At 44.9% G+C, this 72089-nt stretch overlaps 1 protein-coding gene across 1 annotated transcript; it reads left to right on the top strand.

Moving 5' to 3' along the window:
• The first annotated feature begins 35750 nt into the window (after window positions 1–35750).
• LOC140698742 (uncharacterized) lies at window positions 35751–61411 on the top strand. Its single transcript, XM_072969670.1, has 9 exons — window positions 35751–35789; window positions 39456–39813; window positions 46817–46879; window positions 48373–48450; window positions 51925–52065; window positions 55901–55985; window positions 57823–57925; window positions 58356–58446; window positions 59347–61411. Exons 1-8 carry the CDS (start codon window positions 35751–35753, stop codon window positions 58437–58439), a joined length of 951 nt encoding a protein of 316 aa, XP_072825771.1. The 3' UTR covers window positions 58440–58446; window positions 59347–61411.
• The last annotated feature ends 10678 nt before the right edge of the window (window positions 61412–72089 follow it).

Genomic DNA, 72089 nt, shown 5'->3' with positions numbered 1-72089 from the left:
CCTGTTCTTCCCCATCCTGAGTTCCCTGAGGGTGCATGGTTGGGGGCGGCTGCAGAGGACAGGCTGCCTCCTTGTCTGCATCCTGAGTTCCCTCTAGCTCACTGTCAGGAGTGGCAATAGTGGCTGATGACTTGATGGCCACAGAATCCTTTGTTTACTGACATGGCTGGCAGTATCTTTTGTTCACAGAGTCCATCTCATTATTTCTAAATCAGGCTTCTCACCTCTGACTTTCCCACTTTAGTAGAAGGTCTCTATTTTCTGCCCTACGAGGAGCAGAAGAGGAGAAAAGTTAGAGACATTCACATGCTTCGTGTCCACTTCTCCCACCTCTTTCGTGCAGTAGAGGACTTGGTGGGCCCGCAGCACCGTCCTGCTGCAAGCTGGGCAAATCTGCTGTTAACTGCCTTTGCTTGAGCCGGACGTTCCGGTGGGAGGGGTGGCATTTCTGTTTTTAAGGGTTCATTTGGAGGATGTGGAAAGAAGGCAGGGGAGAGATGGCCCAGGGCCAGGTCGGCTTGATTTCACACTGTCCCCAGTCCTCAGTGATGTCTTTGGCCTGCGTCACAAGAAGGGCTTCGTAAATACTTGTTGAATGAATGCCTGTGGGGACTTGGAGGCAGGGAGAAGGGCAGGTGTGCAGAGCTGGGGGAAAAGCAGGAAGTGTGGCCACCGGTTGTGCCTGCCCCCACTGCTTTCGGGCAGGTTACTGTCAGATGGCTCTGAGGCCAGGCTCCCAGGTCCACAAACAAAACCCACTGGTGTTTTCATTTCTTTATCTTGCAGACAAGTGCATCAGCTACTTGAAAAGGCAACCTCAGAAAACAATGGACAAACCAAACAGACGTGGGAGGCTCAGCACACGCATTGTTCCTTCTAGAAGCTTCCAAGTGCTAATACACTGTTTACATTGAAACCTGGCAACATTCCAGCGAGGAGAGTCACTGTAAACGGGTTAAGCTGGACACCTCTTCCACGACGCCTCCCCTCCTGATGCGTGGCGTTGGCCATTTCACTTGGGAAGCAATTCCAGTAAAAAGTTGTGAACAATCTCTTCCTTCCACCCACATTCTCTCTCCTAACCAGTGAAGCTGTTCATAACCAATACATTTTGTTTTCATATAAATAGGAAATGATAAGGAATGAAAATATAGTATATTAACTTTTCTCTAACCAATGAAACTGTTCATAATCAATGTATTGTATTTTTATATAAATAGGAAACGAAAACAAATTCATTTCATATTAATATGGAATGAAAAGAAATGAAAATAAAATAATACTGATTTTCTCTAACCAATGAAGCTGTTCATAATCAATGTATTTTACTTAACATATTTAGGATGTATAGCCTGCCAATTTCTGAAAGGTTTTAAGGGCCCTTTAACATTTCAGAGTAATATAAGGAAATAATGCATAAAAACAGAACAGAGACCTTATCAAATGTGTCAGGGGGCAGAGATGTTACAAGGCACCTGAGGCGACCTAATCCTTGCAGTTTGTCAGTAAACTCAGCCCTGACTTTGTGGTTAGGCCAGAAGGGAGCACATTTTGCTTGCCTAGCTCTCATTGCCTGGTTGAAGTGGCTAAAAAAAAGGTTGGTACAAAATTATTTGCCAAACAAAACTATTTTCTAAAGCTTTAGCTTAAAAAGACGCTATTCAAGCACAGTTATTCTGTCAGCAACCTCAAGAGAAGCCTGGACTTAGAACATTTACTGCCAGCAGCCTCTCAGTCCTAGGGCCATGCTCACCCTTCACTCAGCATATGCCTTAGCATATGCTGTTCCCCTTGCCTGGAACGGTCCTCCCGGAAGTCCACTCAGCATCCAGTTAACCCCACTCATCCCTCCCGTTTCCATCAGGGAAGCCTTCCTCTTCCACCCAGGCCAGGCCAGGCCCCCTTGTTTTGGGTTTCAGAGCACCCTGTACCTTCCTGTTGGTTTGTTTCCTCCCTTACTCATGTCATTGTTGAGCGTCTGACCTCCCCACTAGACAGAAGCTCCTTGAGGGCAGGAACTATGTGTGCTGTTCACTTCTGTATTGCCAGCATCTCACACAGTGCCTGACTTATGGTAGTGATGATGATGATGATGATGATGATGATGATGATAATAACAACTAAAACTTATTGAACGCCAGGAACTCTTCTAAGCACTTTTATCTAACAATTCATTTGAGCCTCAAAATAGCCCTGTGGCATGGGGGCTGCTTCATCCTCCTTTAGCAAATGAGGACCAGAGGTGGAGCTCTGAGGTTAAATAAATTGCCCAAGGTCACAGGGCCAGTGAGTTAAGAAGCTAGAAGTTGAACTCAGTCTGGGTCCAAAGCCTGAGGTCCGAACACTTGTTAGGCAACAAATATCAGCTGAATGAATGAATGAATGAATTCTTTTCTTAAATTTTTTTTTAATTTTTAAAATAAAAAAATTACAATGTTACATTAGTTCCTGGTGTACAGCATAGTGATTCAGATACGAATATATATATATATATATACATATATATGTATATACACACACACACGTTCTTTTTCATTACAGGCTACTACAAATCACTGAATATAGTACCCTGTAGGATCTTATTTTTTATCTATTCTGTACTTAGTAGTTTGTGTCAGCCAATCTCAAACTCCCAATTTATCCCTCCCTCTCCCCCTTTCCCCTTTGGAAACCATAGCTTGTTTTCTATGAGTCTCTTTCTGTTTTGTAAATAAGTTTGTTTGTGTCATATTTTTAGATTCTACATATAAGTGATAGCACATGATGTTTGTCTTTCTCTGTCTGACTTACTTCACTTAGTATGATCATCTTCAGGCCCATCAGTGTTGCTGCAGATGGCATTGTTTCATCCCTTTTAATGGCTGAGTAGTGTTCCACTGTATACATACATACCACATCTTCTTTAAGCATTCATCTCTCAGACAGTTAGGTTGCTTCCATGTCTTGGCTGTTGTAAAAATGCTGTGAACATTGGGGTGCGTGTATCTTTTCAGATTAGAGTTTTCTCTGGATATATGCCCAGGAGTGGGATCACTGGATCAGAGGGTAAGTCTATTTTCAGTTTGTTAAGGAATGTCCATACTGTCCTCCATAGTGGCTGTAGCAAACTGCATTCCCACCAGCAGTGTAAGAGGAGTCCTTTTTCTCCACAACATCTCCAGCATTTATCACTTGTAGGCTTTTTGGTGATGGCCATTCTAACTGATGTGAGGTGATGCCTCGTAGTTTTGATTTGCATTTATCGAATGAATAAACAAATGAATTCTTGATGATAGTATGACCCAGGAATTTTGCTTCCTGGTCATCTAACTTAATACAAAGATAAGATCTGAAGAATCAGAATGAACCCTACGTGAGACTATTAAACAGCTTCTCTGAGCTCTCAAAGTGATGACTTCCTGGAGCATCAGGTCAGGGTAGAACCACAGGCAAGTAAACCATTGAATTATCTAGAAAAGAACCATGGTGACTGGAGGCAGGTAGGGCAATGGCCTGGCACAAAAATCTCATATTGAAAGTCTATACAGGTGAATGGGAGCGAAACTGTCATTTTGTTTTGACATTTTAAGAGTTTGACTTATATTCTTTTCTGGAGGGAGAGATGGGGAAGGAGAGACGGGGAGGCTGGACAAGTTTGTGCTAAATTGACAGCAAACTGACTTCACCATCTTGAGCCATCAGAGAGGTTCACAGGTAGTGGGAGAGTCAAAATATCCTCCTCCAGAAAGGACTGTCATCAGGCTCTCCCACGTCCAACTGGGAGGGACCCCGCGGTTCTACACCAGACCACTGGGAGTGATGACTTCAGTGTGAAATACCATGAAGGCAGGTGCTGCCTTGTACTGTTTTCTCTCTACCGAAGTCCAGTCAAGCCTACGGGGGACCTGACTTGAAGCAGAGCTGCGTCCTAGCAAGCTCCCAGGATCTGACATCTGAAAGGTGTCCTCATAAGATTCTGAAGACTTGCCTGGTGGATAAGCTTGCTTATGACTGTGCGTTTTGGTGCTGGGTGGCGGGGGTGGGGGGTTTCCTCTGGATGTATGTGGTGCAATGTTGCTCTCTCTTTAGGAGCAATCAGTGGACAGGTCCACTTCTTTGTAACAAGCACGTGATAATTACGTGGGTTTTGTAGTATGGAATCTGTTTATTCACATTTTGAACCATGTCCTTCAAATACTGATAGAGAGGTTAGAGGTGCAAACCTTGAGCTAGCCCCAGGGGTGCATCAAAGTAGAAGGTATGATCCTGCCCTCAAGGTACTTATAATTGGTAGGACTAACATTCATCCATTTGTTTGACATTTATTGAGTACTGGTTATGCGTCAGGAAATACAGTAGGCAAAAGAGAGGCAATGTGGTATAATGGAATGAGCCTTGACTTTGGAGTCTTACATCTTCCCGCTAATAGGCTACGTGACTTTGGGGAATTAATTTGAACACTCAGAGCATCAGTTTTCTCATCTGTGAAATGAGGATCTTGTGTTTACTTTATAGGATTGTTGTACAGAATAGAAATAACATAAGTTTCATTGTCTGGCACATGAGTAGTACCCATTAAATCGTTTGTCTTAACACATAATTCCTATCCTTGAAAAGCCACATCCTAAAGGAGGAGGGACGTGTACAAACCATTACACCGTAACTTAATATTGACTTTGATATTGCATGAAAATTAAACTGAGCAAAGGAACAGAGGCACGGAGGAAAGCAAGTGCCTAACTCTCTCTGCCCGAGGAATCGGGGATGGCTCCCCAGAGGACGCTGCATTTGCTGGGGGTGGATCTGGAGGGATGAGTAAGCTTTTGATGGCTGGAGAAGGGTGAAAGTTTCTCCAGCACAGAAATATGAACCAGCTTGTGTTGCTGGTTCAGGGGGAGGTGAGAAGGTCAGAACACTGAGAGCACAGAATGTCTGTGGTGGGAGAGGCGCGTGGTGGGATGGGCGTGCGGTGAGCTGGACCAGTCCCTGCACAGGCTGGCTGCGCACAGGGAATTCCTGAGGAAATGAAGTCCCTTCATTTCATTCCAGAATGTTCTATTTTTAGTGTGCAGATCAGATTCCATGATTTCTTTAGTAGACATGTTCTCATTTGTGTCTGTGTAATCTCACTTTACCCATTCTTACACCACGTAGTCCTGCGTGTTCTTAGAATGACAGTAGCCTAGTGTGTCTGAGAATTTCCCATTAGCTGCTCAGACAATTTGCATAATTCTCGATTCCCCTGCCTTCTCTGGGCTTGCATTGTCCCGGCTCCTGCGCCTTCCGTGCGGGGTGCGGGCATCTCTCGGTTGGTTCCTTTGCGCTGAGTGGAAAGGCAAGTGTGAGCGCGACTGACGTCGGGTTTACACGGCGACAGTAAACCTGCTGGCTGTGCGTCTTCTTTTCTGCCCGAAGTCCCAGGGCTTCCTTGCTAGAGGACTCTTTTGAGCTTCTTCCCTTGGAATTTTTTTTATTACATTTTTCAATTGTCAACTATGAACACATTTGAAAACAATTAATTGGATCCTGAGGGGAGAAGCAATGATTGAGGGGCTTGAATAATTTTCTCTTTGTATTTTCATAATAAGTTACACATCAAACGATGGTAAAGGCTAGCAGTTCTGAAGCTGGCGTGTGTATCACAGTGACTAAGGGAGCTTTAAAAAAATACCTTCCTTATGATGTACTTAGCCTCAGTCCTTTCCCACCTCCCACCAGGAATATCCATTCAGAGGGTTATGGGGACACTTGGGGATCAGTGTTAATGCAAACAATCACTCTGCAGTCAACTGAGATATGCAGCCTTAGGTGGGGACCTCTGGAGGTGGGAAGGGGCAGGGGGAGGTGTGACTAATCATGCTCCTCTTACCCCACCACTGACACCATACCCATGCGTCCTGTTGTTGGACAGACCTTTACTGAGCATCTGCTGTGTACCCACATGCTCTAAGCACTGGGGACACAGGACAGATGCAATCACTGCCCTCAAAAGCTTGCATTCTAGGTGGAAAGACAGACAACAAAGAAGCTGAATAAGCAACATGTATCAGCCATTGCTGCTTGCCAAGGAGAGACAATTACAGTGGGCAATGTCTTTCTTTCTTTATCTTCTGTCTCTTAATTTTTTTTTTTCCATCTCTTAATTTACCCAGCCTGGCTTTCATTTTCACCTTTGTCCATTCATGGGCCCAGCTCCCTCCAGTTTGCCAAGTCTAGTGGAGACGTTTTAGTGTTTGTCTCCCTTGGCCGCTCTGTGGTGTTCAGTACTAGGTGTTACTCAGTCCTTAGATAAGTATTGAGTTAAGTACTGTGCTAAGTCCTTAAGATATGTTTGCTTTTTTATTTTTTTATTTAAAAAAATTTTGGGGGGTAAGTTTGCTTTTTAAATTCTCACAACAACCCTAAGATGAGCTATGTTATTATTCTCATTTTAGAGATATGAAAACTGAGGCTCATAGAAGTTACATGACTTACTCAGGGTCACTCAGCTAGTAAGAGGAGGAGGGGAGGTTCTTTTCGCCATAAACCCTCCACCTCACCATCCTAGGTTTTCCTGTTCATATCCTATGGCTTCTTTCACTCCTTCTCCGATCCTTGGTTTCCCCACGGCTCCCCAGACCCATCTTCCTCTGCCAGCTCTCCACGTGTTGGTGTTCCACCCCCGCTCTCTCAACCCACGCTCTTCCTGGCCTGGATGATCTCAATTCCTTTTTTTCTCTATTGCCCACATCTCTGGTGACTTCCCAGTTCACACTGCTGGGCCAGACCTCTCTTCTGATTTTCCAGCCACCTAATGGGTGCTTGCACTTGGCTGCCTGCTGGACACTTTTTTTGTTCATTTAACAAGTGAGTGCCTACTGGGGGGATCGTGGGTCTCACAGTGATCGTGGATCTTACAGTGAACAAGGCAGGTGAGGTCTCTGCTCATGGAGTTTACTGCCTGGCTGGGAAGGCAGTCTGACTGCAAACATGCCCACAGGTGAGCTTGCACACTCATCTTTATTTGCAAACTCTCCTGGCTTCCGATTTTCTCAATTTTAGTTGATCGATCATACAGCCTTAGGGGGGGTCTTTCCCTCCACCGTCCTCCCCAGGCCCACACCCAAGTCTGTCTCCTGCCCACCATCTCCCTTCCCTTCCCATCAAGCCCACAGCCTCGAGGTCATTCTCACCTGGAAAACTTCATTGGCTTTTCAGCTGGAGCTCCCGTCTCCAGTTCTACATTCCTCTAGTCCATTTTATACCCCATTTTTTTCTGAAAAGCAACACGATTGTGCGGCCCCCTTTACATCCTCTGGTGGGCCGTCTGTCTGGCAACACCCTACCTCTTGGAGTGATGGACCTTTTCCTTTTCGGGGAAGTTCATTCCACGTGGCTGACTCTGCCTTCACCCACTTCTGCACCCCATGCTTCTGACCACAGTGATTTGTTCCCAAATGAACAAGCCGGGGCCAAACAGAAGTGTCATGTCTAGGTGATGGCAGGGCAATGGGCTCACTTTTGCTCTGAGACCTGAGCTGTCTCTTTCCCTCTTCATGGAGAGAGTCTCTCCAAAGATGAAGGCAAGGCATGGAGAGCAGCAAAGTGGAGAATAAAGCCAAGACCGAGCCTTGGGACATTGTCTGGGCTTCTGGACTTAGTAGCACAGGAAGCAAGCTTCACCTGCGGACTTTACCAACTGCAGGAGTCGGTACATTTCCTGTGTCATTGTTTGTTTGTTGCTGTTGTTAGTGGAAATGCAAGGGATTGAACCCAGGACCCCGTGCGTGCTAAGCACGTGCTCTACCCCTGAGCTCTACCCCACACCCCCTCCCCCCATTTCCTAGGTTAGGAGGCCGGTACTGCCGCGCACTGCACTTACTGGCCACGTCACCTTGGACAAGTGATTTGACTTTTCTATTATCAGTTTCCTCATCTTGAAAATGGGCATGATAACCACACCGACCTCATAAGGATGTAATGCGGTTTAAATGAGTTGATGCACGCAGAGAACTTAGAACATTGCCTGAGACATAGCTACGTGCTCCGTCAGTGGCGACTAGTACTGTTGCTGGTGCTATTATTGCTCAGCTGAGTTTGGGCTCGGCTTCAGTAAGCTGCCATTGAAAGGGTTCTCAGGGCTGCTGCATCCAAAATCTGAAACCTGCTTGCAAGGCTGATTTTCCACCTCCTCCCCCGTCTTCCCTTCACACCCCTATGATTGCTTAAACTTCCAGAACTCCCCAGATATCCATGCCGCTCCAGGCCCTGTTTCTATGTGTGCAATGTTCCTTCTGTCCGGAACGCTCTTCCCCACTCCCCTGGCAAAGTCAGAGAAGATGGTTCTAAGGAGCCGGAAGGAGCACTACATCAGGACACGCGGGGATTCTGGGACTGATAACGCCATCGATTATTGGTCCTCTTTTGGAGAGTCTCAACCATTTGGGTCTCTGCATTTTAAAAATGAGTCCCTCTTCCTCGATTCTCACATGCGTTTTTCTGTGAGATGAGCTCTACAGGTTCATTGACAGTCAAGTATTCCTCCTTTAGCTCCAGTTTGAGATGAGGCAAAAACCAGGTGGCCAGGTAACTCTCCCCACCTCCCATCGCTGGAGTGGAGGAGACATTTAATCACAGGAGGAGCACGTGGCTTGCGGAGGCACACAGCCTTCTGACCAGATGGGCGGTGAGACTAAGAAGTTAAATGTTAAGAAGGATGTGCTTCCTTCCTTGGATCTTAAGATGAGACAAGCGAGATTCCTTCTGGGTCATGCTCCCCGACCCCCACACCTGTCTTTCCAAAAACTCAGAGTTCTAAATCCTAATAGCAATTAGAATTAGATCCTTAAAAGCATGACTAGGTCTGCCTTGCCTCTAATGCCCCAGTTAGGTTTCTAGAACATTTGGGAACAGCAATAAAATCGAGAGCTTTTTTCTTATTTCAATGGGAAGGTGTCAAATGTGAATACTGTAAAGCATCACCCCAATTGGATTTTCCTCATTTAACCTTTATTCCGTGTAAATTTACCTCAGTCCTGGAAAGGTGTGGCCGCGGTAAGGCTGTGTTTTTGCCGAAGCCCAGCCTGGCCGAGTTCCCCAGACACTTCTAGCTCCTGGGTGGTAGAGTCTGACTGAAAGACATGCAGGCAAACTCAGTCATTTGTTCATTTGCTTGGACTACTTTTCGAAGGAAGATCGGTATGTGAAAATGTCGGATACTGGCAGCAGACCCATCCCCAAGTGTGTGCTGATGGCCAACATTAGACCACCTACGTAGGCTGTGTGTAAAACCTAGAATTTACAAGAAAAGAATTGGATAATGACAGGCAGCATCTGTGAAGCCACCACGTGGGCAGAGAGAGCTCAGTGTCCCCAGCAGGACTTCCCAGAGGGAGCAATGGAAGGACATCACGCATGAGAGAGAAGCTCACCCCTGATTTCTTCCCTTCTCCCACTTCCAATCGCTTCCCTCCCAGCTCCTCTATGGGAAGAAAGGTACCTGAGTACAGCCCAGGCCCCATCAGCCTAAGAAGTCACCATCTTTGTGAAGACATTGTCTTCTTTATAAATGTGTTTAAATAAAGAAGTACTACACGACCATTCTAGCCAACAGAACAATCCAAAACTACAGAATGGACGATCATGATTTTTGCCATCAACATCTCCTTCATTTCCCACCCCCTTAGATTATACCTTCCACACTTAAAGAAATACTTTTTTTAAAAAAAAAAAAACAGTTCTAGGTTCACAGAAAAATTAAGAGGAAGGTACAGAGATTTTCCTTGTATCCCCTGCCCCCACACATGCCAACCCCACTATCAACATCCCCAGCCAGAGGGGTACATTTATTACAACTGATGAACCTACACTGACACATAATTACCCAAAGTCCATAGTTTACATTAGTTGGTGTTGTGCACCCTATGGGTTTGGACAAATGTCTAATGGTATGTATCCATCATTACAGTGTCATACACAGTATTTTCACTGCCCTAAAAATACACTGTGGTCCACCAATTTATTCCTCTCGCTCTCATCCTACCCACAACCCTGGCAACCACTGATCTTTTTACTGTCTCCACCTCCCACACTTCTTTGTTGATACAAACTCGCATCCACATATGCTGAAGAGGGAGCTGATTGGTAAGTGTTTCTGTAAAAAATCATGTGTTACTTTGTGGCTTACTTCTCTTACTTAATAAGGCACCATAGACTTCTCTCTAGGTTAATAGATATCAGTCATTTCATTTTCAAATAGCTGCATAATATTTCGTATTATGAACACACCTTAATTTGATGAACTATTTCCCTATCAATGGACGTTTAACAATAAGCAACACTGGCAATAACCATCTGTGACAATGTTTACGTGCTGGCAATTTTATTCCTGTAGGATGGATTTTCAGAAGCGGATTATTGGGTTTGTGTATTTTTTTAATTTAACAGACATTTCTAGTTTATGTTCCTTAAAGGCTGTAGCAATTCAAGCCTTCCCACAATATACGACAGTGAGAACTTCCCCTCATTTTTGCCAATTCTGGATTTTCTCTCTTTTTTCATTTCTGCTAATCTGATAGGCAGAAAATGGTCTCTCCATTGCTACACCGTATCTTCTTTATCCACTTGTCTGTTGATGGATACTTGGTTACTGTAAATAGTGCTGCTATGAACACTGGCGCACAAGTATCTTTTCAAATTAGTGTTTTTATTTTCTTTTTGGATGTATACCCAGGAGTGGAATTGCTGAGTCATATGGTAGTTCTATTTTTAGCTTTTTGAGGAACCTCCATACTGTCTTCCCCAGTGGCTGCACCAATTTGCATTCCCACCAACAGTGCACAAGGGTTCCCTTTTCTCCACGTCCAACATTAGTTATTTGTAGACTGTTTGAGGACAGCCATTGACTTTATTTAATCTTTCAACAATAAAAAAAAAAAACTGCAGTCAAATATATTGGTGTTTTCCTTTCTGGCTCTGATCTCCTATCTCACTCAGGAAAGTTTTTCCATTTCAATGTTATGTAAGTATTCTCTTAGATTTTTGTCTAATACATGATTTTTCAACTAAATCTTAAATCCATTGGACTTTTATGTATATATGTATGATAAGAGCTAAGAATCTCTTTATTTCCTTCTAGCTAGGTAGCCGACTAAGTCAGCAGCAGTAAGTAAACACTTTTTCCCCATTGAGTTAACATGTCTTCTTTGTCATATATTAAGTTTCCACTGGTACCTGGATTTACTTTCTGCACTCTTTTCTCTTTTGCTAGTCTGAGCCAATAACCTAACATTTGTATTATAATGGCTTTATGAAATAACTGGTATCTGATATCTAATAAGGCAAGTCTACTCTTAGGCAAGTCTATATATATATGTATATATATATATATATATATATATATATACACACACACACACAATTTTTTTGCCAGTTTCATTTGTTCTACTATTAGAAATTTGTTTTATGCAGTTGCCAAAAATTAGGATTCTGATAGGAACTGCATTAATTTTGGAAGGACTGATATGGTAAAGGTAAATATGTATTTATACTGAGAACATGGTCTGTCTTTTCATTTCTCCCACATACTTCAACAAGATTTCGTAGTTTTCTTCAGTATTGACCCTTCATCTTTCTTGTTAAGTGGATTTGTGGATGGTTTAATGTTTATTGATACTGTGAGTGGGTTGTTTGTTAAGTTGACTCTAATGCCTAAATTACAATGGCTTGACCTCTCCCCTACATGACACCAGGACTCCACCCTTTCTCTAAGTGTTGCCCAGTCACTCACAGACACTTATACGGGCTCTCTGCCTGGTCTGTCTGTCCTTGCAGTTGGCAGAAATCATCAGTCTTTCTTCCTCAAAGCTTTGGCTCTCTTTTGCCTTCTTCCTCAGGTGGGAAGCCTCCCTGTTGCCAAGGCAAAGGACCATGATAAGTACAATGATGCATCTGGACAGACTACGATCTCTCGGGACCCCCAGAGCTGTCCATTTTCAGGGGCCAGAGTGGTCCTGGGTCCCATGAGAGGCGGGAGAGCGGCCTCTTCCCTGACTCCATGCCACACGTCATCACCCGGTCCCAGCCGGCTCCACCTGATTTCAGAACCTCCTGCAGTCACACCTGCACAGGTGCGCCAGCTTCCGGTCTTCATCCCTCACCCAGAGCCCCTCCAGGCCCCCCACCCCCACCCCGAACGGCTTCCCCTCTCAGCTCAGACCCGTCCCTTCCCAACATTAAAATAACATCGTTTCCCCGTGGTATAACTTCTATCCCGCTTCTGTGTTGTTGCTGTTGTTTTAACTCTTTGGACCTTCAGCATCTCTAAAGAGCTCTCTTTCAGCAGAAAGTCACTTTGCTTCTTTAGAAAAAACTAAAAGGCTCCCTGGGTGGGTTTTCCAGAATCAAAGGAAAAAGAAACTATCAGAGATTTAATGTTCATGTATTACAAACAGCAAGAACAGGCAGGATATTTAAAAGTTTAGGTTCCTTCTACTTCTGTCACCCCCAACAAGTTTTTGAAATTCACAGATGCTAATTTCCCCGAGGGCTCATCGCGTCCACGTGCTTCCCCTCCCCCCACTGCCTCTGCGAGGAGGAGGAGGAGGAGGAGGAGGAGGAGGAGGAGGAGGAGGAGGAGGAAGTTTCTCTGGAGCACGTGGCTTATGATGGCAGCTCGGCTGCAGAGGGGGATCCACTCTGTTTCCACATCTGTCCAGGGCCTCCCGAGTCTTTCTCGGTTACTCATTATATAAATACAGTTTCCTAAGGATCTCACATATACGATCTGATTCAGTCCTCATAATGATCTCATACGATAGGATTTATTTCCTTTCATTTTATTGATGAAGAAACTGACACTGCGAAGGGCTAAGTGAATTGTGCGGATAAGTAGTGGCAATGATGGAATTCAAGCCCAGCTCTTCCTCCGTAGGCTGCGTTGCCTTTAACTGTCATGATCTATCTTCTGGGAGGGACAATCCCACTGTAAACCTTAGCAAATCCAGATGTCAGGTCCACCCGCTTCCCCTGGAGTCCTGAGCCAAGACTTAGAACAGCTCCTTCCGGTAAAACATATCATCTTCCACCTCCTCTTTTTCTCAGACTTCTGATGGTTTGTTACACGTTATCATTGTCAGATCTTTTATTACGTGGTCTGATTAGCTCTGTTTTACAGTTGAATACATGAGCGCTCAGAGGGCTTACAAAAGAAAGGGGGCAGGGTACAGACCATAATATTACATTAAGAAGGAATGTCGAGATGGTGTGCAACATCGACTGTCACATTAAATTATGGTCAATCATTTTATTGGTCTTAGTTTATAGTTTGATCTGTATTTAATTTGTAAATTTGTCTGCATTTAATTTCTTAGGCTTATTTTAATTTATACATTTGTTTTGGTTTCTAATTTTATAAGCTTAGGGAATTTATAGCCACTGTTATTTCCGCTCCTATTTAAGTAACACTATAATAAAAACAATTTAGATCAACATTGTGGGTGCCATGAAAATATGTCCCTTTACAAGGACATTACTTAGAGAAATACTGATACATAGATTCACATTGGGGCCTTCTCGTAGCCCCATGAGGCTTGTATTCTCATCCATTTATAGACTAAGAAATAGGGGCTTGAATAGATAAAGATACAGTGCATGTGAGCAGATCTAGGAAGTGGTGAGGGTTTGACTCAAAGTCTAGAGCTCTTTCCTGGGAACTTCTCCTTCATAGCTGTGGGACTATTTTGCACATTCAGCAGAAATAGTTATTTATCATCTGTCATATGTCTCATCTTAGGACAATGATATTCAAACTTAAGGATTTTAAAAATCATTCCTCTGAGAGTTTCTCAACCTATTTTGGCAAGTTTGGCAAAGCAGTCAGCATCTGAATTAGATTTAGTATAAAGGTTTGAAATATAAAAAAAAATGATTTTAATCATATCATGCCCCATGCGCTTTTTGGATAAAACTCAGGAGACCTCAGGGTTGGAGGGAAGTAGGAAGGGTGGGGTGAGGAGAGAAGGGTGAAGGTGAGAATAATGCTTAGAGCCAAGGATGATCATCAGGGGAGAAACAAAGGCAGATCAAGATTCCAGTCCTGGGGAGCTACTGTCATTATTTTATAAAGTCTAATGTAAAGGAAAGAAGCGCAGGACAGTTAAAACATCAGGCTTCTTTGTTTGGGCTGTAATTATATTAATTCAGTGCGGGCATCGCTGGTTTGCTCATGCTGAGTGGATAATCAGATGAGAAGTTATAAATGATGGGGGTTAATAAAGTTAGAAAAATTAATGGAGTCTTTTTAACTAAATTTCACTTGTTGAATAAATAAAATCTCCAAAAGCATGTATTTGTTCAAACAGTGATTATTGTGAGTCGACTGTGTGGCAGGCAGTGGGTACGCAAAGATGAAAGACACACAGTCCCAGCCCTGGAGGGCACGTGTGTGTGTGTGTGTGTGTGTGTGTGCACGTGGGGGTGGGGGTAGGTGACAGACACAGACCTGCGTTTATAATTCAAGGTGAAAATGCAATGACGGGATAATGTATAGAGGATTAGAGGACCCTGAAGATCCAAGGAAAGAGAATCTGAACTTGGCCGAAGGGGTAGGGTGAAGCCTCTGGGTCGGAGAAGGGTCTCCATAGCAGTTAGGAAATGAGCTGAATCAGTTGCACAGGGTGAGTCAGAGAAGAAGGGAACTGAATTCTGGCCAGAAAGAGCTGTGCCAGTAAACACCTGGGGGTAAGAAACCACATGGTGGGTTGACAGAGAGTTATGAGCAGTTTGGTGTTGCTTGTGAAGGGGCCAGAAGTCATTTATAGAGGGTGACTGCACAATTTACCAATCAAACCAGGACATTTTTGAGAATGAAAGGAGGTTGTTTTTAATAATTATACCAGGACAACAGATGCAAATAGGTAACTTGGATGCCCTGTGTACAGGTCATGTCTCAAGCTTAGACTTCCTCATGGAGTGGCTGGAGAATCATCGAGGATCTTTTCCACAAAGTGACATGGTGGCATTTGCGTTTGAAATCTATTTTTATGTATAATGAATTCAAAGAAGGAGGAGATACAGAGAGAGCTCTATCCTCCAGATGTATTTATTCAAGAAATCTTATTTGGGAGCTGCCATGTGTTGGCATTACACAGGGGCTAGGCATCCACTGTGAACAAAACTACATCTGATCGCTGCTTTAGGAAGTTTGCAGTTTAGTGAAGAAGACTGACGATCATCAAATACTACACAGATAATTGTCAGACTGCAAATGTGACCTGATATGAAAGGGAGGTAAGCGATGCCATAAGCAAATGTCATTGGGGATGGCAAGGTCAAAAATGAGTAGTAGAATCTAACTGACCAAAGAGAAGAAGGAAGAATATTCTGGAAAGAAACAGGAAGGTATGCAAAGACCCTGAGGTGTACGGTATGGAATGCCTGGACCATATGGAAATAAGTAGAACAGGAATGCATGTAATTGGTCAGCAGCAAAAAACGTGTTACATGGTAATAAGACAGTATGTGCAGCTGCGGTCCTTCCCCAGCCAGAAGGTATGAAACGCCTGACCCGCAGCTTCAAGCTCCTCTGAACTGGCATGTTCTTCGCTGTGAGTGGCTAAACTGACCAACTTCTATGCCTCCTATGAGGAATTAGAAGGCAATGAGTAGCAATGCTTATTCCCTTCTATCTTTATCTTGTATGTATCTTTCACAGTGCCCGTTTGCTGAACCAGTAATGAGCTGAGATTAAACCAACTAAAAAAAAAAACCTCAAGACTGACTCATCATCTTTTCTGGTCTTCAAGCCCAGACCTGCCTTTATTGACTGACCTGGCGTAGGAAGGAGCATAGCCATTTGGAAGAACCAGAGGGCCAGCGTGGCTACCATGGGGAAAGCAACAGGGTGTGAGGGGCGTGTGAATGAAGACCAGTCCAAAGAGACAGATAGGGGCCACACCAAATAGGCTTCGCTTGCTGTGTCAAGGGATTGTGTTTACATTCTGAGAGCAACAAATGGGAAGCCAATGACGACTTCTCAGATCTTTCAGATCTTCGGTCAAAAACATTGTTCTAGAAAGAAGAGCTAAGTGATAGGTAAGAGTGGAAGATGAGACACCAGTGAAGAAGTTATTGCAGAAGTCCAAGCCAGAGATGGTGGTAGTTCTGTCTAGAGTGATGGGATAGAGATACTTGGCACTGACCAAATATCCACTTGCTCCTGTGACTTTCCCAGTCGACCTTGTAGTTCAGTTAGTTCGTGTAACTAGTTGTACCTAATGGCATCTGAGCAGATGGATGTGTGTCACTTCTGGGCAGAGGTGGCAGGAGAGCTGCTGCTGTCTGTCTGTTCCCTTGATGTGGTGATCGTGCAGAGCCTAAATTACAAATGGCAGAGCTCCAAGATGGAGGAAGGACGCTTGATTTGTGTTAAGTGGTGGTGAGAAATCAACTTTGTGTTAAGACACTGAAATTTTGGAGTCAATTTGTTACCCAAATGCAGACCATCCTCTTTTAATGAATATAGATAGCAGATGATGGAGACAGAGAGAGATAGATTTGACTGCGAGGTATTTTTGAAGCAGTATCACAGGCTTTGGAAATGCTTTAGAGATGGAGCTATGAGGAAGAGATAGGTGTCAAGGATGACTCCCCAGTCTCTGGGTCCATGTTTAAGCAGATGGTGGCATCAGTCACTGAGATGGAAGATAATTAAATTTCTAAAGATAGATCAGATGTGTTCACATCATCTCCAGAAGGAACATGGAACAGTGGGAAGGATCACAAGACCTCAAGTCAAAAAATAAAAGTAGATTTTCAGAAAATATCTATGACTATTGATAGGTGCTGCTAATTAGCTATGATCTTAGGTAATTTGCTTCATTTGGCTGTGTCTCAGTTACTTACACGAATACAAAGGGATAGAAATCTGTGTCTATTTTGGGGTTTATTAATTTGAAAATCAAGTGAAGTAATACTTCTGGTTATAGGTTTGGGAATAATTGTTGGGACTAGGCATCTCCTAATGTGACTAAGGACTCACAACCTCCCATCAAGAATTCTTAGTTACCAAGGGGAGTTTTGTTGAATGGTAATCCAATGTAAGGATCAGTCTTTATTCTTAACCCAGATTTCTCCCAACTTGAGTACCATATTAGTGACCAGCTGCAGCATAACAAATTATCTCAAAATTTAGCACCTTAAAACAACCAACATTTATTGTCTTACAGTTTCTGTGGGTCAGGAATCCAGTTGTGGCTTCGCTGGGTATCTCTGGTCCAAGGTTGCTCATGGGGTTGAGGTCAAGTTGTTTTCCAGGGGCTATCGTCTTAACTAGGGGCAGGGGGAATCAAGCTTACTCATCTGAAGGTCCACTTCCAGGCTCACTTCCATAGGCATCTCACAGGTCTGCCTCACAATATGGCAGCCGGCTTCCCCGAGAGTGAGCAGTCCAAGAGAAAGTGAGAGAGAGAGTGGGAAGCACCAAAGACAGTGGCTACAGTATTTGTATAAATGAATCTTAGACATGATATCTCATTACTTCTGCCTTATTCTATTCATTAGAAACAAGTTAATAAATCCAAGGGGAGGGATCATATGAGCACCTGACTGCCAGGAGGTGGGGATCACCGGGGACAATTTTAGAAGCTTCCTACCACTCCAGTGACTTGAGTTACAAAGGAGAAAGGACTTAGGGACTCACTTGGCTGGGAAGAAGTGCTGTTGTTTTTCTTTCATCAAAGAAAATCATTTAGGAGCCATTGAAATCGTGGTGAATTACATAAATTATAAAAATCTGTGAGTTAGGTAAATTCCTGACTCACTGATTTTTTTTTCCAGCTTATCTTGGACTAAGCTCTTCAGAGATTGAGCAACTTAAAATTCCCTAGGGATCCACAGGTCACAGTTTGCCATGTTCCTAGAATTTTTCTTTCATAATGTCAGATCTGCGGTACCCAGAGTCTCGCCCAGGGACCCCAGGCATTTGCTCCTGGCTAAGAGAATGGGGAGAGTCAAAAGGCTCCCTCCTAATTGGCAAATCCTTGTGCTGACAAGGGACTAGAGAGAAACAAGAGTCCCTTTCTTTCTTTCTTTCTTTCTTTCATTTGCTGCAACCCATCTTTGACTCTTTTTTTTTTTTTTTCCCAATGTGGTATAGCAAGTGATTATAAGTGTTTGGATTCTAGAGAGTAACAGCCTGGAGGAGAGTCCCAGTTCTGCCTCTTACTGGCTGTGTAATCTCAGCTTAAGCTTTCTGCAACACAGTTTCCTCATTTATAAAATGAGAAAACCACCAGTGTTTACCACGTAGGGTCGTTACGAGGAGTCAGTTAATGAGCGAGAAGCACTTTGAGTTTCTGGCACACAAAAAAAGGCACTCAAAAAATGTTCAGTATTATTATTTTAACTCTTCTTGTCCCCAAGGCACTCGTTCTGTCTGAGGTGCCATAGAGCCCTGCAGGCGATGCCATGAAGGAATAGAACAAAAGCAATGATTCTCCTCTCCTCCCTCCATCCTGTTTGCCCCCGCAACCCACCCACTTCACCCATTTCCCCTCTTCCTCCTCCTTTTTCCTCTTCTTCCTCCTCCTCTTCTTCTCCTTCCTTTTTAAAACTGTAGTTCTCCTTGGTCATATGGTATAGATCAGGATTTGAACAATTATTTGTGCTGGATGTATGGAAGGATATGAGAGTATTTGTGTGTGCGGGTGTGTGTGCGCGTGTACAAGAGAGAGAAAGAATATAGATGAAAAGATAAATAGCCCTCTTCTTCCATCTCTACCTGATAAAATCCTCTCTAAGATTCACTGTAAACATCACCATTTCTAAAAACGTTTTCATAACTCCCCAACACACATGGTCACTAACTTCTCACTTTCTGTCACTGACCTAATTCCATTTCCCTTGAGGTATTCACATGCTGTGTTCAAGTCTTAGAGCCAGTGGAAAGCAGTTACTGTTTTCAGAATAGCCAGAGACCCCTTCACTCTGATGTCTCAAATCACACTCCAAATCCTACTCAGAGAAAGAAACACTCGGTGTAAAACTTGCTCTCCTAATGAGTTGGGAATTCACCAGCCATCTTGATGAGCCAAATGGAAACTCCCCTAAACGTGACTTCTCCACTGAGGAATCCCAGAAAGACCCACTGGGCGGGGTGGGGTGGGGGAGGGGATTGGCTCCTCAGACCCATTTCCTGCTCAAAACCCAGCCTCCTGAAATTCTTGAACACATCTATTTCCAAAATTAGAGAGAGCACCTAGCAGGACAGCTTGGCAGTTTGAAAAAGAAAGGGATGAATGCCTGCCAAGCAGCAATTTCTAGGACACCCAGCAAAAGAATAGGAGAAAGTAGGACAAGAGAACAGTCCAATCAAATGGAGAGCTCAGCTTCCGTTAGCCTGAAGGTACCTTGTGTAGAAAAAGTTATTTATAAATGCGTGCAAAACAAGCAGTAAATAAAATCAATGACTTGAACATATTGAAGGAAGAGCATCCAATCCTCTCCCTAAGGACTTTACAGACATGATTAATAAACATTTATTATGAGTTTCAAAGCATAACATTTAATATCCCTTTGACTTCAGGCTTCTTCCAAACTCGACTGTAGTGGATGCTGTAGTGTGCCGCTCAGCGTCCTCCTTCAGGATGGCACTCATTCCCCCAGCTATCAGAAGTGTTGCCTCTTGATTGCTCACGGTCGAGTGAGGAGCTACCCTTGGTGAAATGGAGATGCTTCACCTAAAAGTTTTGTGCTCTCCCTGTGGGCAGCCTGCATGCAGTGGCCAGTGGATGTGGAAGTACAAAGGACTGCTCCCTTGTCTCAGTCCACAGCAACTCTGAAAGGTCATGCCTGCTTCTAAAATGCTCTGAGCATAGAGCTGAGGCTTTTGCTGCAACTGAATTGCAGTTCAACTTCCCTCCCTCTTTCCAGGGTGTTGTTGAAACTCCTGCTTGCAGATCAGCATCATGATCTATTCCCCAGGGAAGACCACCTAAAACCTCTGCTTCTGTTTGCATAATAGTTAACGAATAAAGACATTTACACTGTGTTCCTAACCTGTGCTGGTGACATTCATTCATTATTTCACTTACCCTCACAACAACCCTGTGAAGTAGTATCTTTATCCCCATTTTACCATTGAGGCTCAGAGAAGTTTAATAAATTGCCCAAGGTGGCATAGTTATAAAGCAGTCGAATCAGACCTCAAACTTAAGGGAGGATTAAATGAGATCATGTCTTCAAAGTCTTCATGTGGTGCCTGGCACAGAGTTTTTAGTAAATGTAACAATTCTCATTATTATCAGTCAATTCTAACCAGAGATTTTTAGCAAGCTGGATCCTTTATCAAGACTTAGAACATTAAGCACACAATAGACCAGACCACATCATGTACAAATCTAAGCCCCAGAGGTTACCCTAGAATATTATGAAAAGCGAGTAGGCAATGGCCAAGTGGTGTGATTATATTACGAGTGATAATAGAGCCAGCTGTTTATCTTGTCACAGAGGCATGTGGGTTGCTTAGGAAATAAACAGGTTGCTGCTAGAAACGTATTATCTTGAGAAGCAGCTAGACTTTGAAATAACAACCTGATTCGATTGAGTGGCGTTCTCCCCAGCCCCGAGCACAGCATTTTGCCCTGAGTATGTGCTTCAATCAACATTTATTAATTTCTTGCTTCTGGTTGCTGGCAACATTCACTCGCTCGGTCCAGAGGCAGATAAGGAAGATTTCTGTTCGTTACAATAATGACTGTTTTGTATGTATCACTAGAGTGCTCATTGCTTCATGTATTCATGCAAAATTGGGGGCTATGCTACATTCAGAAGCTCAGTTTGAATCTATCTTATTGAATTTTAACAATATAAGGAGGCTATATTTAAACTGATGCTGCTGAAGTGAAAAAAAAATATTTCATAGCTGATCTAGTGAAGTGACTAAAGGATTCCCTATGGCTGGGAGTCTACGCTTTCACGGCCTTGATGGATATAGCCGTGGACACTTGAAATGACTGCCAGGCCCCAAATGGTGGGTCCAGGGTTAGGCTGCCTGACAGGTTTCTCCACATGATCAACTTCTACTACTTCTATTGATGTTTTCTGGTTGGAGTCAGTCAGTACTAATCAAGTAGCTTATTGGGTTTCTATCTGAGTGCCCCCTGCCTTCTACTGTTATGAAGGAGAGAAACAAGGAGAAGCTATAATCTCAAATGCTGCAGCAAAACAATTATCTGGGAAACGAAATAATATCAACACTGAGTCATTATGCATACATTGTGTGACACAGATGATCAGAGTTTAGAGATGGGAGAGAATAATTTGAAATCTAGACATTGCGGGGTAAAGTATTATGATATTTCTGCCACCCAAAGGATTCATTCATTTATGCAACAAGGTTTTATTAAACAGCTTCAGCTTTCTAGGACTTGTGCGAGTCAATGGGAGTTCTGAGAGTAACCACACTCTGTTTTCAGTGGCTCCCAGTGAGAATAGAAAGATGGCCGAAAAAGAAATTACAACTGCAGGAATGTGGTTAAATGAGACCATAGAGGAATGGACAAAAGGAAACACAAAAGACGTAGCATTTCACTCTGCCTTGAGGGGGCAGGGAGGCTTCTAGAAAAAGGTGACACTTGAGCTGAAACTTGAAGTATGAGCAGTCATTCAACCAATAAACAGAACAGGAAGGGCATTTCAAGTAGAACAAACAGCATGTGCCAGGTAATGCAAGTTTTTAAAAATGAGAATATTTGGGAAACTGCAAGTGATTCAGTGTTGTTGGGGTGGACAGTATGGGACATTGAACAAAATAAGGTTTCTCAATTTGGGCTCTATGGACATTTTGGGCTGAATAATCTTTTGTTGGGTGGAATGAGGTGTGTGTCCTGCGCTTGCAAGATGTTTAGCAGTATTCCTGACCACCGATTGGATGTCAGCAGCATCCTCCTCTTCTCCTCAGTTGTGACACCAAAAACAGCTCAAGGCATTGTCTGGAGGGAAATATTGGTCCCAGCTGAGAACCAAGAGAAAAGAGCAGGAGGACCTGGCAGAGACAGCATGAGGGGCCATGTGCACCACGCCAAGAGTTTCCATCTTTATTTGTTCTTCCAGTCCTTCATTCATTTGACAAATACTAAGGGCCAGATTTGTGCCAGCCACCGTTCTAGGTGCCCTGGATGCAGCAGTGAACAAAACAGACAAAAATATTAGGCCTCATGCAACTTACATTCTAGTGAGGGGGATAAAAAGATAAACAATAAACCCAATAAATTAGTGGATAGTCAGTTTGAAGATTATAACGCTACAGGGAAAAAAAAGAGAAGAAAAAACGGGGGCTGGGGAGTTTAGCATGAGGGATGGGTACCAATTTAAAATAGGGTAGTCATTGTTAAGAGAGACAGTAGAGTATTATCAATAGAGGAAAAGGAATTTGTAGCATTAATGGTCTACAGGTAGGTGTATAACAGATTCATACACTTTTGGAAAACTCAGCCTTTTCAGTAATGTGAATTTGCCCACTCACCTCTGTTCTATCCTGAGATGAGTTTATATTCTTCCCATATCTTATGGTTCACGAGGAAAGAACAGATTTCAAGGGGCTCATTCCTTCATTCATAGTTCATTTGCTCCACACTTGCAGAGAAGCCAGCAGGGGCTGTGCCAGACACGGGGGAGAGACTGAAAAAGACATCACACATGGTCTGCCCCGAGGCTTTCACAGGGGGCTGCCATGGGACCTGTAATTATAACAATGTATGATGAGGGATATGATGGGCGTGTGGATAAATGCTCAGGGAGCCCGCTAGAAGACTGACCAGCCCTGGAGAGAGGGAGGAGGCTGCATGAAGAGCTGGCATTTGACATAGGCTGGAAGCATGTGGGAGAGTTTGCCAGGAAGGGAAATACTGGGAAATGACTCCAGGCTTGATCGCAAAGATGTCATAGGTATAAAATCCCCCAAATCAGTTTAAAACTAGTTATTTCTCAAGAGTCTTCGGAAACCTGAGCTGTTTTCTTTATCCTTCCTGGTTCCCAGACCCAAAATTTCTTGGGTCCCTTGGCACGCATTTCCTGCCTGTGACATGAGGAGTCAGCTGAGATGGTTTCTACAGCTCCTTCCAGCTGGAACATCCTCGGGTTCTGTGATCCCACGATTCTATTCCAGCTCCCACTCCTCCGGAGAATTAATTCCTTCTGCTCCCATCTCATCACTTCCCTTCTTATTTTCTCTCCCCTCGTCTGTTCCTCTGCTTGCACGCGATTTCCACATCTACACAGGGTCAACCTGTTTTATTGCCTGTTGTTTTTTCCCTGCTTGCTCTCTCTCTCTAACCATTTGCCCAATGCAAATTGACATTTTGAGAGTGCAAATGTTGAGATGAATCTTTCTGAAAGTCAAGAGGGGACAGGAGTCGATCCACCTCTGCCAGGGAATTTTGGCAGAATGAAGTTATCAATGAACTGCGTATTTGTCTAGCCTTTCCCATAAACCAGCCGTGTGCCGGGCACAGAAGCGTAGATAGAGAACATAAGTACAACACCTTCCATTAACACCTGACAGTCCAGCAGGGGGAGAAGGCAAGTTTGTAATGAGCGTCAGATGACAAGGAGAAATCATAACTCATTTAATGCGCAAATAACTTGAACAGGAGTTGGAAGTGCACAAAAATGTGCAAAGTCAATTGTTTGAAGTATGTAGTAAAATCATACTAACTTTTTTTTAATTGAGGTATAGTCAGTTTACAATGTTGTCTCAACTTCTGGTGTACAGCATAATGCTTCAGTCATATGTGAATATACATATATTCATTTTCATATTCTTTTTCACCATAAGCTACTACAAGTTTTGAATACAGTCCCCTGTGCTATACAGGATAAACTTGTTCATCTATTTTATATATACCAGTCAGTATCCTAACTTTTCTTTTTAATTAGAGGATTGGCAATCGTGGATACTTTGATGAAAGCAGAGTTATAGTTCTCTCATACTTCTCCGCTCAATGTAAAGAAAAAGAACTAGAAAAAATAGGGAGGTGAAAAAAAAAACCAAAAATAGCAGAAGCCACCTGTCCCTTCAGAGAAAGGTCCTGGAAGAAGATGAGCATCAGAATGAGAGGGTCGATGCCCTGTTATGCACCCATCAGGTTGGGATTTAACCAGGTGACCTCATTTGCACCTGAAACAGTCAATGACATCACCACCTGCAGGCCACAGGCTACTGAACTGTATTGATAAATATCTCTTGGTCTGTCTCCTATGTTCTGTTTCCATCGCCCTGTCCGAGTTTAAATGTTCTCCCTCCTGGGTTCTTGCTTGCTTCCGTGACGTCATCCACTCTGTTCCAGAGAAAACTTCCCAGGATGCCTATCTGACTCTGGTTCCTCGCTGCTCAGAAATATTTGTGGCCTCCCAACACCTGCAGAAGAAGGATTTAAACTTAGACTGGCAATCAAGACTCTCTATAGAGTTTGGCATTGCCTGGCTCATTTTCCATGAAACTCCTTCAGTTGCCTTGAATTTAAACCACATGATTCATGCAGTTTTCTGAGAATGGTCTTCTCCCTTGTACTTCTAGGCCTTTGTTGACTCAGTTACCTTTCTTGGGCCATCTTTGTTCTCCATTCCTGCCTGCCAATGTCTTATTGCCCTAACTAGAAGGACTGAGGGATAACACAGAAAACTCAAGAGAAGGAAGGTTCAAGGGCCTCAGAAAACAATTGGAACCAGAAAGTAGAAAGCCAGGGGGTCTACTCTGCCCCTGAAAGTGGGGACATCACAAAACGACATATCTCAGGTGGTTGGATGTTGATGAACACTATAGTTTTCTTTGAAACTCAGCTTCTGAATGTGTTGGGTAGCCTTTATAAAGAGTAAAATATATAATTCTTCTAGAAACATTCATTCATTTATTCAGTCAGTATTTATAGACCACATGTATGCCAGGCATTTAATGTAAGACACGCGATCTACTCTCCAAGAGTAGATTAATGGTGACCTTAAGGAATAGCTGACCCGAGCACAGAGTCACCCCATCTGGACAGAGAGGCTGACATCGCTGTGGAGGAGACTCAGAGATTACTCTTTCCATCCCAGTCTCCGTTTTCCACAGCTTCTACCCAGTTTTATCCCTTAGGCTACAAGTGGATTACATGGTTTGCACATGTATTCCTCCCTTTCCCAATTATACAATCAGCCTTTTATCCTCCAGCTGAACAAGGTCAGACAACCTTGGAAATACGAGGACTCCTCTGCTGCTGGTCCCGGGACACAAGGGGTCCAGGAATACTCTGTTGAAGCTTGTAGCTCAGTGAGACCCTTGTTGTGCCTGCTGGTAAGAGTGTGTCCACTCTGGAGACCAGGACCTCCAATCCTGCAGCGCCCAGAGCTGTGGGGTGGGGAGAAAAAAAATCCCCAAGTGGACTATTGGGAGTGATGATAAGTGGGTCACTCTTATTTCCACTCCTTGGTTCCTAGACCCACGCTTCCTCCTCCTAGTATTGCAGCATCATGTAGCGTTTCTGACTTAATGCATGGACTGCATTCAGAAGGAGAGCGCCCCACTACCTTCTACCACTTGCATTAGCCTGGATCTTCCTGGAAGCAGACACCACACTGGGATTAGAAATTCAAGACATTTATTGCAGGAAATAGACATAAGAGAAAATGGGGGTGGATCTGGAGGAGGCTGGAAGAGCCATCAGACTGTGATGTGGATCTGATTCCTGCGAAGGAGGAGAAGGAGGGAGGAAGGTCTTAGGCTGCAGTGCATTTCTAAGACAAGTTTGGCAAGGTCAGCGGGAAATGCTGCATCTCTCAGGAAGGGACTGCCTCACTAGCCCTGCTGCGCACAGTCATTGGTTCAGGCCAGCCTGCGGAAAGCACGGATACACAGTGGTGGACGCGTCCGGCGGGGCATGGGGAAACACCTGCCCATACCCTCCTGCAGCAGGAGAGCTGAAAGGTGCATGGTGCATTTTCAGGGCCACCACACTGGGGACAGAAGGGTGAACAAGAGAGATATGGCCCCTGCCTCCCGGAGCATACAGTCTAGTGGGGAACAGTCATGCAATCACAGCCCAGTGTGACAAGTACTACGAAGCACAGAGGCGGGGCTCCCAGCTGTGGGGCGGGGGGTTGAAGGGGAGCAGGGCTCAGGGAGGGCTTCCTGAGAGGCCATCCAGACTCTGCATGGATTTGAGCCCAAACTGCTCTACTTTCTAGTTCTGTGTCTTTGGGCAAGCTGGTAAGCTCTCCATGCCTCAGTTCACTCATCTGCAAAGTGGGGAGAGTGTGGTACCTACCTCACAGGGGTTTTGTGGTGATGAAATTCCATAATATATCTGTTGACCACTTAGAAGACTTACCTGAGCATGTTACTTGTTACAGCTCTGAGGCTGGGAGTCTTGGTGTGCCCAACTCATCTTGCTCATCTTCCATGAGTCCAAGAGCCACCGTGCATGCCCACGGGAACCTGCTGTCCAGTGGCTTTTCCGTACCTACTGCAGGGCTAGAGCCTCCAGTCTGCTCTCAGCGGGGAAGGTAGGTAGAAAAGTGGTTCCGGTCCTCAGGTTGAGATTCCCTGTCCTATCTGGACGTTATCAATGCCCTCCTGTCTCGGCCCGGCAACGCTTCTCTCCATGAGCTCCGGGTAGGGGAGGGTGTTCGTGGCAGTGACCCCCCTCAGTGCTGGGACTAGGAGGCAGCAGAGTGCTGCGCTCCCACAACCAGGCGGGTCCTGCCGCCTCCTGCACCAAGGCCCTTCCCTGTAAGGAGCACCCAGCCAACCGTAGTGCTCACTCCTCTGTTAGAACCTGAAAGTGACAATGACAGAGTTGCTGGGGACATGCTCAGCCAGTCTCCCACTGACTTGGGTCAGCCCCTCCTCCCAGGAAGGAGGGTGGGGTGACCCTCACCTGCATATGCCCCTCTCACCCCCCAACCCCACCCGGACCTGCAGTCCTGCTGCCCCTCTTGGTTTTAGCTTTTTTTCTCTCTTGCTGTTTGAAATTTGTCTACAATTGCCTGACAGCGCCTACGTATGCTCAGACTTCAAGTCCAGATTTGTCCATCTCCCCTCACGATCTGTGAGGTCTGGAAGACTTGCAACATTCCTTAAAAAAAAAAAAAGGAAACTTTTAAGTAACCAGTTTTCTTTCTGTTAGCTTTGGATTTCAGAGAGCCCAGGATCCATTAGCCTGAAGCTTCTGGCCCCTGGTGAGGCTAAGCTCCACTGGTGGAGTACTTGTGGCTGGATATTTCAGTCAGGGACCCATTGAGAACAAGAAGCTGATGAACAAAAATATCATTTCACTTAAACTCGGACCTGAAATGTGAATGACCGGTATCTCCTCCAGGTCTCTGGTTCACTCTGCAGAGTTCAAGTTGCTGGAAACTCTGAGCCCCTTTCCACTGCTTAGAATCCTTACTGGGGCTGGGAGAAGTGACAGATGAGGATAACAGGGCATGTCTTCCTGGGGCTGGAGGAGGGAAAGAGGGCAAAGGGGAGTCCTAGTTCTTGAGCAAGTACAATGGACCAATCACTGCCTGATAGTGTATATTTACTCTCTCACTTACTCCTCATTGCATCCCTGTGACGTGCATGCTTTGACATCCGTTTGATGTAGGAGCAAACAGAGATTCAGGAAGAACAAATACCTTGCCCACTATCCCACAGGTAGAAAGAGGTAGATGGGGTACCTGAGCTCCGAAGCTGCCCTTTCTCGTAGACCACCCAGTTGAATTGACCACTTCTGTCCAATTACCTCCATTCTCCTTTAGGTCACCTGGTTCCAAAACCCATCTCCTCCTTCGTTCATACCCTCATGTCCACTTGCAAAGTCCTGATATTTCTTCTTTCACTGCGTTTTTTTGTACCCCAGTCTACCCTTCCTGGCATCATGGTGGTTCAGGCTCTTGTCTTGAAACAACTGAAAAATTGCGTACATACTCCTCTTTCTTCAGCCTCCATTCTTCTAACCCACACTGGAAAGGAATCTTCCTAAAACTGTATTCTGAACTTATTATCTCCCTCCCTGCCCCAAACCCTCAGTGCTTTTTTCTGCCAGTGGTATTCAACCCCACATCTTTTTTTTTTTTGATGTGTAAGGTCTTCACACACCCCTTTTTTCCTCTCTCTCATGACTATCTTCAACACAAAGCCTCCACTCCATGCAAAGTGGTCTACCCACCATCTCCAGAGCACACCAGCGTTCCTGTTTCACGGCCTTGGATCGAGCCATCTTCTCTCTTAGGACACCCTTCTCTGCTGTCTCCTACTGGTAGTCACCCCCTCCTCCCTGCCAGCCACCAGCAGGAAGCATTCTCACCCTGTTTGGAAGCCCCTCTGTACCCATATGTCTGCACTGAGCAAAGACTGCTGACAAGGTTGGCTGTCTTTTCACAGCCAAGGCCACTTCCTGTGGGACCTGGTATGTGTGTGAAGGTGAGGACTTGAACTTCTTCCCAACTCGCTTCCTTCTACTGTGTGTATCATAAAAACCAGGTGCGTGGGAAGTGCTCGATCAAATTCAATTAGTGACTTAGAAGAATCAACAAGCAGTACTTTCAAAGACATTGTGGCCAGGCATCTCACCAGCCAACGCTGGAGGCCAAGTTCAGTAAAGAATGGCAGCCCTGCTCTGTACCTTGAAGCCGGAAGAAGTGTCTCGCTGAATTGCTACAGTAACACTTAAGCGGTCTTCCTCCTTCTAGTCTCTGCCCATCAGCATGACCAGGGATCTTCTGAAAACACAGCTTTGACCTTGCTCTTCACTCCTGTTGCTCTTCGCTTCTTTTACTCCTTTTCTCACGTTCATGCCTTCCAAAAGCTACTTCGGGAAAGAGGGCAAGAGCCGGCATGATCAGTCCTCAGGGAAGTCACATTCCAGGTCCTCTTTAAGCAGGACAGCTGTCCTGACAGATCCCAAACAATTAGCGCGGTTGCCAGGGAGCCTGGGCCAAACCCCAGCACTGCCGGCCAAGGAGTGTCTGCTTCAGAGACGACGCAGAGGGGTGACAGCGGAGGGCTGGTGAGTTTTGAAAATGCGAAGTTAAACGTGCATTTCCTTCTGCGCAGCAGTCCTAAACCCCGCAGTGTTCAAAGGTCAACTGCGTTTAACTTTTTAAGAAACTGCCAAGCTGTTTTCCAAAGAGTCTGTTCTGTTTTTTTTCAAAAATGAACATTTAAATAGAAAAATAAGAAAACAAAAATGCTTCTCCATTCTACTGCTCGCGAAACCCCAGCTAACGTTTGCTTTACATAACATGTGAACATATTTTAAGACAATTTAAATAGTTCAAAAATTACTTTTAAAAAATTTCCTTTTATCCCTAGCTTTCTCCCTGAGATAGCTTCAGTTAACACTGCTTATTTTTACCTTTACAGAAAAATATTATGCTTATACCAGTGTATGCTTTAGATATGGGTCTAATAACCCAAAAGGACCCATCAGATATGTTGCTTTCCCCTGTTTTCAATTAATAATATATTTTGGAGGTCTTTTCATATAGGCCCATATAGCTTCACCTCTTTGTTTTATTTTTAACAGCTTTATTGAGGTATGTTTGACATATAATGAACTGTACCTATTTAAAGGATACAATTGGATAAGTTTTAAAATATGTATACACCCACGAAATCATCATTACGATTATTTAATGAACATAATCATTCTTCCGCAAAAGTTCTTCATGCCCCTTCGCAATTGTTCCCTCTCCTCCCTCTTTGCCTCTTTGCCTCATTTAAAGGTAACCACTTGACAGATAACTTTCTGTCGAGAGTTTTATATAAATGGAAGTCATACTTTATGTACTCGTTTTTCTTTGGATTCTTCCGTCTAGAATCATTCTTTCGGAAATCACCATCATATATCAAAATGTCGTTCCTTTGTGTTGCTGACTGTATACCGTTGTATAGATGTGCTATGGTTTGTTTATCCATCACTCATCAATGGACGTTGGGTTGTTTCTATGTGGCGATGATCACAAATAAAGTTGCTGTGTATATTTGTGTACAAACCTTTCTATGGACATATGTCTTGGGTAAGTACCTAGGAATAGAATAGCTGGAATATATGGTAAGTATATGTTTAACTCCATGTTTAACTTTTTAAGAAACGGCCAAACCACTTTCCAAAGTCGGGTTCCACACTGCACTTCCACTCGCGGTGTATGAGAGATCCGGTTGCTCTGCATCTTGTTCTTGTCTTCAGAAATTTGATTTTAAAAAATACTTTCAATATTTTTAACATTTGAACATATGGAAGGCAATTATAATAACTGTTTTAAAGTTCTTGTCTGCTAATTCTCACATCTGTTTCAGTTCTGGGTCTGCTGCAAAACTGATTGATTTTTCTCCTTATTATGGAATGGGTTTTCCCTTTATCTTTGCCTGCCTGGTAATCTTTGATTAAATCCCAGACATCATAAATTTCACCTTGATGGGTGCTGCCTATTTTATATTTCTATAAATATTTTTGAGCTTTATTCTGGGACATACTTGTATTACTGGAGACCTTTGGTCCATTTGGACCTTGCTTTTAAGATTGTTAGGTGGGACCAGAGTTGCGTGTAGTCTAGGGCTTTTAAATACTCTCCCCTACTGCAAGTGCCTTCTTGAATATTCTCCATAATGTCTTGAATTATAAGATTTTGCAGTCTAGTTGATGAGAACAGGCGCTACTCCCAGCCCTGTGTGAGTCCCGTATACTGTTCCTGTAGCACTTTTCAATGGTTCCATCCTCAGCCTTGGGTAGTTTCTTCATGCACATGTGCTGATCTGTACTCTGCTAAATATTCGAAGGGAAACTTCTGCTGGTTTCAGAGTTCTCTCTCTGCACAACTCTCTCCTCTCCCGTACTCTGAGCCATGAAAAGTCTAGCTGCTTTGGTCTGTCCAGAATTTTAACTGCATCTCTCTGACTCAGGAATCCAATATTACGGATGCAGTACAATTTATTTAACCAGTCTCCTATTGTTCGATGCTTGGGTTGATTCTGTTGTTATTCTCTTATAAACTACGACCAAGACTCTCCTTGTACATAGGTATCGACAGATTCTTATAATATGCACAATTATAACATGGGGTCATTCCTAGCAGGAAAGTTACCAGCTGAATAATGCATGCCTGTTTAATTACGATAGATAATACTAAACTATCTTCCAGAAAGTTGCATCAACTTACACTTCATGGAAAGTGTATGAAAATGACTTTTGGCCCGTATCCTTGACATGGATGGGTGTTAGCAAACAAGAGTTTTGCCAATCTGATAGGTGAAAAAAAAAATAGTATCCCATTGTTGTTTTAATTTGCATTTCTTCAGTCATGAATGAAGCTTAGCACCTCTCTACATGTTTGTTGGCTGTTTTCCCCATTTCCATCTGGATAACGCTGTGTACAGATGACTCAGATGCACAGACCGCCTTTATAACAACTTGCAGTTCATGCTCTAACTGATGGCTCATCTCCCCAGCCACACAAATACAGTGGATTTCCTAATTTCTAGGGATCCCCAGATTTTAAGTTCTGTGCCCTCCCTCTGGGAACCAGTGACACTATGCTTCTATACTAATCTGTGGATTACCGTCATGGTACAAATTATTGCAGTTACCAACCTCAGGGGGCTACAAGGAAGCAAAGTTTCTTTATGGTTGCCTGAGAGATGGTCCTCTTGAATGTCTACAAACCAGTAACTGGTAGCCGACTTTCAGCCTTCTGAGTCAGTAGGGCTCATGATAGTGATGACCACGAGTCTGCCATGATTACTGCAAATTCAATTTAGGGCTAAGCCCTAAATCATTTAGAACTTTGGTACTTTCCTGGACCAGTAGCCAAAGAGATTGGCAGGAAAGGACCTTGAATTTTGTCAATCCTGGGTTCATGGCAGTGTGACTCTAGCCTTGTATGAAACTTCTAGAGGCAGCATCTTCTTCAAATGCTAGAGCTACACTCATTAGGATGGAAAGAGGTCCTAGGGTCTAGGACGCAAGGGAGGGAGGCTAGGTTAGATGGCTCTTAACACAACTTTCCAACTTACCTGTAGGTAAACCAGCTATGTCATTAGCTCTCACAACCATCATGGCTCCCATCACCTTCCAGAGCTGCAGCAAACTCCTGGGATTCAAGAACTGCCAATTTGTATGCACAAGTTCAAGGCTATCCTCCTTTCTGAGGGTATATCTCCACCACACCCTGTTTCTTCTAGACAAGCCTTCAGATTGTTTCTCTTTCCCAGCCCTGTCTAAGATATAGCTTTCCAGTTTCTTCTGACTAATCATTATATCCTTCCTGCATTTTATGACCTACCTGGAAGCCCACTTTTTACAAGTAAGAAAGTCACTGGCTCCATTTCAGGGAAGCCAGTCACAAAACTCACATCCTGCTCAGCTTTGTTCCCTACAGGTCCTCACAGCACTATGCACATATCACCATAGATGCGTTGACTCAAGGGTGATAACAGAAGCTACCTGCCTGGCCCTGTCCCAATCACTTTGTGTGCATTATCTTTTATTTCCATGTGACTTCTGCAAAGCAGGTATTAGATGAGGCAGGTGAGGATAATTCAAACTAAGTCAAAGTCATGCAGCTAGAAAGTGTCAGGGCCTGGTCTGCCGGATTCAGAGACCACACACTCTAGCCTCTATACTGCAGTGTTTGCTCTGTGCACAGCACTGTGGGTTAGAGAGAAACCCGATCCTTCCCTGATTCTGTGAAGGTTTAACTTTGTTGGGGAGATGAGGCTGGCTCTGATGAAAAATTAAGCAATGCTGCAAGATTATGTTGCCAGAGAGATTAGGGATGACTGGTGATGGCTAGGTTTACGGAGAGAGAGCAGGAGCACTAGAGGGGGCTTCACGGGAGACGTGAAAGCTAAGCTGCTCTGCAAGGATGCATTTGGAGGAATTTGTTAGATATTTGGCGAATTTGCTAGGACTTATTAAATATTTGAAGAGAGTTGCAAGGTGAAGGGGAGCTGATGAGGAGAGTGCTTATGGGATGAAATATGAACTCTGTCTACACACAGGCACATACACGCACACAATTACATACTCAATCAAGCGCTTCCATAGTGATGCTTCCTCTCACTGCTCGCAAAGAGTCAGCCCGTTTGGCAAATGCTCATGTGCTTGGGATCGATTTAGTACGATGTGTCCATTCTTTTTAAGATACTCATAGGCCAGGCCCTGAATGATGTCCCTAAGTGTCCTCAGTGAGGAACAAACTATGCTCAGTGTATAATCTGTGTGAATGGTCTGCAGGGCAGGACTGGAAATGCCTATTCCAGAACTGGGGACAAGTCTGTTCTTCTGGCCCATTTCCCATCTACTTCTCTACCAAGGTAGCTTCTATACTGGGCCAGGGCTGGGGGTACAGGTTCTTCCAAACCCCACCCTCAGGTGATGACTCCTCACATAGTTGTGAGAAGCTAGACATGGATCACTGGTCACAGAATATTAATGCTGGTAGGGTCATTATAAATGATTGAAGCAGAAGTTTTCCAACTCTTCTTTGGAACCCTTCAAGAACTCCTGTGCAGTGGCAGCTGGAGGGTTTTATGAGGATGGCAAACTCAGGGCAAAGTCAACCCTCCATCCCTACTTCTGCAAAAACCACTCAGCATTTATTCGCTTAACTTGTCTGTGCTCCTGCGCAAAATGCAGCTCTGCAGTCTGAAAGACAAAGTTTGCAGAGAGCTGGTCTGGTCCTGCTGTTTCATGTAGGAGACGAAGATCAAGGCCCGAAGAGGTGAAGTGACCACCCAAGCTGGCAACTTAGTGGTTAAGCAGGATCTAGGTCTTCAGGTTGCTTGTAGCCTGTTCTGAAGCTTGATCACGTGACGTCTACCTCTGGGATTATATTTTTGGCCCTGACAATCTCACCAAGAGATCATTGCCACAGAAGTCAGATTCCAAGAGGAATTCCTGCCTTATTTTCTTCTCCCTTTCCTCTCCCTCCTCCACTTTTCTCCTTCTCCTTCCTCTTCTTTTCCTCCTTCTCCTCCTTCTTTTACTTGGATGAAGACCTTTTTTCAAGACTCTTTTCCTTGTCTGCAGAGGTAGCACTAGCATCAACTCATCTTAAAATTACTTTCCCCCTTCCTTTACCCCACTGCGCCTACCTCTTGCCCCCAGCTATCCAGGCAGTACGTAGAGTGGTGCTAAGAGAGCTTTGGGAAGTTAGAGATTTATTGTAGTGGTTAATGGCAAGATGGTAAGCCTGACTCCTCCCAAGGAGTTGGATCTTCCCAACACTCCAACAGCTTTGGCAGCAATGCACCTTCCTCCTCCCACCTCCTGCCTTTGCCAGGTCTCCCCTTCCTCTGCCACTTGAAATCAATCATTCAGCCCCTGCAGCCAGAAAGTCGAAATGCCTGAAAATTCTGGAGTCGACAGTGCCACACAGGTGGCAAGTTCAAAGCCTTTCTACCTGTTGAGACCTGAGCCCAAGTTCTCAATAGCTGATGAAGCCAGCAATGTTTAATGGCAAATACAGCGAGGGAAACAATGGCCTCCAGGTGAGAAAACAGGCCTTGGCAGGCATGTGACAGAAAAGGTTTGCTGTACGCCCAAGGAGCTGTTGAAATCCCCATTAAAGGTGTGACTTGCTATAGATCAGCACTTTCCTCACTAGTGACGGAGTGGGCTGAGCAGAACTCTGTGTTCTCTGCTGAGTGTAACGATGGTGCTCCAGCATGTGACCTCCGGACAGCCTTTGTAAAAGGATTGTGCCATCAGGCATTGGGGGCTCCAGCTGCATTCAGAGCCCTTCAACTGAATAAAGATTTCCTGCATACCTTCTGTGTATGCAACACGCTTTTGAAAACAGCAGATTACATAAATTAGGGATTCAGTGTCCTAGTCTTTTCCCTTTGGTTGAAGAAACAAGATAAACACACCTGAAATAATTAGAACCCAATTTATGTTGTTTTGGAAGCTACTGGCTTTATGATTGCAATTTTCTGCCTATTCACAAAACTGCTCTGATTTTCAGTTTATTTTAACAAGAATTTGTGGCTTACCTATTTTGTGTTAAGTACTGCAGAGTATAGTATAATTTCATGAGCAGAAGCTTAGAATCTGAAAGACCTGATTTCGAATTCTTATCCTGATATTCACTAGTTGCATGACTTTGAGAACATTCTAGAATCTGTTTTCTTATTTGAGAAATAGGGATAATAATGTTCATCTTTTAGGACTTCATTAAAATTCTGTCTTAATGTGTGAAAATACAGTGTTTGGTAGGCATTCAATGAACGGTGAATATTATCATCCTAGGCGTTGTGAGGATTATGGAAAAGAGCAAGATGTAATTTAAATGTAAAGTGTATAATATATATATTTGATATTAAATTTTACTAACAATTATAAGTAAGAATGTCAGAGCTGAGTAAATGTGACCTGGGACATTTTGCCACTTAAATTTCAATTTGAATCTGGTTCTCTGTTTGCTTTGAAGACTAGTAAATTCTGTACTTCTGTTTTGCAAAAGGCAAAGCAATTACCAAGTTCTCTCCAGTTACCGAGGGGAGAAGTCCAGTTTTCAACAGCTTTGTCTTTACCACCGTTAGGTTCAGCATAGATGGGGACCACAGAAGAATTTATGACTCAGGCCAAATGCAAATAAACTTCAGTGGACCGTCGATCATTTTCTGTGTTTTAAACTAGGACATTACTGTATTTTTCAGGACTCTTAGTGAAAAAGACAGGAATCAACTCAAATTAACTTAAGCCAAGGACCGCGCAGAGTATTACCTGTACTTGAAGAAAGAGTTTTGGGTTTAGTTCAGCATAGGCTACATGCCTGTCACCGAACCAATGCCTGTAGCCAAAGGGATGGTGGGTCTCTGATTAGGTCAAGTGATGGGTCGAGCGCTTCCCTTTCAGTTGTTGCTGGATGGCCAAAAACAGTAGTCACCTCGCTGAGCCAGCTGTACCTGGTGGGCTGTGTGCTCTCAGCTGAAACACTTGGAGAAGGACTTGGCTTCCTGACACCCTGCGAAGCTTTACTGATGCTCCAGAATTCACTGGGCTTAAGGACATTTTTTTGCAGGATGCCTATGACACTGAAGGCTGAAGGCTTGAATCGCCCATCCAAATCTATTACACAGGATTTTGGAGAGACATAATTTTACTGCTTACTCTGGGAAGATGAACTGTGTTGCCTTGAGCCAAAAGCCAAATGTATCAGCCTTAACAGCAGACAGAGGAGAAATTTTGTAAAGAGCCAACACCCTCAAACTCCTGCACAGGCCAGTGAATCATGGGCACAGTAAGCTTCAGGAGTTGGGGCTGGATCTGATCTGCCCTTCAGATACCCCCACCACACCAAATGATTCCCCTCCCTTCCCTGAACTGTCCATGCTACCCAACTGTATTGTCTGAAAGTCATACCCTGAGTGTCCTTCATAGGGATTTTCTTGAGGATAAAACTCATTAGAACATTAATTAGGCTGAGGCAAGCTTGAAATGTGTCCAGTGTTGGCTTTGCCACCAACAAACTGTGCAACAAAATGTGGAACAACCCTCTCACTTTGGAGAATCTCAGTTTTTCTCAACTATAAAACCAAGGGCTCAGATGAGAGCACGTAAGATCCTTTAAGGGTGACTTAACAAAATGCTTGGCAGACTCACAGACATAGAAAACAAACTTACGGTTACCAGCGGGGGAAGGGAGTGGGAGGGGATAAATTGGGAGTTCGAGATTTGCAGATACTAACTGATATAAAAAATAGGTGAACAACAAGTTCATATTGTAGAGCACAGGGAACCATGTTCTATATCTTGTAGCAACTTGTGGTGAGAAAAAGAATATGAAAATGAGTATACGTGTGTTCATGTATTACTGAAGCATTGTGCTGTGCACCAGAAGTTGACACAACATTGTGAACTGACTATTCTTTAATAAAAATATACATATACAACCCCCCCACAAAAAACAAAAAGCAAAATACCTGGCAAATAGCAGTTGATAAGGGTTGATTGGTCTTTGCTCCCCCTTTCCTCCTCCCAGATTTACACTCCGTGACTCAGTGTCTGATTGACCTGTTGACCTATCATCCATTATCAGGAAAAAGAGAGTGGGGAGTGGGGTCCGGAACAATAAGATTTTGACTAAGAGGAAGGAAGTGGTGAACGCATGGCCATGTCTTGGATTACTGTCCAACAACAGCCTCTTTATTCAAACCCCTCTTCTAACCCTGGTAAATATGCCCAAAGCTAGCATGCAATGAAAAGTCAACATTTTAGAGGTTACCCTCACCCTGATTCTCTTTTCACTTTATAATCTATCTTTATAAATGGCCAAAGCTTTCAACACTTAATTTCTCTTGGGGAAGAAAGAGAGCGGGGCGGTAAAAAGGGAGAGAGGAGATTACTGAGGGAAGGCAGCCCGTCATGGGAGACCACCACGGGCACATGGGCAAATTCCTGAGTCGGGAAGGCTGAAGAACAATTTTAAAAGGGAGATGACTAATTATGTTTAACTTAAAATTGTTTTTGTTGGCTCTTTAGTTGGGATATGAGAATCATAATTGTGATATTCACAAATGTTTTCCGTGTTTAAGGGGTTTGTTTATTTGGTTTTGCTTTTGTCTTCTAAATAAAGGAAGGAGATGAGATGTTTCTCTGGGTGTGTAACAGAGAGCACGTTAAAGGTGACAAGTCCATCCAGAACTGGCAGAGGTATTTTTTTTAAAGGCCCCGAACTTCAGTAAGATGCGGAATCGTCGCCCTAACTGATTTTCTCTAGGTCTGAAGTGGTTAGGTGACCCCAGCTGGCATTTGGGTTATGCGTGTAAGCCACCCAGCATAGGAAACAAACTAGCTATGTTTAGTAAGTGGCCTCACTGCTTAGGTTCAGGGTGTGCCTGAAAAATGGCTGGAATTCCAGGCCAGCCCAGATACCAGCCTGGCCCTCTTCCTCCCTCCAAGCCTTCTCTAAGTTGATTACAGTGGCCAGTCTCCCCTTTCCCCACGCCCACACAGGAACTTCAGATTCTAGAACATTATTAACATTATTGCAGTCGTCTCTTTGCAGGTGTTTGCGGCACGCAAAGATGGAGACTGGGACCACACTACCGTGCTCCAGTGATTTCCCCTTACACACCTAGGAGTGCACCTGGCCCGCAGAGCAGGTTAATTAACACAGATTGACGGGGCTGAGTTGTCACTGCCAGTTGTTGCCTGACGGTGTGCCGCCAGGTCTGGGTTACAGTGCGGGGCTTGGACCGGAGCTACAGTTCTCCTGCAGGGTTTGACTTTAAGTGGTGCCTCCCCCTCCTTGCATTTCCATATTGCTACACTCACTGACATTGAGCCAGGTCGACCAGTTCCCAGACTGGGCTCTTTCCACTAAGGCTGGCTGCGTCCTGAACTACAATGGTTAAGTGTAAGCAATGAACATAAATCAGAGAGCCTAAGAAAGGTAACAGCCAAGCTGGAAATTCAAGTCAGTGAGGAAGAAACCATTCTCTTGGTAGAATGTAGAAATGAAAACAACAACAAAAAAGTAAGTGTTCCTTTGACTCACCTGCTTTATAAATGAGCCCCTATGTCTCAGAACATATGATCCCTTTGGCCATGTAATTATTTCTTTGCCCTCCCCCCGCCGATCCCCAGTCATGCCTGTGTTCCTACAGCTGACCCTGCCCTAATGACCTCCCCACTCCCTTTGGACATTTTAAACTCTACCCTTTCTTCTGGGCAATGAAGCTTTCTCGACTAGATTGTAAGCTCCAACAGGGCAGAACCCTGTCTGCCTTGTTCACTGACTATTCCAGTACCTGGCTCAGGCTCTTCACGGATATTGTGGCAGGAAGGATGGAAGAAAGAGAGAAAGAAACCATACTGACCTATGCTACTTTGCCTTCGTTGAGCTCTTGTGTTTATAGTCACTACTTAACAGTAGATCTAAGTTGCTGCTTATTGCTTTACCTGAGTTTGCTAATATTTTGAAGGTAGAGAATTATATTTCAGTATTCAGCCCCCTTCCAGGACATGATAGCTTCTTAGTAAATAGTTGTTGATGAAAGAATGGCCTGTTTTAGAGACCTTATTGACGGGCTGTGTACGGCTTCGTGTTCTTAGCACTCAGTATCTCTGCTCTCTCTTAATAAAAACCAGCCGATGCCACCCCCGCCTGCCCAGCACCCTGGGGGCTGCGGGGAGAGAAAGAGGCAAATCCCATCCTCCACGTGCCTCTGCAGAGACAGCTCGGTGAATTTTCCTACCTGAATGACAACCACCCCCTGAAACTTCAGGCTTAATGTTGATATTTTCATGGATATTGTTTTTTCAAATAGAATCAGACAGAAACAATACGGTTTTATCAGTTTCAGGGACGCAGGTTGCCGCGTCGGTAGCAGTGCCCTCACCGCAGGTACTGGTTAAAGGCCATCGGCTCCTCCTTAAACCCCAGCGCCCTGGAGGCTACGTGACCTCATCTCTCAAACAGGCTGTGGGGGGTGGGAAAGGACCTACGTCCTGGCCCTTTTGCTGTGGCAGACCCTTCTGCACCTGGCGCTCCCAGACTTCTCACAGCCCCTGGAGAGCTCCCCCGCCCACCCCCGCCCAGGTGACTCAGGCAAGTCCCCAGGACCACACTCTGCTCTCTGTCCGCCCGTGGGCCTCCGCTCACAGGTTTCTAGTATTCGCTTCTGGCTCCTTGGTCTGGAGACCTGCCCAGACTTTATTCTCAGGAGCACCGGGCTGAGATCCTGTTTGTCTCTGGGATTTCCAAGCTGCCTTCACCCCATCTCTCTCCAGCTTCAGGGAACATACACCCTTCATCAGTCTCACTCTGTGGGAAACTTCAGACTGGGCCAACTGGTGGACTTCAACAGCCTAGGGGAGGAGGATACAGGCAAGTGCTGTTAAAATGTATAAAGATTTACCTGTGGGGGTTGAAGATGCAGTTGGGCAGAGGAGATTTGGCTCTGTCTTATCTGATTCCTTAAAACTGGCCTGGCTTCTCCCAACAAATGCACCCCATGAAAGATTCACATCTGTCCAAGTTCCCCCCTGACTCTTTATGCCATCTACATGCTCCAGTGCACCATATTCTTCCTTATTCTCCCATATTCATGCTCACTTAAGTCTTCAAATTTGGCCTCTGACTGATTTTGGCTCTAATCTTGTCTCCTCTCAACAGAGATTCTAGTCTCACCCTCAGCCTTTTGACTCAGGCTTTTGTCTTCTGCTTCCCTGGGCCCTGGCCGCTTGTCCCCCATCAGTTATCCTTGGATCCATGCCCTCCTGGACCCTTCCCTGAGAGCTGGAACGTCCTTTTTCAGCTCCTGAGGCCAGGGGATCCAGTCAGAATGGGTGATTTTTCCAAAAATTCTAGGGTTTTCCAAAGCCTAGTTCCAAATACAGGTAGAAAAGGATTTTGATAAACCCTTCTATCAGTTCAGTAGCTTGAGTGACAGGTTGGATGCAATAGAAGAAAGATTGAAAGAAGAGAAGAAGAGGGTGGAGATCATCTGAGAGGTGAGAGAAGAGGGAAGGAAAGAATTACTACTCTTCCAAGATATTCCTATATTTAATTTTTACTCAGAAAACTACCCAGGGTGATTTTTTTGCACATAATTTCTTGGTTATAACATTATAGAAATAGTGCATTTGTCAGCTCCGGACTGATACACGTTGTAGGTATTTAGCCTGAAATTAAAGAGGTAGAGGGAGGGAAATATCCTTTTCCAGCTCTCAAATGTCTCTTTTAGTCCCTCCTGCCTTCTTTCCTCCTTCTGCTACCTGTCAGCACTGAAGGCTGGGGACAGCAGGAGGCTGCTGTTGGGGAACGGCACATAGTTTATCACATTGTGTAAAAATCCCAGAGCAACTGTCACTGTTCAGTATCAAATAATAGGATGCTGTGGAATTACAGTTGTTCTTTCTTCAAATGCCAGGGAGAGCCCCCATGGGTTTCTGGGCAGCAACCCCTTTATTTGGAATCAGCAACTGAGTCTTGGAGTCAGCACCTAAAATGAAGTCAGGCCCCTTTGTTTGCTGTCAAGGATCCATCTCTTATGTCGATGCCAGATCAGTCTTCGTCCACAGGGAGAAGGGTGGATTATCTGCGTGGACAGCGGGATACTGTGCTCATGAACATGTGTGCGCGTGTGTGCCCGTGATGAATGGAGGGAGGAGGCACGGAATGTGCTGCTGGGGTACGTGTTTAGTCGTCAACACAAATATGGCTTCGGAGTGATAATCACTCTATTGGCCCACTTATCCTTCAAGGGACTCTATTTCTTCAGGAGACTGAAGTTAGTTGAAAAGATGCCTCATGATGGGGGAGGGAAATTGCCAGGAGAAGGTTGACCAGCTGGCTGGCTGCCATCGCTAGCAGGAGACTGAATCTATAATGGCTCAAGGTTCTGGTTCTCAGCCTTGATCAGAAGAGGTGCTGTTCGTTCAGTATGTCCTACCCCAAGCCATCACCTGAGCCAAGCACTCACATACACCATTTTATTTAAACTCCATAGCAAGCCTGCAACGTGGATATTATTAGTTCCAGCTCAACATGAAACTCAGTAGGTGAAGCAACTTGTTTCAAGATCCTCAGGTAATACCTGGCAGAGCTGGATTCAGACGTACGCCTTCTTAACTCCAAAGCTGGTGTGTTTAATTACGATGCAATACTGCCTCTCCTTGCAGGGCCCCAAATTGGAGCAATTAATATACTCAGAGATGATTAGACTTTTGCTGAAAGACAAGGATTACAGAACTCACAAGAGATGGCTGAGTAAGCCACACGGCTCGTTTGTTTAACTCTCCAGTGACCAGAATGCCAGTGGACCCTAGGAGTGTGGAGGCATCCCAGGCTGAGCTGGAAATCAGGAAATCATTTGGTGCACAGGAATGGGAGGGTAATGAGGTGAGCAGCTCTGAGAGCACTCGTGACCACGGGGAAGCCTGGGCTTCTGCATGATCAGATTCAGAGAAATTCTCTGGGCCCAGCTGCAATCCCAGCTCCCCCGAGCCCCTCTACTACCAACCATTCTCTCTTCTGATGACACATTTTATCTTCAATGAGCTCACACTTTTGATCTATACCAGATTTATACTTGGCCAGAGAGATACTGTTTCTTTTATCATGAGTTAACAGAACGAATTACCCAGAGGACAATTTTATTTTCTTTTCCCCAAGGTCCTGTGGGGAAAATGGGCTCACAATGGCCCACGAGAACGTGGTGGACATTGTTGGTTCCCCAGTCAGCATCCTTTTCTGCTTTCCTCCTTCCTGAGTCCATGCTAACCTGGGGCTTCTAGTCAAGTGAAACAAGTAGTCCTCCTTAGGTGTTTTGAATTGGGTTTTCTATCATTTGCTGCTAAAACATCCAAACTGATCCAAGTACTCCTTCAAGAATAGATTTAAGTAAGCCTTACTTCTGCACTAATTCTTTCAGCAAATAACGCCTTTATACCAGGTGTTGCTCTAGGTACTTGAAATATATCAATGAATAGAATGAACAAAGGCCCCTGTCTTTGCGGGGCTTGCATTCCCGTGGGGAGAGACAGACAATAGACAAAGGGCGTGTAAAGAAGTAGCTGACCCAGTATGTTAGAGGATGATATGCGCCATGAAAGACAAAAAGTGTAAAGCAGCAACTCAGATTGGTTTCACCCAAAAGAAGAGCCTGAGACAAGGGTTTTAGCGCAGTTAGTTAATTTAGGAGCGTACAGGTGAGGGAGAAGAGAAATGGACACAGGGAAGGGAGAAAAGCTAGTGAACTGTTTGTTAATTAGAAGTTGACTGTTTTACCAAGCAGGGAGCTCATCATCGTGCTAGAAACCCGCTGAGATGTCACATGAAAACATCTTGGAATTGTTCCCCTGCAGGCTGGGAAATCTGGGTTATTTATCCTTTAATTTGGTTCCTCCTTAGTTGAGGGCTGCCCCGAGGGCATTGAATCCTCAGCTCCCGTTAAACTCAGGGGCTCCCAGCAGGCTTGGCAGGCAAGCTTCAGTGGTGGAACCCCTGAGTGGTGGAACCCCTGGAGGAACCCCCCAGGAAGTGAAAGAGACAACTGAGGTGCTTAATGGGGATGTCAGTCAGCTTGTGGAGACTGTCCACCACAGGTGGGCTGTGGGGTCACGGACAGAGTGTCAGCAGGGTCTGCTCCAGCTGAGTAAAAGGGATTGGGAGCACAGAGGGGTGGGGAGGGGTTTAAATAGGATGGTCAGGTTCGGCGTCATCAAAAAGAGCATTTCTACAAAGACTTAAAGCCTGTGGATATCTGAAAAAAAGCATTCCAGGCAGAGGGAATAGCAGTGTCAAGACCCTAAGCTCAGAGTGTACCCAGAGCATTTGAGAAACAGCAAGCAGGCCAGAGTGGCTGGAATCCAGTAATCAAGGGGGCGGGTGATAAGAAGTGAGGTCCAAGGGGTACTAGGGCCCGGACATGATAAGCCATGGTAGACCTTGTAAAGATGTTGGCTTTCACTCTAAATGAAATGGGAAGGTATTTTAGGATCTGAGTCTGGTGTCTCAATTCTCTAGTGGTTGAGAAATTCTCAAGGAGGAAAGTCAGTTAATGCTCTTTGGGGCTGACTTGCATTGTCATAGGTTCTAGAGCCGGAAAACAGTAAACACAGAAATGAGATGCCAGACGGTCCTTCCAGGTACTCCAGCCCTGAACACAGACATCAGTGTTCCTCTCTTCAGAACATCTGTGGGTTCTAGTCATTGGCTCACTATCTTTGAGGACCTTCTGTGTTGGTCATTAACCAGTTTAGGGAGTTGAATGCTAAGTGTGTGGAAGAAGCTCCTGGGATGTAAGACAAAAAGGAATTTTATCTTGGGCATTACCATCAATGTTGTTCTTTGCCTTTGTTTCTAGAATTAGGACCATCTACTCCCCCTCTTGTTTACAGTGTCCTGATGAGGAAGGTCTACTTTTACATTCTCAGTCTATAGGCAAGGAACTGTAAGCATAGAAAAGATGGCTTTCAATTACCACATGGTGTCACAAGGTTTCTAGATCTTAGTTACATAAATTTACAGTTATATATAGTCATATAACCTCAGTTATAACCTTGTGGGTTCTATAGATCCCTGAGTCTTGTGGTGTGTCTTGCATTTTTGGGTACCTTATTCCCCTTTCTCAGTGTCAGGACTGTAGCATGTCTTGTCTTAGTGGTTGATGAAACTTTTGCTATAGGAAATAGAGAAACAATGAGATAATAGGTTAAATAAGAAAAGTCAGGGTGAATTCCCAGTATTCAAAATTAAAGTTTTCCAGTTTTTTCATTGTTGAATAGAGCTCAACACCCCCCTCCCTCCCAATTTTACCATCAATTCTTATGTCTATCTGTTAGTATTCAGATTTTAGTCCCAAATACAGGGTTCTACTAATAAGGGCCAGAACAATTTGGAGAGTAGTTACGGCAAAGACTGCTAGCTGCCTGCTGCAATCTGTTGGTTCCTCTCTTGCTAACAGGATTGCAGCCAGGGTCATGACAAGACTACAGGCCTACCTCAGAGATGTGGGTTCAGTTTCAGACCGCTGCGATAAAGCAAGTCCCACAAACTTTTTGGCTTTCTAGTGCATATAAAGTTATGTTTACACTACACTGAAGTCTAGTAAGTGTGCAATAGCATTATGTCTAAAAATGTATATACCTTAATTAAAAAATACTCTATTGCTAAAAATATGCTAACCGTCATCCGACTCTTCAGTGAGTCTTTAATCTTTTTTGCTGGTGGAGAGTCTTGCCTCAGTGTTGGTGGCTGCTGACTGATCAGGGTGGTGGTTGCTGAAGGCTGGGGTGCCTGTGGCAATTTCTTAAAATCAGACAGCAATGAAGTTTGCTACATCCATCGACTCTTCCTCTCACAAATGATTTCTCTGTAACATGCAGTGCTCTTTATTAGCATTTTACCCAAATAGAACTTCTTCTTTCAGAATTGGAGTCAGTCCTCTCAAACCCTGCCACTGCTTTATCCACTAAGTTTACGTAATATTCTCAACCCTTGGTCGCCCTTTCCACAACCTTCACAGCATCTTCACCAGCAGCGTCTTTAGACTTTCAGCAAACGGGGCATAGAAGTGAGGTCTTGGAGTGCTCTTTCTCCCGTGACGGGCAGGGGTGGGCAGTCACAGAGAGAACTGTTGTTAACAGAGGTGCATGACACGGGGTGGATGTTACACTGTTCCGATAGGCCAGGCTGTGCTGTAGTAACAGATGTTCTCAACGTTCTGTTTCATGAAACAGCCAGAGTTTATTTCTCGCACATGTGTGGTCCATTAAGGTTTCAGGCGACTCTTTGAGCGCATCACCCCCCCAATGTGGGCTCAGCATTCCAGTCTGTTTTGCCTTGTGGGTTTCATCGTTTTCACATGAGGATTTCTTCATGGTCAACACAACAGGGGAAGGGAGACAGTCAAACCGGTAATTCAGTGCCCTTTTCCACGCCCATTGGCCAGAAGTCGTCACGTGGCTTTGCCCAACCGTGGGGCAGGGTGGTGTGTCGGGAAATGTAAATCCCCAGTGTGCCCCGAGGAGAGGGTGACAAGATGGGAGAGTGAGAAATCTTTACTACGGACGCTCAATCACAGTGGGAAGTGTTTCTGGGAAACTGTGATGTGAGGCAGTCATTTTCACTGGGGCAAAAGGAAAGATGGACAGAAACTAGGATTTTTATTACGATTTCTCCCTCTTCCTCTCTTCTTCCTTCTTTTTCCAGACCTTATTCCTTTTTCTCTTTCTGAACAGTACTTCTGGACTTCTTTTTTAATTATCCTGATCTCTTTGTGTTCTGAAGCAGCCTGAATTATTGAAAGGCTTTAGGTTACTTGGTGAACATCCAGGAAAAAAAAAATATGGTAGTCACTTGTCTAATACCTAATCAAAAGATGCTCCTAATAACTCTGCCCTTCTCGGATGGTGCCCCAGCTCTCCATCTGTCTAGATCTTGTTTACCATTTCCAGCCTCAATTCTCACCCATGCTCACGTTTTAGTTTGTCACAGAAGCACCTGGAGTGTTTGTTAAGCCCCTAGATTCCCAGGCCTCTTCCTCAAAGATCAGGATGCGGCACCTCTGGGGTGGGATCCAGGAATCTGTATTTTAATAAGTGACCTATGATAATCCTAAAGCAGGGCTCCACAGACCACTTCTTGAGAAAAAAATCTGTAGAAGATGAAGCACTGGAGCTTCTGCATTTGCTCTCGACATGTTCCTGTGAACTAGTCCTGGTCTCATCTCTGGGTCTTTGCCCACGTGGCTGTCTCAGGCTGAATCATTCTCCTGGCCGGTTCTGTACCCACGCTTCGCTCTTCCAGTCTGGCAGACTACCACTCATCCTTCAGTTCTCACCAATGTCACTCTCCCTGGGAGACTTCCCTGAAACTCAGGCCCTTGAGTCTGGGGTTAAGTGTCCCTCCCAGGTGTTCCCATTACAGTCGGTAATGCCTTTATCATACTACTGACCTCAGCATATGGTAATGGCCTGATTACCATTCCTATCCATTACCAGACTATAAGCCGTTCAAGTGCTGGAGAAGTCTATTATGGTCATAGCTGCATCCATTTTCCAGTATAGTTACCAGCATGTAATATGTGCTCCCAAAAAACGCACTGAGTGAAGGTAAGAGAGAATTACTTAAGGGAGGGTTAAGGGCAAGGGATCAGAAAGTCCACGCGGGGAGCCGGTAGGACTGACCCGGCTGGCAGCAGTGTTATACTTTTTCACATTTAAAGGGCACCCAGAGTGAATTGGACTTCTTATATGGATCAGAAAATATTGATTGTTTTTAGTGTCTTCACACTTTGTTGAATCATAACTGGACCTTCTTGTTCATCACCCTACAAACCCAATAACCTCTGTAAGTGTGCAATTATGATATTTTTTGCTTTAAGTGGTGGAGTATAAAGACCATTTTCCACTTGCCTCACCGACATCACACAAGAACAACCACTACGGTAAGAAACAATAACAGAAATTTCATCTTCAAGGAAATTAGGAGATTTGGGTAACACAACTATTGTAATATCTGAAAACACAGTAGAATGGCAAGACCTTTGCAGAGTGGAGTAAGCCATAACTGCAAAGGGAACACCGACAATAAGCAAACACTGTGGTCTTTAGGGCCCTGGGAAGGCTGAAGAGTTAGGTGAAAATAACAATGTGGACTAAAAGCAGGGATACTGGCTAGAGATCTGTCAACAAGTTAGTATGATTCTTGCCACGTCGAAGTTGGGTGTCTCTCTCTCCTTCAACCAACCCCAAGAGAGGTGAATGATTTATTCACCAGTGAAACTGAACCAAAATAGATCTGACTCATCAGGCACAGAGAAGGGGACACGATTGCAAACTGAAATGAGAACTCGTCTTGAATGGTGAAACTCTCAATGTTCTTTCCCCAACTAGCTCCTAGAATGTCAGAAACCAGCCTTGTACTAATAGTCAAGAGGATGTTGGGTCTTTCTCTGGAGATACTCAAAGATCCTGGAATTAAGACCTATGGATTTGCCATTTATGACTCACCAATTAAAATGCTGATTTAATATCCAATCACTCTCCAGTTAAGCCTGTTGGTCAACAAGCCATGCCAGCGCACAGGGAACTTCATGTCCACTTTTTTAGTGCATCACCATTAAGTGTGAGTATCAAGGATGCCAAGACAATTCAATGGCGGGAAAAGAGATTTTTTTTTTTAAAAAAACAAGTATTCTTGCAACAACTAGATAGCTATCTGGAATGAAAGGAAGCTCAGTTACTACCTTATTCCCTTCACAAAAATAATTTGAGAGTGACAGGAGACCTAAATTTCAAAGAAAAAGTATAAAATTCCTAGAATATCTTTACGACCTATGTGTAGTTACAGCTATCTTAAAGAGGACACACAAGGCACAATTTAAAACCTTTAAAAACTTTTAGGTGAGTTTCCAGTATATATTACTATTTCTTTTTCACAGAATCTAGATTATGTTTTCCTCTTTGAGATGGCTCCGGGTCCTCATTATAGACCTTAGATACGGTGCTGGCCTCTACTATGACACTGCCCCTGGGACCCAGCAGGTGTTATGGGACTATTTGCTTAAAGTAACCTGAGACGGAGGTGTTTTGCTTTGTCTGTTTTGGTTTTGTTTCTATATCTGATTTTTTTAAATCCTCTTTCTATGTCTGATTGAAAAACAAACCATCCATTAGGATGCCAGCTGTTACTGCTCATAAGTTCTTTCTTAGATTGTAAATTCTACTCCGGAAGGCAGGAGTTGGGGAGATTATAAACATTTATTTTGTTTTTAACTTCTCACAAAGCGTGTATTGTTACAACGAGAAACACGTAATAAAGGAGACAAAGATTAATGCAGTTTCTACCCTGTTCTCTCCTGTCATGGTATTTATATTGTTTTATAATTACATGTTAGTTTACATGTTTTAAAATATTTATGTCACCCTTCCCCCCTAGATTACGACCTTCACAAGGGCAAAGATCGTTGCATCCTTCATCATTCGATTTCCACCCAGTTCCTAAGACAAGTGCTTGGTACGTAGAAGCAACTCAATAAATACTTATTGACTTGATGAAGGAACAGTTTCAGGCAGACCTGGAAATCAGCTAAACTTCTTAGACTTCCTGGAAAGGAAGAATCAGAGGGCTCTGTGTAAAGAGCTTTGCTCTTTGTAATTTACACGTGTTTTGTATATTTTATTTCTTATTGAAGTTTAGTTGATTTACAATGTTGTGTTAGTTTCTGGTGTGCAGCATAGTGGTTCAGTTATATACATGCATATATATTCTTTTTCATTATAGGTTATTACAAGATACTGAATGCAGTTCCCAGTGTTATTCATTAGGACTGCATGTGTTTCAGAGCATGGAATTTGCGACATCTATTTTGAATTTTCTGGGTTTTTTTTTTTTTGTCCCCTTCTTGGTAGCTACTCTGATTTCTGGCTCTGTAACCACTAAATAAATCTGCCAGATACATGGTTCCAAACAGGACAAGTGTAACATCACTGCCTTGCATTGTTCAGTAATTATTTCAGGCTGCACAGTCAACATGTGATATGCTGAGCACCAGCTGTAAGCTTTGGGGCATGGTAGAGGTTCTGTATAATAGAAAAAAAGGAAAGCAAGATCTCTGCTTTCAGGAAGACTGTGAGAATGGTTGAGAAGACTACAGGGTTTCAGAGGAGAGTCTGAGATAGAGTTTAAGCTTCTAAAAGGTCTTGTTTTATATCCTCTTCATACGACATCTAATCACAGCGCCATGTGGTCATTAGGCTCGTTCAAATGATGCTCATTTAATGACGCGGCCTATGAAGAACCAGGCACAATTCTAGGTGCTAGAAATGCAGGGATGCTCAACACAAAGCAAGCTCCTGTACCCCTGATGCTTGTGTTCTAGAGGAAGACAGACAACGTGGAGACCCACGGAATTACAAGGGCACTATCAGAGCGTAGTGAAGCAGAGGGTTAACGCAGCAGTTATTTTAGTTTGTGTGGTTAAGGAAGGCTTCTCTAAAGAGCTGGCATCTGAGCTGTGAAGAGTAAGAGGAACCAGTTATGCAAATATGGGGTGCAGTGGGGGAGGCACGGGGCAGGCAGAGGAGCCATCTAGTGCAAAGGCCTCGATGGGGAATAAACTTGGCCTATGAGAGGAACTGAAAGACGGTCAAGCAGCTGAAACTTAGTGGGCTTGGGGGAGGGGGGGAAGAATGAGGTGGAGTCCGAGAGGAAGGCAGGTCCAGGTCACCCAGGGCCCTGGAAGCCAGGGGTGTTGGCGGGGTGGGGAGTGGGGAACTGCTTGGTGCTAGTTTCTGAATGTGATGGAAAACTACTGAAAAGCTTTAAGCAGGGAGACACAAAATTTATGTTTACAAAGTCTTGTTCTGACTAATGTGTGCGGAATGGAAGAGAACAAAAGAAGAGGCAGAGAAATGCGTCTTGAGCTTACCAGGGATAGAAGCAGGGGGCTTGTGTTAGATCAGTAGTCGTGGAGAAGGGGCGACATGGATGGACTCAGGATGTGTTTTGAAGGAAGACTCAAGAGGATTTGCTGATGGCTTTGAGGCAGGGAGAGAGCAAATTGAGACTCAAGGATGGTAGCTTGGGCTACCAGTAGTGCTATTTCACGAGGGTGGAATCACAGAAGCCAACAGAAGGAAATGTTTCAAGGAGAAGATAATAGCCAGTAAGTCAAATATTTCTGATACGGGGAAGTCACAAGAATAGGAGTCATCCCTGGGCTGAGTGACATGGAGTCACTGCTGATCTGGTGGCATGGCAAGGAGAGGAGCCCTAGGGGTGAAGGGAGAAGACAGCGTGAGGGCAGGAACAGGAGCAGGGACCATAACCAACTCTCCCAAGGAGGCCGCCGTGCCGGGGGGCGTGGGGATGCGGCAGGAGTCGGAAGGAATATGGAATTGAGCTTTTTCGTTCTTTGTTTTGAGAGAGATACTAAGACAGAGCTTGCGTGACAGTTGGGTGAGTTAGCAGAAAGAGAATGACCTATTATGCAGAAGAGAGGAGGGATGTTTACAGGAGCAGATTCTGGGAAAAGGTGAGAAAGCTGAGCCGCAGGGCAAAAGCAGAGCTACCCCCTTTGCTGGGGGCTGGGGGCCCTTTATCCAAACTAACATGAGAGGAAACAGTATCTCCAGTGCAGGCAGGTTGGGAGTTTAGATATGGGAAGAAAAGGGAGTTCTTTGTTTAGTGTCTGCTTCTATTTTCCTAGTGAAATATAAGGCAAGGTCAAGGGTGGAAGGGCACAGGTGTGTGAAATTTGAGGAGAGAGAAAAAAAGAGAAACAGTTTTGAAGAGTGGAAAATTGCAAATTGTCTACTTGAGTGTCTATTTGAGATTTGTGGTCATATGGGGTGTGTGTGTGTGTGTGTGTGTGTGTGTGTGTGTGTGTTTTCTTTTTCTTTTTCTTTTTCAGTCTAGGAACATTCAGCTGTGGGCATTCAAGCTTAGAGAAGTAAGAGCAGGGTTTAATCAAGTTGGAACTTAGCCTGGTTGGTGCTCCAGAAGGAAGGAAGGGCTAGTGATTTAAGAGTGTTGACAAAGGAATGATTATAATTGTAGATTGTGGACTCTGCACTAGGTAAGGAGGGAAGAAAGATGTGAATAAGTTGGCCGATTATAGCTCCAGTGGATTGTTCATCTTGATGAGGTTAAAGAATTTTTTAAGTAAGAGTATTTAGAGGAAGTGAACTAGACGTACAACAGCTGGTAATCAGAAAGCAGGACACTTGAAATTGAGAAATCAGGAGACAGCAGGGTCAAGGGCATGATTATGGGGTGGGATAAATGAGGTAGGATGAAGGATCAGATCATCAGAAGTGAGGATGTTGAGGCATGAAATGGCCAGAGTGATGGATGGATTATCCACATGGCTATTGTTGTTGGAAAATATGAAGACAAGATTGGTAGTGAAATGGAAGACACTGTGGTGCTAAAGTCATTACCGAAAGAGGGCGCACTCAGGGGTTGGTAGCCAACAGTAACAATGAGGAATGATGGGGTGGATACAGGACCTGGGGATTCTGAAGGTGGGAAGAAAATGATCTTCAAGCATCAGTGGGAAGTAAGGATTAGATGTGAGAGAGGAAAAAAACGGCCTCCACTTAGGAGAACCAGGATTGAGTAAGAGAACTGGTGGAGGCAGGGTTGCCAGCATCGTCCAACTTCAGAAGTACCATTTACACAGGAGATGATATGAACGGTACTTAGATTCTGAGTTGTGCGGCACAGCCCTAGTTCAAAGGGGAAATCCAGAGAAGCTGAAGATACAGGGGGCGTTGTCCGATGACACAGCATGCGTTTCAGAGGGCCCAGTGGAAGGGGTGAGAGGGGCAGCTCCATGGATGTACAAAGACCCCAGGGGGAAAGGAGGGCCCAACAGGCCTCGGATGGCCTGGTAGCTTGAGCTCCCCGTGCCTTCTAAATGGTTCATTCACAGATTGACCTAGATTCTTAAACCATTTTATGCTGTTCAGTGTATATTTCCCCCAGGTCTCTTTGTGGATAGGATGTTAAATCCTGGGATGGTGACACTTTATCCCCTGACCTCTATCTTCAGTCAGCAAAAGCAACAGCCTGAAATGATGTCAGCGCATGTGTTTTGGAGGCAGACCATCACCCCAGAAGAGCAAGGTCAGGCACATTTGTGGGATTTCTGGCCATCGCTACTCTTCCACCTGCCTCTGGAAGTGGGGAAGAGAGGAGCAGATGAATTGAATAAGTGCCCAGCTGCCCGTGGAGGGCACAGTTGTCCCCAGCGTGTCTTCTGGAGTATTTCTCCCTTTACCAGTCCCTGGGTCTTTCCGTGTGAGCTCACCCTGAGCCTGCATCCCTGAGAAGAATCCACACAGTATATAGATCGCCTCTTCTTTCTTTTCCAAGATGGTGACTGGTTTCATTTCCCTAAAGTTTTTTTTTTTTTAAATCGCTGAAGAATCCTGGTAAATGACATTTGCCTGCTGTGGAAGCCTTTGCAAATGAGGTAGGAGTAGTTGAGCGGCTAAGATGTAAAGCCCAGAATCCAGTCCTTCCTAAGCTGGACCTCGTGGTCTCTCGTGCCTCCCGCTTTGAAGCACTCATGTTTCACTGTTGTCATTCCAGAATTGTTGTATGAATGACACGTGTCTCTGTAAGCTTCACGATGGCAGAGACCATGCCTTCCGCTGCCCCTCCCCACCGTCCCCCTCCCATGGGACTTCTGTGGAGAACGCTGGTGGATTGCAGCAAGGAGTGAATGCCGGCCCTTCCCCTGCCCACGCCAGTGCTCCCCGGCAGCTTCTCACACTCTCCTTTGTCTCCTAGCTGCCATCCAGGCTACCCTCACTCAGGGGTTCCCTGGGCCCCGAGCCACTTGCCACGGCCTTCCTCTGCGAATTAAATTTATACCAAGCTAGCAAGTTGCTCCTGCACACTCTGCTCTGTCCATCCGAAGAAGACCTGACGGTAGTGGCATTAAAACCACCAGCCAGTGAAAACGCCTATCCTGGATTCAAATCCTCACTCTAGCATTGTGAACTTGGGCAGGTGACTCACCCTCTCCGAGTCTCATTTTTGCTCCTGGCAAAATGACGATAACATCCTTAGGTACGCATACAGCTACTGGGATGACTAAATGAGATAGCGTATAGAGTTGCTAACCCCACGCCAGGGGTAGGGGAAGCTCCCAGTGATTGACTCTTGTGATTATTGTTACCATGACCCTCGGGCACTGGACAGTGTGCCTGGGTCAGCTAAGAGATGCTGGAGAAAAACGCTAATAGTCCCAGCCAGGACTCTCCCGGCCCCACAGCACCAGGAGCCCCCCAGCTCCTGTCTGAAGATGGGAGAGGAGGAGAGCTTGTCTTTCTGTCTCCTCGGGAACACGTGCTGATGCACGATGCAAACTGCAGAGAACCTCCTGCAGGGCATCAGATGGGCTCCAAATGGCAAAGGGATCAATCCAATGACTGAATTGTTGAGGATTTTCCCTTGGCCGAAAGTTTAAGGGGACCATTCTTTTATCCTTTGCTGACATACCATTTAATCATTACACCAAAAAAAAAGCATTTTGCCCATTAAGCCTCTTTTGTCAAACACAGAGAAGGAGGTGTCTGGCTTACATTTTTTTTATAGAAGACAAATGAAATGAGATAAACCATGATAAAAACCCAAATTTCACACAATAGCCTCCTTTCCACTCCTGCTCTTAACTTGATGCATTGTTCTTTCAATTATCCTCTCTTTGGCCTTTATCGAATATACACTCATTCAACTACCCATCAAGGTCCTATGAGGTGTCAGGGATGCAGATACCAAGAAAGCCAGACAATGGCTGTCCTTGTGGCCGTCTGATCTACACAGTGAGGTGGGAGTCAGAGGTCTGTGAAGGTCAGGGTGAAAGGCAGGACTGGTCCTGAAGCAAGAGGGGAGGCCAAGGGGGAAAGGGCAAGGGAGGAAGCAGGCACTGAGCACCTGCCACATGTGCTAGGCACTGTGCCAGACACCGCCCGTTTCATCCTCATGACGGCCGTCTGAGTAGGTAAAGCTCTCCTGAGCTTACAGACACGCAGAGAGTCAAATGAAAAAGTGGAACTTAGTGGCAGCATTGTGGCCACAATGAGGACAAAACAACAAAACAAGACTTAATGGTACATTGTCTAAATACAGCCCCTATCTTGATTCCAGCTTATTCTCCTATAATGATAAAAATAAAAATAACTCTAAACACCCATGTGTCTCTTACTGTGCTAAGCTTCATAGATATAAATTCATTTAACCCAGCTGAGGCAGGCATGATAATCCCCATTCTACAGATGGGGCAAATAGAGCGCAGAAATGCCAAGTGATCTGCTCGAGCTGTGCAGTTAACAAGGGAAGGGGGCGGGGCTGCAGCAAAGCCTTAGAGTCCAAGCTCCTACCCGCTCTCTAGACTGCCTTTTCTTCCCCAGTGATTTTCTTTTCACTTTCATTTCCTGATTTTTTAAAACTTGTTTTTATGTCTCTCTGTATATCCCATATCTTTTTTAAAGAAAAACGCATGGACTAGTAAAAGTAACAGTGCACACGCATGTAATAGCATGGCAGTGACTTCCCCCTTGTTCAGCGTAATCAAAGCATGAAGGAGAGGATAGGAAGAAATTGGAAAAAGTCCTTCATCTTACTTTCCGTTCACTTTCATCTTTATAAAAAAAAAAAAAAAGGATGGATATAGTCACAAACATGAACACAAATACACTCACACAAATTCTAGACCCAGATGAGAGAAACCAAGCAGACAGCTGAGACACAGCATGCCCTGCAGCCCTGGCAGCGTGAATTAACGTAGAGTTTCCGTGGCTCTGTTTTTACTTCTTTAATTCATTTACTTCACCTCTAAGAGGCTCGCTGGGCATAAGCAAGTGCCTGCGTGCGCATGCGAATGTGTGTGTATTAAGGTGTGAGTTTTGTTGACTAGACTGCACATTCCCTGAGCTAGAGACTGTCTTAATCCCTTTCTTATTTTGAAAAACACTCTCAATCACACACACCTATACACACGCACATCCTCATTCCTCCCCCATACACAGAAACTTGAGCAAAGAAGGCATTTACGGCAAACACTACAGGTCACGCATCCAATAACTCTTCTCATTCCTCTTTAATGAGTGAGCCGAGACTTTATTTTGGGTGGCGATATGCTTAGCTTCAGGGCTGTGTGATTCCCAGTCTCGCTCATGGGTAAGGATGTTCAATGAGACCAATGCAGAAGGTGTCGCGTGAGAATTCTAGGAAATCTCCAAAGCTGTGCCCTTCCCTTCTTCCTCCTTTCTGTCAAAGATGTGCGTAGGGCAGAAAAAGCTCTGATAGTCATCTTGGCCATAAGGGACTTTGAGGATGAATGCCTCTAGCTATGCTTGAGCAAAACAAAAACAGAAGGAGCTTTTGCACCAGCTCTAGGCTGCCCAGCTCTAGATTTCTTTCACGTGACTGTGACATAACATTGGATCTGCTTAAAACTTCCCTCCTTCCTGGTCTCTGTGTCTAGAAGCTGGACACAACTCCTAGCTGATAGAGGATTCAGTAGTTTGTTACCCCGAATGAAAACAAGTGAAAGAAAACAAAGCAAAGGATTTTCCATGAGTTTAAATCTTGCATCTTCATCTTCTGGGTTAAATAGTGAACTCAAAAGATTCTAAATCAAGAAAAAGAAGAATATTTCATTCTATTCCCCCTTCTCCCCTCAACAAAAGATAATTAAAACTTCAATGAGCCACCATTAGGGGGAACAAAATTTCCCAGGAAATTTCCAGTCTGAAGTGTCCATCCGGCTTAGCTGAGTGTTTCCCCCTCACCGGATCTTTCTTCCTCTTGGGTTGATTAACAGAATCTGTCAGTTTTACACGGCATCTTCAGAAACTCCATCTGCTCTCATCTGGCTGGAGGCCTCCTGGTGCTCTTAGCAATTTGGAAATCACAGAGTGATCTACCTTTCCTCTGTTCACACTTACAGGAAAGCCTCAATTCCTCCTTGTGAAAAACAAACGCTTTTTAACACAACTGGAGTGGAGCCTGAAAAGACAACAGTGGCCGAGTGGGTGTGTGAATTGTGAAGATCTTACTGTTGCATTTCCTGGGAGAGCATGTTTTCCTCCCTCAGGATTCTTCCTGGGACATCATGAATTCCTTACAGTGTGAAACCAGAAACAAGGAGAGGCAGGGAAGCAAGAGGCATGAGGGCACAGAAGCACTTACAAGGCGCTGGTGTGCGGGCGAGGGTTCAACAGCGGGCCTAGGCGGGCGGGGCGGGGCATCAGTCGTGTTTGCTCACTGTGTTGATCTCAAGCAGCTCCAGCAGCCCCCTGCACAGCCGCTGTCTCTCTCCACCTCCCCGCCAGCTCGAGCAGGAGCTTTGCACAGGGCTGTATGCAAGGTGCATGGACTGAGGTTCCGATGCCCTAAGTAACTTTTTCCTAGTCGCTCAACCAGTTGGCAGTGGGGCCAGGATTTGGATCCAGGCCTGAGCGATCTCACACTTTTAGTTCTTAACTCCTGCACTGGAAGGAAGGGACATGGATAAAGTGAAAGGAGAGAAAAAAGAAGGAAAGTTAAAGATGAAAAGAAACAGTAAGGGGCATGTTCAGGCGAAGGCTGAGCACAAGCAGTGCACCAGACTGGGGCTAGGAAACTGGGGCCAGTAGGTCAAACCCAGCCCGAGGACGTGGTTTGGGATTGCCTGCTGATTTTAACATCTTCAGAGGGCTGTAAAATAAAATGAAGTAAAAGAAAAAAGACTATGTGTAGAAGACCAAGTATGCCCACAAAGCCTAAAATACTTACTCCCTTGCCCTTCGCCCCTGCGCTCGGCCTGACGTGACTCCTGGGCCTCACTAGGCTGAGGTTGGCTGTAGGAGAGAAGGAAAGCGAAGGGGAGAGCCAGCCTTTGGTAAAAACCGCCCCCTGCCACCAGCATGTGACATGGATCATTTAATTTAACTCTTAAGATGACTCTAAGACATGATTGTCCCCATTTTAGCTGGAGGGAAAGCTGAGACTCAAAGATGAATTTGCTTGTCTAAAGCCACACTGGGAAGCAGCAGAGCGCAGGCTGGGACTTAGTTCTCTTGGACTCCAAACCCTCACCCCACACTGCACGGAGCCTCTTCCCCTAGGATTCAGCCTCCAGATTCTGTGCTCCTGAGCCACCAACCACGCCTAATGGAGAACAACAGTGCACACCTGTGAGCTGTATGTGACCACATCATCCCTTCAGTAATCTCAGGAAAACAAGGGGACATTAGGGGCACTGAGGAGGGAGTGATTAGTTGTTACAGAGCTGGGCTCACGGCTTTGCAGAGGAGGTGATAATGAGCTTGTCCTAAAATAAAAGACATTCCCTGCAAGGAACAGCAGGAATGATCTCAGGGGAGTGTGAGAGAGTGGGCACTCTGGGAAATGGTGGGCAGTTCTCTGTACATGGAGCAAAGGGCTCACGGTGGAGAGATGGCAGGACATTCCCACAGCTGGGTGGGAGCGGGATTAGGATGTTCTGAACCCAACACCCTGGTACCCTCAGTTGCTAAGGGCAAAAAATATTAAGTAGAAAGGAAAAAATGGAGAACAGTATACATTATTTGGGATGAAATGAGAATACATATGTGACACGTATATTAGATGAATGGTGATACTCAGAATGTCTTACAATGAGTAGAATCTGCCACTAACTGAATAATAACTCACCATCAACTTACTTATTTTGTATAAAATATTTAATTAAATTTTGTATAAAATATTAAATTAAATAGCCAGGATCTCTCATATAAGTAAAATTAATCCTCAATTAATTAACATTAATCCCTGGTGGAGAGCCATCTCTCTCTCTCTCTCTCTCTCTTTCTCTCTCTCTCACTTCCTCTCTCTCTCTCCTTGACACAGGAGCACGCAGCAAAAACTGCAAACATCTGCAGCCCGGGAAGAGAGTCCCAACAGAACTGGAGCATGCTGGCCCCCTCATCCTGGACTGCAAGTCACCAGAACTGTGCGATAACCAATTTCTTTCTGTTGTTTACACCTCCCAGTCTATGATATTTGTTACGGCAGCCCGAGCAGACAGAGACAACCTGCTAGAGTGGAAACTAACAGAAAGATGGAAATCACTCTGATTACTGAAACTAGAGAGATTTAAACCAAGATACTAACTACACAAGTGTTAGAAAAGCTGAAAAGCCAGCAGAGGACATGAGGCAACTCAGAGACGAATGACAGCAGAAGCTCCTGCTCCTCCAGGATTGCTAGGACAAAGGGAGGAGGCAGTGTTAGGAGAGATCAGGGACCGGGTCATCCACTGGAAGCTGAAACCATAGTGGGCTGCCTGGGGGAAGCAGGAATTTAGAGGAGATGTAGCTGCTGCTGCAAAGAAAGTGAAAGGCAGAAAAAGACCCTTATTTTTCCCTTCCTTCTCCTTTCAGCCTCCTCCCAGTGCCTCTCATTGGCTAAACCCAGCCAGTTCAGGGGACATTGGAACCTGGGAGACACAGCCCCCTGACGATTAAACCTCAGGTATGCAGCAGAGCAAGGGCATGAGGACTGGGTCTGAGGACAATCAGACCAAAGACTAGCATCCTGGTGGGGTCCACCAGTGTCTCTTCTTATAACGGCACTAATTCCATTGTGAGGACCCCACCCTCATGACCTCACCTAACACAAAGCCCCATCTCCAAATGCTGTTACACTAGGGGGTAGGGTTTCAGTGTAGGAACCTGGGGGGATACAGCATTCAGTATATAACATAGATACTATTATTTTTTGTATTTAACTCTGCTTTGCAGATTGGGAAACTGAGACTAGGAAGGTAAAATATCTTTCCCTAAATGCTAGCTTACAAAGGTGTGATTCAAATCCAGATTGAGCTGCTTCCAATGGCATACTATTAACTATTATGGGGCATTGCTGCCAGAGAGTCTGTCCAAGGACCCGGGACTCAGACATGTATTTGATGTGCTTATACAATTCAGCCAAATTCCTGTGACTGGGACTGGCTTGCGGGAAATGGCCTACGCTATTAAACCATAGGATTGATAGGACACTTTAAAATAGAGACATCTGTATCTCTCTACCATTCAAGAAGGCTCGCCTACCCATTCCCTCATTTCCTCCTTTGATCTTTGCAATACGCCTGTCAGGTTGGAAGAACAGATCTAGACAGAAACTGAAGATCAGAGAGAGCAGGTTAATTGCTGCAAGTCACACAGCAAGGAAGTGACAGGAGAAAGGAACACTTAAACCCAGACCCACGTGCGGGCGCTTTAGCCTGAGGCTCCAGGTACAACAGGTCGAGATGCAACGCTTACACATCAACCAGCGTGCGCGCATGCTTGGCAAAGGCCCATTAAGAGGGAGCTGCTCCGGCTGTGTCTTAGACTTTCTTAGTGTCATCAGATTCATTTCCTGGTTTTTCAGGTGAGAGATTCGAGATACCAGTGCACTGAGCTGCCTCTTTGAGGTTACCTACGCTATGGGACGCTCTCATGTCCAGGAAAGGCAAAGTATGGTGGCCAAGAAGGGTTTGCAATGAGGACTTCCGGTCATACAAGCACTTGCCTGGTGGCAGCTGGCTCCCCTGATATTTCAATGATCCCATCTGCATAAGAATAGATACTACCTCCAAAGCACTCTGCAAACATTTTGTTTTCTTAAAACAGGTTAAAAAGCATTCTTCCCTTTCCTTTGCACTCCTCATTTGCTTAAGAACACTTCTTTTTTTCCTTAGAATCTAGAGTCTACAGCAGAAAGTGAATTTAAAATTCATTTTAAAGATAATGGGACAATGAAGGAAGTAAAGTTTAAATATCTTATTGGGACATAGATTATTTGACTATATGATACATTTATTATTTGCACAACAACAACAACAACAAAAGAAAGAGTGAGCTTTCTCTCTGTGCATTTTACTGTGGTGGGCAGTTGGGGGAAAGAGACAGCCTAGTTAAAAAGGAAAGGGAACCCTCCTACACTGTTGGTAGGAATATAAATTTTTGCAGCCACTATAGAAAACAGCATGGAGTTTCCTTAAAAAGCATATTATTACCATATTATTCAGCAATCTTACTCCTGAGCATATATCAGGACGACATAAAAACTCTAATTCAGAAAGATGCACATACCCCGATGTTCACAGCAGCACTATATACAATAGCCAAGACATGGAAGCAACCTACGTGTCCAATCACAGAAGACTGGATAAAGAAGATGTGGTATATATACACACAATGGAATACTACTCAGCCATAAAAAAGAATGAAATAATGCCATTTGCAACAACATGGATGGACCTAGACATTATCACACTAAGTGAAGTAAGTTGGACAGAGAAAGATAAATATATGATATCACTTATATGTGGAATCTAAAAAAAATGATGCAGATGAACTTATTTATAAAACAGAACCAGATTCACAGGCGTAGAAAACAAACTTACAGTTACTAAAGGGGAAAGAGGCAGCGATGGATTAGGAGTTTGGGATTAACAGATACACACTGCTATATACAAAATAGGCAAACAACAAGGACCTGCTGTATAGCACGGGGAACTATATTCAGTAATAACCTGTAAATGGAAAATAATCTTAAAAAGAATAGATATATATGTGTATATGTATAACTGAAAAAAAAAAGACCTTTGAAGTACATGAGAAAAAAAAAAAAAAGGAAGTTCTGTCCTTAAAAAAATTATCATCTAGCACAGAGGTCGACATGTACTCTAACCCTGGTATATCAAATTTAATAATGATACTATAATAAAAGACATAATATGGGTGCTAGTGTTAATTCAAAGCTTGCCCTTGGCAATGGTCATCAATCTTGACTTAGTACTAAAAGAGTGAGCTTCTCAAACATAAAAAACTAGCAGAAATGAATTAAGACTCTGGTGAGGAAGTGCTGGTCCAGGCTATATCTGGCCTTGGGTTGTATCTGTCTGGCTTGCAGCAAGTTTCCTAAATTATCTAGAGTCCTCCTCCCTCAAGAACAACAAATACAGAGCTTCCCAGGTCTGAAGAATCGTGGGCCTCCTCCTGCTGTATATCCTGTTTTGCCAGTTAACTCAGAGATTTCTTCCCTTGAGACCATGGCAGGTGGTTCTGGATGGGGTCGGAACCCAGCCTTCCTGGTCCATGTTATGTGCTAAATGTTTGTGTCCCCACAAGATGCGTATGTTGATGCCCTAACTGCCAGTATGGCTGTATTTCAAGATGGGGCCTCTGAGGGAGTAACTAAGGTTAAATGAGATCATTAGGGTGGGGTTCTGATCTCATAGGATTCCTGGCTTTACAAGAAGAAACACCAGAAGCATCATTCTCTTTTCTCACTCCCCACGTGCTAAGGAAAGGCCTTGTGAGGACACAGTGAGAAGGGGGCCACCTAAAGCTAGGAAAAAAGATCTCAGCAGACACCAACTTTGCCAGCGCCCTGGTCTTGTCTAGTTCTGGCCTCCAGAACTGTGAGAAAATAAGTTTTTGTGGAAGCAATCTAGCTTATGGTTTTTTTATTATAGCAGCCCAAGTAGATAGTCAGGGAGGTGAGATCTCCGGGGAGGGGGGAGGGGGTAGGAGGGGTGCTCTGTGGGACTGAGTAGACTGCACGCGCCCAGGAATTGGACCTGCTGGGGTCCAGCTGGGGATGGGGCTCTTTGGAGACCTGGAGGATGGGGGGTGGTTGTAGGATGTGCAATGCAGGCTGAATGAGTGTCTTTAGGGTCGGCTTGGGAAGGCATTAATTTTAGATTCTTTGTGGGTAGGGGTAGTGTCGGAGCTAAGGATTAAGGGAGACGCTGAGCAGCACCCAGGGGTTGTGGGATGGGAACGCGACTGCATGAGGAGACCTGGCTAGGCTTCCCTCTACTGGGAGCTTCGGCTTCCTCCCTCCTCCCAGCAGGGGCCCTCTCCTGCTCTGAGCAACCTCTGGCTCCCTTCTTCCCTGTGATCTGGACGAAATAACTTTCCTCTCTCCCATCACTTACACCCTCCTCGTTACACAAACACATACAAATGTAAACACATGTATACGTAATTCTTATCGAACGACTCTTAGTCTATAGTTTGGTTTTGGAGGGTGACGCTGACTTGCAAACCTCAGTGGTAGAGTGATGGTATCAAGAAATGGTCCCCTCCAGGGACATTTACATAAATGTATAGATCATCCCTGTGTCTCAGAAGGCTGTGGCAGATGGGCTGGAGTAGCCTGTGATCTGCTATTGGTGCCTCCGTGTAATCCCCTCCCCTCAAATGTTGGCAGGACCTGTGACAGGTTTTAACCGGTGGAATGTGGCAAAGGTGATGGATGGGCGAGACTGTGTGCTGGTAATTACGTAAGAGTGTGGTGTCCATCTTTCTAGAGCCCCTTCTCTCTTTCACTCTTGCTGACTTTAAAGAAGCAAAGTGCCATGAAACCTACAGCTGCAAGGAAATAAATTCTGCCGACAACCTGAGGCAGCTTGGAAGCAGATCCTTCCTATAAAAGAAAAAACTCCCCTGTGTTTCTCCTTTACTACCACAGTTCATTTCTGACACCACATGTGGGTTTTCCACACATCAAGCAGTTCTCTGTGACACCAGCTGGGTGTCTCACAATTGAACTCAATTTTGACACTCTTCATCTCAAGATAGGATCAGATCCCATAGGTTAAGGACCCAGTCCTACAAGACCTCTCCCCCTACCCCACCAACTTCAGATGCCAATCACAAGTCCTAGGTGGTCACCTATACTTCTGACCAGCCAGCTATAAACAGGGGTTCCCACAGCCCAATCCTTGGATTTGACAATTTAGAACAGTGACTCACAGAAACCAGGGAAACATGTTTACCAGCCTATTATGTAACAGAGGATATGGTAAAGGATACAGATGAACAGCCAGACGAAGAGATATACAGGGCGAGGTGTGGGGGAAGAGATGTGGAGCTTGCATCCCCTTGCCAGGTGCGCCAGCCTCCCAGCACCTCCGTGTGTTCAGCAATCCGGAAGCTCTCTAAACACTGTCCTTTTGGGGTTTTATGGAAGCTTTATTACATAGGCATGATTGGCTAAATCATTGGCCATTGATGACTGGTTCACCCTCCAGCCCCTCTCTCCTCCCTGAAGTTTTGAGTGTGCGACTGAAAGTTCCAATCCTCTAATCATGATCGGTTCCCCTGGCAACCAGCCCCATCTGCAGGGGCTTTCCAAAAGTCACCTCGTTAACATAAATTCAGGTGGGGTTGAAAGGGTCTTGTTATCAACAGCAAAAGGACACCTTTACTGCTCAGATCACTTGGGAAATTCCAAGGGTTTAGGAGCTCTTTCAGAAACAAGGACAAAGACCAAATATGTGTTTCTCATTACAAATCACAATATCATACTTCCACAGTCAAACTTCTGATGAAAACCCAGCCCTGAGTGGCACCTTGATTGAAGCCTTGTGGTGGCCTAAGCAGAAGGTCTAAGTAAGCTGTGCCAGGACTCTTGATCCACAGACACCGAGAGATAATAAGTGTGTATTGATTTTGGCTGCTAAGTTTATGGTAATTCATTACACAGCAATAAACTAACACAGATTTTGGTACCTGGAAGTGGGGTGCTGCGCTACAAACATCCACAAGAGTGGGCGTAGCCTTTGAACCAGGTAGTGAGTGGAGGCTGGAAGGATTTTGAGGAACATGATAGAGAAAACCATAAATAGCTTCGAACTGTTAATATAAATCTGGACTTTGAGGCGCTGTCAAGGAAGACGCAAAAGAAAATGAAGAATGAGTTATTGGAAACTGAAGGAAGTGGGATCCTTGCTTTGTGGCAAGCGGAAAACGCAGCAAAATTGTCCCTTGCAGTTATGTGGGAAGCACAGTTTGTCACTGATGAACTTGGGTATGTAGCTAAGGCGGTTCCAAGCAAAGTGTCGAAGATGCTGCCTGATTTCTTCTTGCTTCTTATAGTAAAATGTGAGAGAGGGGACAAATTGAGGAAAGAACCGTTAAACAAAAAGGAGCCAGAACTTGATGACTGCAAAATTTTTCAGCCTCTCCAGATGGCAAAAATGTTAAAAGTGAGAAGTGGCTGTCAGAAGTGCGGCACAGAGAAAAAGCTGAGTGTGCAGCTACACAATCTTTTGCTAAAACCTCAAGAAATCTAAAGGTCAGACTACTCAGGCGCCCAAAGGGCTCTTTCAAGATATTAAGGGTGTGCCTCCCAGATCTTCTGAAATTACAGGGCATCTAGAAAACATGAAAGTGGTAATGTGTTTCAGCAACCTCTGCAGGAGCCAAAGATAAAGAACTGCCTTGCTAAGATCTGTGGGTGTGGCTTTTGTCTCACAGAGTGAACTCCAATGACATCCATGGGAGACCCATAAAGTTCTTGAGAAAATGATTTCAGTAGAAACACTGCCAGCATGAACTGAAAGGGACAGAGAGTCCTCCTGGCAAAAAGCAGGTTGATAATCTACTGAGCTGCAAACATGGGCTACCTTTTGTGAAAACAGAAGGAAGACACAAAAAGTGTCAACAGCCCAGAGGTCAGAGCCAAGAGCCAGAGAGAATCATTCCACATCCTGAAATATTGTCAAGGATCTCCCAGCATTTGACCAGCTGAATTTTCAAACTGCTATGGACTTTTTAATCTTTTATTTTAGCCTTGAGCTGGAACATCTATATTATTATCCAGTGCCTGTCCCATCACTGTATGTTGAGTATTTTGAAATAAATAATTTGACTTGTTAGGTTCACAGTTCCACATATGCACATAGGAGAGAAATTATGCCACAGGAGCTGTACTTAGCAGACGATACCTGAGTGCCTCATTCTCAGCAGCTGGATCTGATTTGGATAATGAAATTGTGAAGCTGATGCTAGAATAGGATAAGACCCTTGGGAATCTTGGGAGGGGTGAATGTATGTTGAGTGTAAGAGGGATGTGAATCGCTGGGGGCCAGAGTTCAGACTGTGTCAGACAGACTGTAGTCCAATCCCCCTGGTCCCTGCCTTCCGGAATCCACACGTTTGTATGCATCCTTGATTGTGGGAAGGACCTGTGACTTGCTTCTAACCAATGGAATGTTGCAAAGGCGATGGGATAAATGTGATTACATGCATGCAATTAAATAAGAACACAGCACTCATCTTGCTAGAGCTTCTTTCTCCTGCTGTTGCTGGCTTTGAAGAAGCAAGCTTCCATGAATCTTATAGTCACAAGGAAGTAAATTCTGCCACAACCCAGGGGAGCTGGGAAGCATATCCTTTCCCAGTTGAACCTCTGATGAGAATCCAGCTCGAAACATCACTTTCATTGCAATCTTATGAGACCCTAAGAGAAGGATCCAACTAAACTGTGCCTGGGCCACTAGACTACTGCACAGAAACTTCGCAGTAATAAACAGGTTTTGTTTTAAGCCACTATGCTTTGGTCATTTGTTCCATAGCATAGAAAGCTAATACAGAGGCTCCTAGAAAGAAGGAAAAACAAAAACACAAATGACAAAAGAAAATGACAGATAGCTTTAAACTTCTACACCGGCAATGTTTAACATCTGCTCTCAAGAATTTGCTAGCAAGCTAGCACCCCTCTCTCACCCTTCAAGTTTTTATGAAGGCTTTATCAACATCCATCCATTTACTCATTCATTCAATAAACACTTGTTACGTATCCATCACTGCAGGGGTTTCTGCCATAATAGAACTTGTACTCCCACCAGGTGCTTCCGTACATCTGCAAATGTTTCCAGGCTAAGACACAGATAAGACAGTGTCCTGAGAGGAATATTTAAAACGTGTCTGTGCCCAGTATCAGTTCCTTCTGATCATTTGCTCATGGGGCTTACCTATGGTCTTTTGGAGGACACAGACAAGAAGTTAAACTTACATAATTGTATAATCCCATTTATGAAAAGGAGTGTAAAAGAAAAGTTCAGGGTTATCTGAGAGCAGTTAGCGGGGGGACTAACCTAATGACAGGGGTCAGGGAAGGCTTCCTGGAGGAAGTAACACATAAGCTGAATCTTGATGAATCTAGAAGTTTGCCACTAGTAGGTGGGGGAGAGTGGGTTGCGGGTGAGATTCTGTCAGAGGAAATGGCACGTCAAAGAGCGTGGGGTAGGAGAGTTGGTGTTTTCTAAAGAACTGAAGAGAGGCCAGTGGGGCAGGAGTTGGTGAGAACAGGGCACTAGAGTGGAAGAGGAGGGTGAAGAGACTGGCAGTGGCCCACTTACGCAAGGCCTGGTGAAATCATCTGTGACCTTGTGTTGATTTTGAAACCTTTCAAGTGTGTGGATAAAGGATGGTTTTCTTTCTCTCTTCGAGACAGAAATGTTAAAACGGGGAAAGGCCGCAGAGGGTTAGTAAATATAAAGATCTTAGATTTCTGGCAGAATGTGGAAAAGCGTGCAGAGTGGGCTACAGTTAGCTCATTGCTGTGGGAATTAGGGCAGAAGACAGACTCTCAAGGTAGGTGGCAAATAAGTTCAGCTTGGATGGAGAGAAGTGGGAAGTTACAAGACTCGGGCTGCAGAGAGAGCGTGAGAGGGAGGGAGAAGAAGGCTATAATGCAGCTTAGAGAGAGACACCACCAGCTTCTCAGGCACCCAGCAAGGAGCAATGCCGAGAGCCTTGGCCCAAGGTATTCTGGTAGGTTTTTTTTTTTTAATGAGGAATAGGGTAGAATATGTAACCATTTCATGCACTAACAGTTGCACGCCCAAAAGAGACCCTCCCAACTTGAAGGCTACAGACCTGGGTGCCCCAGCTCCTCCAAACCATCAGTATGACCCTGGGTCAGTCTTTTAACCAGTCTGGCCCCAGCTGCCTCCCTGGTTATGGGAGTAGACAAGCTCAAAGTTTCCAAAAAGAAGGATTATTCACATCTTCAAAAGCTGTCACTGCTGGTGGCAGTCAATATCATACAGTCAGACCCGAGAGCGTAGGCAGTGGGGGTGAATGAGATGTCAGGAAGGAAGGTCTAGGGCTGTAGTCACGAGAAAGAAATCCAGCCTGGGCCAGTGTGGGGAGGGCAGCGAGCAGGCATCCCACGGGGGCTGGGACTCCGCCCTGGGCTCCTGTGACCACTGTGGCTGGCATGAGGAAAGATACTGGAAAGTCGAATATCCCAGAGACTCATGCTCCATGGTTGACTTTTTCCCTTTCACCTGCCAATCTGCCCAAGTCCTCAGATTGCATTATTGCTATTATGATGAATTCTTTTGTTACAGTGCAACAGTTTTAATCAGTTTTATTCCCTGTTTTCTGCCCCTCAGGGACCAGTACCTGGCATCTGATGGCATCTGCCTGCCATGAAAATTGTTGAGCTAGTAACTCCCGGAGAGGGTGGCCGGATCAGGACAGGGGTGAGGATGGGAGAGAAAGGAAGAGAGCCCAGCAGACAACGCCTGCTCTGGCTGCTGCTTCCGCATCGGCACCCAGTGACCCAGCCGTGAATGATGCTGTTGGCCTGGAGGGACCACCCCCTTGCTGAGTCTGGAGTGTTTCCGTAGCTTTGCATCAACCAAGTTATTTATCTGATTCTTCACTTCCTGGATGGTTTTGGCTGGAAGAACCTCGTCAAGACTTGATGTGCCAATCTAATTATAATTCCTAAGCCCAGAGGTGGCCGAATGCTCTTGATTTCCCTACCTTCCCTAGAAGAAATCAGGCCTGAAGAGCAAGGAGCCTGCTTGACCTTGGTGAGCTCGATGCCAAACACTGTGGGATATTTTATGGGAAACTGGGTTGTTGCATTTTTTCAGGATTCAACTTTTTTTTTTTTGGTCATTTAAAAAACTTTTTTCAGGGAAAAGTCTTCCAAAGTTTCAGACCAAAGAGCAAGATGCAGTGTTCAAATGTGCGTCTCATTAGTTGCAAGTTCATGGCCAAGTTATATGACCCATCTAATCTCAGTTTCCTCCCTGGGAAAGGAGAGCTAATAATAATACCTACCACATGGGTGGCCAGTGGGGAATAGATAAGATAATGCATGTTCTGGTGCCAAATAGCCACATACCACCAGGAGTTTAGATCCAGCAGAGGCCAAAATCAGCACTGAGAGGACTGCTGAGGCAGGAAGGAAGAGGGAAGAACAGGCTGTTTTTGAAAAAGCGTAGCTCGGTGGGTCTGGAACACATGTTTCAGAGTCAAACCCAGTTCCAGCTTCCAGTTCTATCATTTGCTACAAGGGAAGTATTCGTCCTCTGAGCCTGAATGTGCTCATCTGCAAAACTGCAGTAAAAATAGTATTTGCTTTATAGGGTTGTCTTGAGAATTAAATGAGATAATGCATTGTGGCACACACTTGCTAGATACAGCACAAACCTGTTTCCTCTTCTTCCTGGGTCAGCAATCGAATACACGTCCCAGCCTCCTTGGATTTAAGTAAAGCTCTAGACTAAGTTCTGGTCAATGTGGTGTGGGTGGAAGTGATGTATGCTCTGTGGTCTCAGCCTTATCCTTAAAACCTCCCTGTGATTCTCTATACCCTTTCTTTCCTCATCTGCTGGGTGGCTGCAGAGGATCCAGGAAGGATTCCGAGGCTCAGGGAAGGCAGAGCCACAATGTGGAAGGAGCCTGGGTCTCTGAATGACTACAAAGAGTGTAACACTCCTCCGTCTGCCCCTGCTGATTTGTATTGGATTATGGCTTGAATTAATCAAATTTTTAGAGTTGTTTGTTAAAATATGTAATGTGACCTGATGTATTCATTCTCATGAAGCACGTGACAATTCCCCAATAAATGTTAGCTGTTACTATTATTACTCTCTCCCTGACTGGAATGGCTCAGTAGGCAGTCCCCAGCCCATCATACTATGACAAGTAGTATGGAACATTGACTCCCAAATCTCTGGATTTACCCAAAAAGAAAGTAAATGATTCCTTTCTTCCTTCATTATCCAATCAATAAGGACTCACTGAATGTCTACTGTTTATATAGCTTGATGAGGTGCTGAGAAATGCAGTGAGGACACCACCAGCTTCGTGGAATCTTCCACTTCCTAAAGAGACACTGACACCCAACTAACTATATTATCACACAGAAGGAGGTGTGCACCTTAACTCTCACCTAATGATCACCAATTGTGGCCTATGATATTTTACTTCAAAAGAAATCAGTTGTATTCCTTCAGAGTTCAACCAAGGAGGGTAGGACCATGGGAAAGTTCTACCACGTTCCAGGCAACATTCACCTTGACTTTACATGCTCAGGAAAGAGAAGAAAAGGAGAATTAAGAAGCAGTGTTGTTTCATTGAAAAACCAGACATGTGTCTGTATGGTGCTGCTCGGTGGCATCTTGCTGCCTTCCCAGCCTCTCCCTTGCTTTCTTTCTTCCTCTGCCCAGTTGAGCACTTGTGCACTGTGAGGCTCTCCCTCCTTCCGCACTGTGCTCGTAGGCCCTGCTCTCCCAGGGCAGGATGAGCTGTGACAGCCCAGTGCCGGTTCTGTTCCACTAGGTCACCTCCCCTTCCCCCAGAACTCAGGTCATCGAATACACAGTGTTCTTTTCAATCCATTACAGACAACACGAATGTATCAAGGATCTCATTTTTGCTGATCCTGAACGCAATATGGACTTTCTCAATATGGACTTTCAGGCACCTCCCCCAAGTAATTCTCAATATGGACTTTCAGGCACCTCCCCCAAGTAATCGGAGTTGGTCCAAGAGCCAGATGATCTCCAGGCATCTTTGGTCACAATAATTATCTGCCACCTTCTTAAACTTAGTTTTTTTTTTAAAGCACTTTTGTATATATATGAAATCTGATAAGCACCTTGAGGGTGAGATGGTGAGTGTTATCTGTACACTTTCCCCACTGTGCTCAGCTCCCAAGGGGAGCTCAGCAAACACTTGAGAACCAAGAAGGAGGCCCCTCCTCCTGCTGTCCTCTTCTTCTTTTTATCCATTTATTTTCACATTTTTACACTTTATTCTTATCATTTTTTAATGGAGATACTGGGGACTGAACCCAGGACCTATGCACTCTACCACCCCCATCCTCCTTCCCTTCTTCTGATCTTTGCTTCTGTTGCCTTCCTGCTAGATTCTTCCTCAAACACAGGTACCAGTCTCATGAGCACTGCCTGTCTGACCTGGAATAACATGACCTCCTGGGTTCATCGAGTCCATCCCTCTGCTCCCAAATAGGCTTGGCCACGGTCGGTCCAGCACGGTCAAGTGCAGAGTCTGCTGGAGAAGCGCAGTCCTTTCTTGGAAGGAAAACCAGTGGAAGGTCTTTGGACCTGTTTGCTGATGACTAGTTGGCTCAAAAAATTGCAAACCCTGTCCCTGGATTTTTTTCCTTCAGAATACACCATTAGTCCTGGTCGCGTGCCAGACCAGCTCAGAGGTAAGATTTTGCAACTGTGCCTTTTGATTCATTATTATTTTCAGGACAGATCTGTTTCTCAGTGACTGGGACTTGCTGGGCCCCTCTTTTGCCCTGTCATGCCCAGGACAGCCTGTCTGGCGGCCCTCCAAGGACCAGGCTTGCCCGGGGGTGCTGTCGCCTACCTCCCCTGACTGGCGGGGACAGGCCTGGGCTGAGGCCGCCTTTGTTCTTTCACAGCGGGTTGCTGTTTCCTTGGGCTTGGATGGCTCAGCAAAAGTTACTGGATGCCCCGCAGGGTGGGAGCCCTGATCTGCAGAGGTTTTGTTGGAAACTGTGTACGTTGTCCTGGGTGATCCTGGGTGCCTGCATTTTCCCTTTTTGTCTGCCAGGGTGAGCAGGATGGCATGGGAGCGGGCTGGGGAAGGTGTCAGGCACAAGTCCATGCAGTCTGCACTGTTCCCTGGAGGGCCCTCGCCCAGCGACGTTCATGCTGTGAGTGGCCCAGGGGGAGAGGTTGCCGGGGAGGGAGTGGCGAGACCACTGCTGGACGTGATCACTGAAACTACCAAGCCACCCCCAAGTTCAGGCAGGGGAAGGGGAGAACAGAGACGCACAACAAAAGGAAAACAAAAGATGGTAACAGGTCATTACTAGATTACTTCAGCCTCATTTAAGGTCCTATAGAATCTATTAAATACACCGAATAAATCACCTCTCATCGTATACAGGTGTGGGATCTAAATGTCGCTCCAGGCTTGCCTCCCCCCGGCAGATTTTCCTGCTCGCGGGTCTGAATTCCACTCCAGAACGAGTGACCATCAAAAGCCCTTTTCTGTGCCGTCTGCACCCCCCAACCCCACTTCCTCCGGCTTCTCAGCGTCTCCGCTCCGGAGGCCGCGGCTCCCCTACCCCATGCCATCTGCCTCAAAGCTGCTGATTTCCTCGGAGGGGAGATAAAATCCACTCGTGCAAAGAATCTCACGGATACAGAAAGTTCACTAAAGCACTGGAGAGGAGCGATGTGACTCTAAGCCAGCTTTCGGCCGCTGTCTCGCCATCCGCTCTGTTTTGCCACCTTTTTCATGAAGCCTGTGCTTCCACATTTCCTTCAGCGGGCGGCGCTTGTCAAACCCTCTTTTCCCCTCTGACACTGTTTAACAGTGCGTATTTCCCCAGTTAGTTCTCTGGAAAATAACTTTCCTTACATGTGGATGGCACTTTACAGTTTACAAGCATCATTAAAAAAAAAAATCTTCAAAACAATCCGATGACACTCAGATACTGTTTCAGCTAATACCTGGCAGAGCTGGGCCTTAAGTCTGGGCAGGGTTACTCCGGGCCCAGTGTGCATCCTCCTCTAGGAAGAGCCAGGAATCTTGTAGAATGAGGAAGGGGGATGGGGAGCAGGGTCTCTGAGGTGGGCAGAGGGTGAAAAGCCAGGAGCAGGTAGAGAATGCAAATCTCACAGGGAACTTCTTGGCTCAAGTCCCCCTGGTTTTCTCTTTCTCAGGCCTCAGGATTTGTCTGTGACTTTCATTGTCTTGCTCCCTCATTGTGGTTTTTGACTAGGTTGTTCTCCATTTCTCCGTTTGTTCCCTCATTCATTTACTCGCTCTTTACCCAACATTTCTTGTGTCCACAGCATTCCAGCAGTGATGCTTTCTATACCTCGGGTTTCCACGCGGGGAACATGGACCCCTGCACAGCCACGGGGCTGAGTTTCTGTCCTGGGAGCCAGAGACAGCCTCTCAGAGAATTCTAGCAACAGGAGGTAAATGGGCCCCTGCCCTGCAACAGTGCAGGCTCCCCATTGTCACTGACACCCTCAGGCAGAGACTAAGGCCACATGTTTCTCTATTAATATACATAAG

This window comes from Vicugna pacos, chromosome 10 (genome assembly GCF_048564905.1).
Source record: "Vicugna pacos chromosome 10, VicPac4, whole genome shotgun sequence".
Lineage (NCBI taxonomy): Eukaryota > Metazoa > Chordata > Mammalia > Artiodactyla > Camelidae > Vicugna > Vicugna pacos.
Note: the sequence above shows the minus strand (reverse complement) of the source record. Positions and strands in the feature narration are given on the sequence as shown.

Bases quoted from the DNA above. Each gene is read 5' to 3' on its own strand.
- LOC140698742 (XM_072969670.1), top strand. From the start codon at position 35,751: ATGCCTGTCACCGAACCAATGCCTGTAGCCAAAGGGATG. The intron at 46,880-48,372 runs GTAAGAAACAAT...CTTCCCCCCTAG, and splicing joins ACACAAGAACAACCACTACG to ATTACGACCTTCACAAGGGC. The intron at 52,066-55,900 runs GTCAGGCACATT...TCACACTTACAG, and splicing joins CATCACCCCAGAAGAGCAAG to GAAAGCCTCAATTCCTCCTT.